General features: G+C 50.2%; 1 protein-coding gene, 1 long non-coding RNA gene and 2 pseudogenes across 5 annotated transcripts; 3 read left to right on the top strand and 1 right to left on the bottom strand.

The window, feature by feature from the left end:
• The first annotated feature begins 18,211 nt into the window (after positions 1–18,211).
• On the top strand, positions 18,212–22,686 carry LOC307059839 (phosphoethanolamine/phosphocholine phosphatase-like; annotated as a pseudogene). Its single transcript has 5 exons — positions 18,212–19,391; positions 20,258–20,328; positions 22,026–22,243; positions 22,330–22,510; positions 22,683–22,686. The product of its transcript is annotated as a phosphoethanolamine/phosphocholine phosphatase-like (transcript).
• Positions 22,687–22,822: 136 nt separating this feature from the next.
• On the bottom strand, positions 22,823–45,832 carry LOC307059243. 2 transcript variants are annotated; one of them, XR_013811115.1, is made up of 5 exons: positions 45,721–45,832; positions 43,754–43,830; positions 37,180–37,256; positions 36,523–36,640; positions 22,823–23,433 (listed from the first exon to the last, which is right to left on the bottom strand). It is a non-coding gene; the product is annotated as an uncharacterized lncRNA (long non-coding RNA). The 2 variants fall into 2 exon arrangements; XR_013811116.1 differs by lacking the exon at positions 22,823–23,433 and adding an exon at positions 28,117–28,355.
• Positions 45,833–52,493: 6,661 nt separating this feature from the next.
• On the top strand, positions 52,494–60,661 carry LOC307059838 (putative ATP-dependent RNA helicase DDX28; annotated as a pseudogene). Its single transcript has 2 exons — positions 52,494–52,715; positions 59,228–60,661. The product of its transcript is annotated as a putative ATP-dependent RNA helicase DDX28 (transcript).
• Positions 60,662–63,547: 2,886 nt separating this feature from the next.
• LOC307059453 (DPEP2 neighbor protein-like) lies at positions 63,548–65,697 on the top strand (the record flags this gene model as incomplete). Its single annotated transcript, XM_079713417.1, has 2 exons — positions 63,548–63,614; positions 64,742–65,697. 2 exons carry the CDS (start codon positions 63,548–63,550, stop codon positions 65,002–65,004), a joined length of 330 nt encoding a protein of 109 aa, XP_079569543.1. The 3' UTR covers positions 65,005–65,697.
• Between the last annotated feature and the right edge of the window lie 5,090 nt (positions 65,698–70,787).

Below are 70,787 nucleotides of genomic sequence, written 5' to 3'. Positions count from 1 at the left end.
TGATTCTACAGAAACCCTTGTGCTCCTCCTACGCCTTGCCCTGAACTGTTCTTAACGAAGACCTTGACACGAATACTAACTCAGGCCGTTATAGTGTCCCTAATTAAGTCCCTGACAGTGTCCCTAACTAAATGCCTGACTGTCCTCCTTACTCTGGTCCTGCCATTATTCAGAAGAAAGGCTGTGATGCTCCTCGTAACCAAGGCCCTGACACTGTCCCTCACTAAGGCCCTGATAGTACTTCTAAGTCAGGCCCTGACATTATAGCTATCGAAGAGTCTGTTGCTAACCCTATCTAAGGCCCTGAAAGTGACCCTAACTAAGTCCTTGACACTATTCCTAACTAAGGCCATAGCCCTATCCTTAGTCCCAACCCCAGCCCCAGCCCCTGATCCTACAGAGGCCCTTATGCTCCTCCTAAGCCTTGCCGTGACAGTGTCCTTAACTAAGGCCTTGACACTACTACTAACTCAGGCCGTGATACTGTCCCTAACTAAGGCCCTGACAGTGTCCCTAACTAACTGCCTGACCCTCCTCTTAACTCTCACCCTACCATTATACATAACAAAGGCTCTAACGCTCGTCGTAACGAAGCCCTGACACTGTCCCTCACGAAGGCCATGACACTTCTTCTAACTCATGCTGACATTATAGCTAACGAAGGCTGTGATGCTAACCCTAACTAAGGCCTTGACAGTGACCCTAAGGCCTTGACACTATTCCTAACAAAGGCCCTAGCCGTAGCCCCAGTCCTAGACCCAGCCCCAGCCCCTGATGCTGATCCTACAGAGGCCCTTATGCTCCTCCTAGGGCTTGGTCTGCCACTGTCCCTACCGATGGCCTTGACAGTGATCGTAAGGAAGCCCCAGGTGCTCTCGATAACTAAGACCTTCAAAGTGTCCCTCGCTCCGTTCCTTACTTTATCCCTAGTCTGTAGTTAATGTCCTCCCTATTACCGTACCTGAAGCCCTAATGCTGTCCCTAACTAAGGCCCTGACTAGTCATCACTAAGGTCCTGACTCTGTTTGTACTTAAGGCCCAGAACCTGTCCCTAATGCAGACCCTGCTGCCGGCAATAACTAAAGGCCTGACACTATCCTGAGCTAATATACTGACCCATCTCGAACCAAGTCCCTGACACTATCCCTAAGTCAGCCCTTATTCTGGCCCTAAATAATGCTCTGATGCTGTCCCTAACACCGGTCCTGAATCTATCCCTAGGTGAGGCCTTGACACTCTGCCTAACTCAGGCTCTGATCATGTCTTTAACTAAGACCGTAATGGTGATCCTACAGAGGCACTGTTGCTGCTCCTGAGTCATGCCGTGACAGTGTCCCCAGCTAAGGGCCTGATGCTAGGCCTCACTCGGGCTCTGTCGCTCTCCCTACGTCAGGCTGTGACGCTGTCCCTACCTGAAGCCCTGACACTGGTTCTAAACAAGGCCCCGATACTCTCATTATGGTGTTGACAGTATACCTGGGTCATTTCCTGACAGTATACCTATATCGTAATTCAACCCTATCTTTAGATAATGTCGAGCCTCTTATGGCAACTAAAGCCCTGATGCTGTGCTTACCTCATGCCCTGAATTTAGCCCCAAGTCTGTGACACTGTCCCTAACTAAGGTCTAGATGCTGGTCCAACATCAGGGCGTGATACTGTCCCTAACAAAGTCCCTAGCACTATGCCTGACTCAGGCCCTGACAGTGTACCTAACAGAAGGCTCTGACGCAAGTCCTAATCAAGGCCCTGACAGTGTCACTAAGTAGGCCCTGAGACTATGGCTAACTCAGGCCCTGACACGATAACTAACGAAGGCTCTGATGCTCATCCTACCTAAGGCCCTGACACTGTCCTAACTTATTCCCTTACACTATACCTAACACAGACCCTGACACTGTTCCTAAGAGAGGCACTGATTCCACTCCTAACTCAGGCCCTGACACTGTCCCTAACTAAGGCCCTGACACTACTCCTAGCTCAGGCCCTGACAGGATACCTGATGAAGGCTCTCATGCTAATCGTAACTAAGTCTCTTAAACTAATCGTAACTAAGGCCTTGACACTATTCCTAACTAAGGCCCTAGCCCTAGCCTGAGCCCTAACCCCAGCCGTAGACCCAGCCCCATCCACTGATCCTACAGAGGCCCTCATGCTTCTCCTAGGCCTTGCCTTGACACTGTCCTTAACTAAGGCCTTGACACTAATACTAACTCAGGTCATGATAGTGTCCCTAACTAAGGCCCTGACAGTGACCCTAACTAAGGCCTTGACACTATTCCTAACTAAGGCCCTAGCCCTAGCCCTAGCCCCAGCCGCAGCCCTAGTCCTTGATTCTACAGAGGCCCTTATGCTCCTCCTAGGCCTTGCCCTGACACTGTGCTTAACTAAGGCCTTGACACTACTAGTAACTCACGCCGTGATACTGTCCCTAACTATGGCCCTGACAGTGTCGCTAACTAAGGGTCTTTCTCTCCTCCTAGCTCTGGCCTTGCCATTATACATAACAAAGGCTCTGACGCTCCTCCTAACCAAGGCCCTGACATTTCCCTTACTAAGGCCGTGATACTGCTTGTAACTCAGGTCCTGAGATTATACCTAACGAAGGATCTGATGCTAACCCTAACTAAGGCCCTGACAGTGACCCTAACTAAGGCCTTGACACTCTTCCTAAGTAAGGCTCTAGCCCTAGCCCTAGCCCCAGCCCCAGCCCAAGCCCCAGCTCTGGCCCCAGCTCCTACGGAGGCCCTTATGCTCCTCCTAGGCCTTGCCCTGACACTGTCCTTAACTAAGGCCTTTACACCACTACTAACTCAGACCGTGATACTGTCCCTAACTAAAGCTCTGACAGTGTCCCTATCTAAGGGCGTGACTCTCCTCCTAACTCTGGTCCTGTCATTATACGTAACAAACGCTTTGATGCCAGTCCTAACCAAGGCCCTGAGACTATCCCTAACTAAGCCCCTGACACTGCTCGTAACTGAGACCCTGACATTACACCCAACGAAGGCTCTGATGCTAACCCTAACTAAGGCCGTGACAGTGACCCTGACTAAGGCCTTGACACTATTCCCAACTAAGGCCCTGAAGCTACACTTAACTCAGGCCCTGACACTGTCCCTAAATAACGCCCTGATACTACACCTACAATAGGCCCTGACACTGTTACTAACAGAGGCACAGATGCTAGTCCTAACTCAGGCCCTGACAGTGTCCGTAACAAAGGCCCTGCTGCTGTCATTATCTAAAGTTCTGACAGTATCCTTAGCATATATCCTGTCCTATCTCTTACTAAGTTCCTGAAACTGTCCTTAAGTGAGCCTTGATGCTGTCCCTAAGTGAGACCCTGAGCCTGTCCCTAAGTGAGGCCCTGAGAATGTCTTTAACCAAGACCCTGATGCTGATCCTATAGAGGCCCTCATGCTCCTCCTAGGCCTTGCCCTGACACTGTCCCTACCGAAGGCTGTGATGCTGGTCCTAAAGAAGGCCCAGGTGCTCTCAGTAACTAAGGCCTTCAAACTGTCCCTTGCTACGTTCCTGATTTTATCCCTAGCCCATAACCTGACTCAGTCCGTAGTTAATGTCCTGCCTCTTACCCTACCTGAAGCCCTAATGCTGTCCCCATCCATAAGGCCTTGACACTGTAAGTAAGGCCCGGAAGCTGTCTCTAATGCAGGCCCTACTGCCGGCAATAACTAAAGGCCTGACACTATCCTGAGCTAATATACTGACCCATGTCTAACCAAGGTCTTGACACTATGCCTAAGTCAGCCCTGATGCTGGCCCTAAATAAAGCCCTGAGGCTGTCCCTAACACAGGCCCTGAAGCTATCCGTAACTGAGGCCTTGACACTCCACCTAACTCAGGCCCTGACCATGTGTTTAACTAAGACCTTAATGCTGATCCTACAGAGGCCCTGATGCTGCTCCTGAGTCATGACCTGACAGTGTCCCCAGCTAAGGACCTGATGCTAGGCCTCACTCGGGCCCTGTCGCTCTCCCTACGTCAGGCTCTGACGCTGTCCCTACCTGAAGCCCTGACACTGGTTCTAAACAAGGCCCTGATACTCTCAGTAACTAATGTGTTGACACTATACCTGGGTCATTTCCTGACACTATACCTAAATCATAATTTAACCCTGTGTTTAGGTAAAATCAGGCCTGTTATGGAAAGTGAAGCACTGATGCTGTGCCTAACTCAGGCCCTGAATTTAGCCCCAAGGCTGTGACACTGTCCCTAACTAAGGCCTTGATGCTCTAACTAAGTCAGCTCCTGATACTGTTCTTAACTAAGGCCCTAATACTATTCCTAACTCAAGTCCTGACAGTTTACCTAACAGAAGCCTCTGACACTAGTCCTAGCCAAGGTCCTGACAGTGTGCGTAACAAAGGCTCTGTTGCTCCTAACCCATGCCCGGATACTGTCCTTAAGTAGAGCCTGAGACTACGGCTATCTCAGGCTGTGACACGATACCGAACAGAGGTTCTGATGCTGGTCCTAATTCAGGCCCTCACACTATTCCTAAGAAAAGCTCTGGTGCTACTCCTAACTAAGGCCCTGAGACTACTCCTAACTCACACCCTGACACTCTCCCTAAATAATGCCCTGACATTACTCCTAGCTCAACCTGTGAATGTGTCCCCAAATAAGGCCCTTGTTGTACTCCTAATGCAGGCCCTGCCACGATACCTAACAAAGGCTCTGATGCTTGTCCTAACTAAGGTCCTGACACTGTCCGAACTAAGTCCCTGACACTACACCTACCTCAGGCCCTGACACTGTCCATAACTAAGGCCCTGACACTACTCCTAACTCAGGCCCAGACCGATACCTAACGAAGGCTCCGATGCTAATCCTAACTAAGGCCCTGACACTGACCCTAGCTCAGTCCCTGACACTGTCCCTAACTCAGGCTCTGACACTGTCCCTAACAAAGGCCCTGCTGCCATCAATATCTAAAGTTTTGACACTATCCTGAGCATATATCCTGTCACATCTCTTACTAAGGTCCTGAAACTGTCCCTATGTGAGCCTTGACGCTGTCCCTAAGTGAGGCCCTGAGGTTGTCCCTAAGTGAGGCCCTGAGAATGTCTTTAACCAAGACCCTGATGCTGATCCTACAGAGGCCCTTATGCTCCTCCTAGGCCTTGACCTGGCACTGTCCCTACCGAAGGCCGTGACGCTGGTTGTAAAGAAGGCCCAGGTTCTCTCAGTAACTAAGGCCTTCAAACTGTCCCTCGGTGCTTTCCTGACCTTATCCCTAGCCCGTAACCTGACTCAGTCCATAGTTAATATCCTGCCTCTCATCCTACGTAAAGCCCTAATGCTGTCCCTAACTAAGGCCCTGTATAGTCCTGTTAAGGCCCTGACACTGTCTGTAAGTAAGGCCCGGAAGCTGTCCCTAATGTCTGCCCTGCTGACAGTAATAACTAAAGGCCTGACACTATACTGAGCTAATATACTGACCCATGTCTAACTAAGCGCCTGACACTATTCCTAAGTCAGCCCTGACACTGTCCCCAAATAAAGCCGTGAGGTTGTCGCTAACATAGGCCCTGAAGCTATCCATAACTGAGGCCCTGACGCTCTCCCTAACTCAGGCTCTGATCATGTCTTAAGACCGTAATGCTGATTCTACAGAGGCCCTGATGCTCCTGAGTCATTCCCTGACAGTGTCCCTAGCTAAGGGCCTGGCGCTAGGCCTCAGTCATGCTCTGACCATCTCTCTGTCAGGCTCTGATGCTGTCCCTACCTGAAGCCCTGACACTCATTCTGAACAAGGCCCTGATACTCTCAGTAACTAAAGTTTGACACTATCCCTAGGTTATTTCCTGATACTATACCTAGACCTTAACCTAACCATTTCTTTAGCTAGAGTTGAGCTTCTTATGCCAAGTAAAGCCCTGATGCTGTGCCTAACTGAGGCCCTGACTTTAGTCCCAAGGCCGTGACACTATCCCTAACTAAGGCCTAGATGCTCATCCTAAGTCAGGGCCTCATACTGTCCCTACCGAGGGCCCTGACACTATTCCTAACTGAGGCCCTGACACAATCCGTAACAAAGTCCTTGACACTACTGCTAACTCAGGCCCTGACAGTGTCCCTAAATAACGCCCTGATACTACTCTTAACTCAGGCCATGACATTGTTCCTAACAAAGACTCTGATGATAGTCCTAACCAAGGCCCTGACACACACTGTCCCTATCTAAGGCCTTGACATTGCTCCTAACTCAGGCCCTCACACGATTACTAACAAAGGCTCTGTTGCTAGTCCTAACTAAGGACCTGACACTGTCCCCAACTAAGGCCCTGACACTACTCCTAACTCAGGCCTTGACATGATACCTAACAAAGGCTGTGATGCTAGTCCGAACTAAGGCCCAACACTGTCCCTAACTAAAGCCTTGACACTACTCCTAAGTCAAGGGCTTTAGTTAGGTCCTGTTTCAGTGCCTTAGTTAGGAATAGCGTCAGAACCTTTGTTAGGTATCGTGTCAGGGCCTAAGTTAGGAGTACTGTCAGGGCCTTAGTTAGGTACAGTGTCAGGGGCTGAGTTAGGAGTACGGTGAAGGCCTTGGTGAGAACAGTGTCAGGGCCTTAGTTAGGACTATTCAGGTCCTTAGGTAGGGACAGAGTTAGGGCTTCAGGTAGGCTAATTATTACTTACTTAATAAGTAAGCCTTGTTAGGTATCGGGTCAGGGCCTAAGTTAGGAGTACTGTCAGCGTCTTAATTAGGGACAGTGTGAGGGCCTTGGTTAGGACTAGCATCTGAGCCTTTGTTAGGGACAGTGTCAGGGTCTTAGTTAGGACTAATGTCAGGACCTTCTGTTAGGTACACTGTCAGGGCCTGAGTTAGTATTAGTGTTAGGGCCTTTGTTAGGGACAGTATCAGGCCCTGATGTTCGACCAGCATCTAGGCCTTAGTTAGGGACAGTGTCAAGGCCTTGGGACTAAGTCAGGGCCTGAGTTACGCACAGCATCAGGCCTTTAGTTGGCATAAGAGGCTCGACTTTAGCTAAAGACAGGGTTACGTTAAGGTATAGGTATAGTGTCAGGAAATGACCTGGGGATAGTGTGAATACCACAGTTACTGAGAGTATCAGGTCCTTGTTTAGAATCAGTGTCAGGGGTTCAGGTAGGGATCGCCTGGGAGCCTGTCTTAGAGAGAGTGACAGGGCCTGAGTGAGGCCTAGCATCAGGCCCTTAGCTAGGGACACTCTCAGGGCATGACTTAGGAGCAGCAATGGGGCCTTTGTAGGATGAGCAGTAGGGTCTTAGTTAAAGACATGATCAGGGCCTGAGTTAGGAGTACGTTCAGGGCCTTAGGTAGGGAGAGTGTCAGGGCCTTAGTTAAGACTAGCATCAGAGCCTTTGTTAGGTATCGTCTCAGGGCCTGAGTTATGAGTAGTGTCAGGGCCTTAGTTAGGGGCAGTGTCAGGACCTGAGATAGGAGTAGTGTGAAGGTTTTAGTTAGCGCCAGTGTCAGGGCCTGATTTAGCAGTAGTCAGGGCCTTAGTTGGGGACAGCATTAGGACTTCAGGTAGGATAAGAGGCAGGACATTAGCTACGGACTGAGTCAGGTTACAGGGTAGGCATGACGTCAGGAAATGAGCGAGGGATAGTTTGAAGGCCTTAGTTATTCAGATCATCAGGACCTTATTTAGGACCTGCTTCAGGGCCTTATTTAGGGGCAGTGTCCATGCAAGGCTTAGGAGTAGCACCAGTAGTTCTGTAAGATCAGCATCAGGGTCTTTGTTAAAGACATTCTCAGGACCTCTGTTAGGGACAGCCTCAGGGCCTCTCTTAGGGACAGTATCAAGGCCTCACTTAGGGACAGTTTCAGGAACTTAGTAAGAGATTGGTCAGGATATAAGCTTAGGATAGTGTCAGGACTTGCGATATTGACAGCAGCAGGGCCTTTATTAGGGACAGTGTCAGGGCCTGATTTAGGACTAGCATCAGTGCCTCTGTTAGGAACAGTGTCAGGGCCTGTTTTAGGTGTAGCATCAGGGCCTTAGTTAGGAATAGTGTCAAGGCCTAAGTTAGGGTTACCATCAGTGCCTTCGTTAGGTATCGTGTCAGGGCCTGAGTTAGTAGTAGTGTCAGGGCCTCAGTGAGGGACAGTGTCAGGGCCTGAGTCATTAGTAGTGTCAAGGCCTTCGTTAAGGACAGTGTCAGGGCCTGAGTTAGGTGTAGCATCAGGGCCTTAGTTAGGAGTAGTGTCAAGGGCTTAGTTAGGGTCAGTGTCATGGCCTTAGTTAGGATTAGCATCAGAGCCTTCGTTAGGTACCGTGTCAGCGCCTTTGTTTCGGACAGTGACAGGGCCTTGGTTAGAACTAGCGTCAGAGCCTTTGTTAGTTATAATGTCAGGGCAGAGTTAGGAGTAGTGTCAGGGCCTTAGTTAGGGACACTGTCATGGCCTGAGGTAGGTGTAGTGTCAGGGCCTTAGGTAGAGACAGTATCAGGGCCTGAGTTAGTGGTAGTGTCCAGGCCTTAGTTAAGGACAGTGTCAGAGCCTTAGGTACAATTAGCATCAGAGCCTTTGTTAGGTATCATGTTAGGGCCTGAATTAGGAATCGCACAAGGCCCTTCATTGGGGAGGGTGTTAGGGCCTGAGTTAGGAGTGGCATCAGTGCCTTTGTTAGGAGCAGTGTCAGGGCCTTAGTTAGGACTAGCATCAGAGCCTTTGTTAGGAATCGTTTGAGGGCCTGAGTTAGGAGTAGTGTCAGGGCCTTAGTCAGGGACAGTGTCAGTGCCTTAGTTAGGAACAGCATCAGAGCCTTTTTTAGGTATCGTGTCATGGCCTGAGTTATTAGTAATCTCAGGCCTTACTTAGGGACAGTGTCATTGCCTTGGTTAGGACTAGCATCAGAGCCTTTGTTAGGGACAGTGTCAGGATCTTAATTAGGACTGGGGTCAAGGCCTTCTGTTAGGTAGTGTCAGGGACTGAGTTAGCCATAGTGCTAGGTCCTTAGATAGGGACAGTATCAGGTCCTGACTTTGGACCAGCATCTAGGCCTTAGTTTGGGACAGTGTCAGGGCCTTGGTTAGGAGTAGCATCAGAGCCTTCTGTTAGGTACAGTGTCAGGGCCTGAGTTAGGAATAGTGTTAGGGCCTTTGTTAGGGACAGTATCAGGCCCTGACATTGGACCAGCATCTAGGCCTTAGTTAGGGACAGTGTCATGGCCTTGGGGCTAAATTCACGGCCTGATTTAGGCACAGCATCAGGGCTTTAGTCGGCATAAGAGGCTTGACTTTAGCTAAAGATAGAGTTAGGTTAATATCTAGGTATAGTGTCAGGAAATGACCTGGGGATAGTGTCAATACCATAGTTACTGAGAGTACCAGGGGCCTTGTTTAGAACCAGTGTCAGGGCTTCAGGTAGGGACAGCATCAGAGCCTGACGTAAGGAGAGCGACGGCCTGAGTGAGGCCTAGCATCAGGCCCTTAGCTAGGGACATTCTCAGGGCATGACTTAGGAGCAGCATTAGGGCCTTTGTAGGATGAGCAGTAGGGTCTTTGTTAAAGACATGATCAGGGCCTGAGTTAGTAGTAGGTTCAGGGCCTTAGGTAGGGAGAGTGTCAGGGCCTTAGTTAAGACTAACATGAGAGCCTTTGTTAGGCATCATGTTAGGGCCTGTGTTATGTGTAGTGTCAGGGTCTTTGTTAGGGACAGTGTCTGACCTGAGTTAGGAGTAGTTTGAAGGCTTTAGTTAGGGCCAGTGTCAGGGCCTGAGTTAGGAGTAGTCAGTGACTTAGTTAGGGACAGCATTACGGCTTCAGTTAGGATAAGAGGCAGGACATTATCTACAGATCGAGTCAGGTTATGGGCTACGGAAAATGTTAGGAAATGAGCGAGGGATAGTTTGAAGGCTTTAGTTATTCAGAGCATCAGGGCCTTATTTAGGACCAGCGTCAGGGCCTTATCTAGGGAAAGTGTCAGGCCAGGCTTAGGAGCAGCACAATTGCCTCTGTAGGATGAGCATCAGGGTCTTTGTTAAAGACATTCTCAGGGCCTGTGTTAGGGACAGCCTCAGGGCCTCACTTAGGGACAGCGTCAAGGCTTAACATCAGGAGAGTTCTAGGACTTTATTAAGACATTTGTTAGAATATATTCTCAGGATAGTGTCAGGACTTTAGATATTGACGGCAGCAGGGCCTTAGTTAGGGTCAGTGTCAGGGCCTTAGGACTAGCATCAGAGCCTTCAAAGGAATCGTGTGAGGCCCTGTGTTAGGAGTAGTGTCAGTGCTTTAGTTAGGGCCAGTGTCAGGGCCTGAGTTAGGTGTAGTGTCAGGGCCTTAGTTAGGGACAGTGTCAGGGCCTTAGTTAGGACTAGTGTCAGAGCCTGAGTTAGGAGTAGTGTCAGGGCCTTCTGTTACGTACAGTGTCAGAACCTGAGTTAGGAATAGTGTTAGGGCCTTAGTTAGGAACAGTATCAAGCCCTGACCTAGGAGAAGCATCTAGGCCTTAATTAAGGACAGTGTCACGGACTTGGGACTAAATTCAGGGCCTGAGTTAGGCGCAGCATCAGGGCTTTAGTTATCATCAGAGGGAGGACATTAGCTAGTGACAGGGTCAGGTTAACATCTAGGGATCGTGTCACGACGTTAGTTACTGAGAGTACCAGGGCCATTTTTAGAACCAATGTCAGGGCTTCAGGTAGGGACAGCGTGAGAGCCTGACTTAGGGAGAGTGACAGGGCCTGAGTGAGGCCTAGCGTCAGGCCCTTAGCTGGGGACACTGTCAGGTCATGACTTCAGAGCAGCATCAGGGCCTTTGTAGGATCAGTATTAGGGTCTTAGTTAAAGACATGTTCAGGTCCTGAGTTAGGAGTAGGTTCAGGGCCTTAGTTACGGAGAGTGTCAGGGCCTTAGTTAGGCGTAGCATCAGAGCCTTTGTTAGGTATCGTGTCAGGGCGTGAGTTAGGACTAGTCAGGGCCTTAGTTAGGGACAGCATTAGGGCTTCAGGTAGGATCAGAGGCAGGACATTAGCTATGGATCGAGTCAGGTTAAGGGCTAGGGATTATGTCAGTAAATGAGCAAGGGATAGTTTGAGGGCTTTAGTTACTCAGAGCATCAGGGCCTTATTTAGAAGCAGCATCAGGGCCTTATCTAGGGACAGTGTCCGGGAAAGGCTTAGTAGCACCACAAGTGCCTCTGTAGGATCAGCATCAGGGTGTTGGTTAAAGATATTATCGGGGTGTCTGTTACAGACAGCCTCGGGGCCTCACTTAGGGACAGCATCGAGGTTCACTTAGGGAGGGTTTCAGGACTTCAGTAAGAGATGGGTCAGGATATAAGCTTAGGATTGTGTCAGGATATAGATATTGACAGCAGCAAGTCTTTATATAGGGACAGTGTCAGGGCCTGAGATAGGAGTAGCATCGGTGCTTTTGTTAGGTTAGGGTTAGGGTTAGGGTTATGGATAGAGGTTTTGGGTTAGAGGTTTAGGGTTAGGTGTTAGGGTTAGGGTTAGCATTAGTGTTAGTTATGGGTAGGGTTAGTTAGGGTTAGGGTTGGGGTAGGGTTAGGTTTAGGGTTAGGGTTAGGGATTAAGGTTTAGGGTTTAGGGTTAGGTTTAGGGTTTTAGGGTTTTAGGCTTTCAGGGTTAGGGTTTAGGGTTAGGGTTAGGGTCAGGGTCAAGGCTAGGGTTTTGGGGTTAGGGTTTAAGGGTTACAGTGAGGGTTAGGGTAAGAGGGTAGCCTTAGAGTTAGCATACGGGTTACGGTACAGGTTAGGGTATGGCTACGGCTTAGGCTTATGGTATGTGTTAGAGTACAGGTTAGGCTTAGGGTATGGATTAGGGTTAGGGTACAGTTTAAGTTTAGGGCACAGGTTAGGGTTGGGGTATGGGTTAGGGTCAGTGTCAGCGTCGGGTTAGGGTTAGGGTTTTGTGTTTAGGGTTAGGGTTAGGGTTAGCGAACGGGTAAGGTTTATGGTAAAGGTGAGTGTTAGGGTAGCGTTAAGGTTAGGTTTTGGGTTAGGGTAATGGTTAGGGTTAGGGTCACGGGTTAGGGTTAAGGTTAGTGTTAGGGTTAGTGTTAGTGTTGGGTTAGGGTTAGGTGTAGTAGTGGTTAGGGTCAGGGTCAGGTTCAGGGTTAGGGTTAGGTTAGGGTTAGGGTTAGGGTATGGTTTAGGGTATGGGTTAGGTTATGGTTTAGTGTTAGCTTATGGGTTAGGGTTAGGGTATGGGTTCGGGTTTGGTATGCCTTAGTTTTAGGATTCTGGTATGGGTTAGGGTATGGCTACGGTTTAGGGTTAGGGTATGGGTTAGGGTACAGGTTAGGGTATGGGTTAGGGTACGGGCTAGGGCTAGGGTACAGTTTAGGGTGTGGAGCAAGGGTGTCCTGAAGGGAGTGGCTTGGGGTCAGGAGGCGGTGGAGACTGTGTTTCGTGGGAGAGTCTTGCACACCTGTGACATTTCGTTCTCGGGGTCAGCACTGCAGTGCGGATCCACCATCTGCCCATTTTTCTGTTCCTTCATCGCTCACTCATTCCCTTGCTCATTCATTCATTGACCCTCTCGATCCGTGACTTGAGCAGTTACTAAGGGTGTACTGTCTGCAGCAAAACACAGGACGCAGAGGGCCCGAGAGATCTGGTCGTCGGTAAGACTAAGGCCTGCTCAGCGCGTCACTCACGGTGAGCCCGGGAGTGAACTGTGCACCAGGGCAGGGGCTCCACGGGGACGAGAAGACCATGCAATTGGGGTGCTGCCGCTTCCCGCCTCCTCTCCCTCAGGCTCCGTGGCCTTCCCGCGTCCCTGTGGCACAGCTCTGTGTTTGGTCACCCTTTGTGTCGTAGAGGCCTGGAGGAGATGGTCAGTGTCCTCATGGGAGGATCCTGCTGCCCACAGAGCACCTGGGACTCTGAATCCAAGTTCAGCAAGGGGAATACTCTGGAACTTTCTGACCCTCCAGGCACCAGAAGCCTGGGAGCTTGGCTGGGCTCCCGTACCCACTTCTTATGCAGTCTCCCTGGATCCCCCATCCCACCACAGTGAGTGTCCAGAAGGTGCTTTGTGAGACCCTTTCCAGTCTGGGCAGCACCAGGGCCCTGGGGCTCTTCCAGGCCCAGAGCATCTCTGAGTATGTTCCAGTGTAGTGAAAAATTGACAGTTTTCACACAGTGTAGAACAAGCCTGGCGGTTATTTGTGGTTCGTGTTGTGTGTGATTTTTTATGGTCTTGGAGAGTCCTATCATTTTTTTTATGCATCAGCACATTTTCCCACAGCACGTGCTTGAGTCCACAGGCTCAGGGAGTATTCCTGGGTTCTCTGGTCAGGAAGGCCCAGTCAGACTGGAGGGGAGACTGACCACACCCAAGGCCTGGTCCTTGTCAGGCAGAGGGCAGGAGAGAGTCCAGTTGAGACAGGATTGAGGCTCATTCCAGGAGGGTCATCCTGACTGTGGTCTAAAGAGATGCTGCTGCTTCTGCGAATATTTTTTTTAGAGGAGAAAAACAGATGTTGTGTAGAGCATGACTTGGACTAACAGGCAAAGGCAAGTCCGTGCAGGCCTGCGAGAGGGGGATCATGTCTCCCAGATCTTCATGGACTGTAGACCCAGCACCTCCCCAATCAGCCCCAGGTGGAGCAGCATTAAGACATAGAAGAAGTGGACTTGGGTCAGACTGCAGCTTTGTGATTGTGCACAGAGACGGCTGACTGTTTCCCAACTCCAGGGTTCTAGAACTGTGGCCTCTGGAGGGCATAGGCATTCAGGAATATGGTGAAGTGCTTATGGAAGAGTAGATAGCAAAATGTAAGCCTCAGCCCACAGCAAGATACCATGCAAGATAACACGAGACTCCCAGTCCGGAAGTAGCACAGACATGACCTGCAACTGACACTCGGACTTGCTTCTCCCACGAGCGGCTGGGGCAGCGGAAGTCTCGGCTGAGGCAGCTGAGCAGGCTGGGTCTGTACCCCACGACTGGGCAGGGCAGAGCGTGCTTGAGCCTTCAGCTAGCCTCTGTGACAGATGCAGGGCCGTGACCATCTTTATTTCCCAGGGACCATCTGCTGTCTCCTCGTTCTTGGGGAGGGTGAAACAAAAACGAACTTTGTAAAATTTCCTGAGCTTTTGTGTGTATGTGTGTGTATTACGTGAGTGTGCGCAAGCATGTGCGTGTGTGTGCTGTCTGTGCACAGGTCTGTGTACATCCGAGTGCATGTGAGTGTGTTTATGTGCAGGCAGGCACGTGTGTATGCACGTGTTTTTGCATGCGCAGCATGTGTGATTGTGTCTGTGTGTGACTGCAGTCCATCTTTGCATGTGTGTGTGTACAGGTGTGTGAATGCCGGTATGCTTGGGCATGTACGTGCACATGTGTGTGTACACATGCGTGCTGTGGGGGGATGAGGAAGGCATGGAGTTGTTGCTTTCTGGTGCCACCTTCCCCCACCCTCCCTTTTGTTGTTGCCTCAGCACTTTGTGGTGAAGTGTAGAGACTCAAAAGGAGGACCACTACCCGCTACCGTGAGTGATATGCCTGCTCATCCTCATGGTCATCCATCTGTCCAGTAAACATCCCTGAGCCTGTGCCATGTGCTGGGGCCTGGGGTCCACAGTGAAGCAGGCGCATGCTCTCAGCTCTGCTCAGCCCTACCGGGCGCGGGGCAGAGAAGCTGCAGGCCAGGTGTGTCTGCGGAGGGAGAGGTTACCTCTGGCTGGTGGGTCAGCGGAGGTGGCAGCTGAGCTGAACTGAAGGAGTGGGATGGACGGAGCTCGCTCTAGAGGAGGGTGGGGGCAGGGGGCAGGGGAAGGGGCTGGGTGCCTGGCTCGCGGGGAGGACGCATCGCAGAGGGGCTGCAAGGGTGGCCAGACAGCTAGCTTTGACTTCGTTTTATAGACAGAACAGTTTTGGAACCAGAGTGACAGGATTAGGCCCACATTTTTCCTCTGGTGGCGGCTGAGGGGTTTGATGGTAGAAGAGAGAAGCTGGGCCGAGCAACAGGGGTGACGGTGGGGGCTGTGCCTCTGCCAGGCTTCCAGCCTCTTTGTGGTGGTCCCTTGGGTCCACAAGGTTAGCACGCACCTTGTGTGAGGCCGGAATGGGGCTTCCTCTTCATTCCCTCTTTGCCAGAAGTAAATGCAACACAGTTTGGAGTTGGTGAGACTGAGGGGGCCATCTTGCAGGAAAGGCAAGCATCAGCGTTGGCTGGGGTGCCTACACGGGGTCAAGGGGGAACCCTTAGCCAGACCCGCAGACCCCGGGGAAGGACACGGTGTGCTCAGAGAGGCAGGGATAGTCAGGAGAGCCAGGTGTGCAGAGAATGCTCGGCCAAGGGGGCCCTGGGGGCTGAGGCACTGAGGGAGTGAGGGGAGGGGTGGCCAGACAGCCGTGAACTAGGCCCAGGGGTCGACGGGGTCGTGCTGTGTGCAGGGTGGACACACAGGGCCCCAGGCTGTTCTGTAGGGAACGTCTCCCAGCTGCAGTGGGCTCTGGAAATTGTCTGCGGGCTCTGGAAATTGTCTGCGGGTTGCCACGCCTTCTGGGGCTCTCCGGCCCATGCCCCAGCCGGGAGCTGCCTGTCCAGCCTACCCCGGCTCCACCTCCAGACTGCGCAAGGCTGGGCGGGCGGGACGGGCTCCTCGTGTCTCAGTTGCCATGACCTGTGACGTTTCCTTTCCAGTTGCCAGATTCATTGTAAGGATATATGTACAGTTTGTTGCATTGTCTTGCACCACCCGTTGACTTAGGGAAGAACTGCCCTAGTAGGTTGGCCTGCAAGGTGTGCTACTTCAGAGCCTCCATCTGACATACTTTTCCCTGCCCGAAATGCAAACACAGCACACACTCCCTGCCTGGTTTGGGAATGATGACACCTCACCTCTCACCCCTCCTGCCGTCTCCTGCCTGCACTCCAATCTCAAGGACACTTCAGTTCCACATCTGACTCCTGACCCCTCCAGCTAGTTGGGGACAGGCAGCCTCATGAGACAGTGCACACAAAGTTTTCTGGCCGGGCTGTGAGGATGGGGACCAGGTCCCACCTGTGCCAATGAAGCAGGCGTCTCACCTGGATTTGTCTCCGGGCTCTTGAAGGTGGACTGAAGGTCAGACAGTCCAGAGGCCAAGGGCCCCAGAGGAGGGGGGTGTGGGCGCAGGTAGACCAGGAGCAGCTGCCCCTCTGGTCAGGAGAGTCCAACAACCCAGGGCTTTCTGGTTCCTGGGGGGAGGAGAGGGCAGAGGCAGTGGGGGCCCAAAGACAGGTCCTGCTTCACCTCTGGATGGAGCCACTCAGCTGAGCCCAGGTTTTGAGGGATTAGAGTTAAAGGATGCAGGCTAGAGGGTCAGGGTTAGAGGGTCAGGTCAGACGGTCTGAGTCAGGGTCAGGGTAAGGGTTGGGAGTTTACAGGTCAAGGTCGAGTATCTAGGGGCTAGGGGTTAGGAGCCTTAGGGTTTAGGATTAGAGATGAGGAGGTTAGGGTTGGGGAGTGAACAGTAGAGATTTGGGTGTTAGGGTTAGTGGGTTAGTGTTAAGCACAGCTGACCCACGGCCCCCCTAACCCCACACCTCTGAGTCCTGTAGGGTGGACAGGACTTGCCTGGGGTCACTCACGAGTGTGGGGCTCACCTGGACCGCTGGTTATCTACCCCCGTCCTGGAACCTGATGGCAGAAGAATGAAATGTCTGCTCTGGTCACTGACTGTTTCAAATCCACCTCAACCTCAGTCAACGGCTGTTAGGGCCTCAGCAGCCCACAGGGTTTCCTCCTACCATCTGAACTGGAGAGAGTAGTGCTGGCCCCACTTGGCCTGGGCAGCCCGGGTCCAGCACAGGCCTGACTGAGCTCACTCCATGGTCATGTTATGAATTTATACAGAACTTGGTGCAGCGACCTACCAGCCCCCAGGTGCTGCCTCCTGAGGGCTGGTGGGGCCCTCCTGGGACTGCAGGCATCCTTTGTCCCATCTGAGTGGGCATCAATAGACATCAAGTCTCAGGACAGCCCTTGACCTCTGACCATCCAGGCAGTCATCTGTGGTCCTCCAGCTCAGGCCAGTCCGGTCCCTGTCAAGTCTCTGTGGCCAGTTACTGAGCTGCCCTTGCCGCTGGGCAATTGAACAGCTACCTGGGCAGCACAGACAGCCCTTTGGGATGTTTCAGTTACTAACATCCTTGTGGTTGAGAAAAGGGCCTCCCCCTCACAGGCTCATAGCCTGCAAGCGAGGTAATAACCGTCTAAACATTTGAGTGTGTCCCTGACACAACAACCATACAGCAGACCATGGCCTTGCAATCCTTTGGGCTTCCAGCTGTAACAAAATTTGATATTCATACTCATTAAGAGTCAAAGATACGGGAGCAACTGGGCCACCCAGTGGACAGTTCGACACTGAGGCTGCATGGTCTTGGAGAGCCATGTGCACCCATGTGGTCTCTGAAAGCTGCCAATGATGGATTCCATGATACGGCATAATCCTTGAGCCTCCCACTGCTTCATTGAGCAAGAATTTCCTAACCACCATAGCATTTAGTCTCTGCTCTTTGTAAAGGAGGGAGGAGACTGGATAAATGAGCAGTATTGTTCTTGGGGGATGGGTGAGTCATGTGGCCAGGGGGCAGGTGTGACTCCTGGGCTCCCGCCACCAGAGACATCAAGGAGGGCTGTGCCTTTTGCAAGAGGAAGAGGTTCTTGCTGTTGTGGACGGACAGCAAGAGCACTGGATGGGTGGCTGCAGCCCCTGACCCTAAATCAGCCCCTTCCTTCCTTGGCCTTCAGATCCCACAGCTGTGCAGTGGGCCGTCAGTGATGTGGAATCTGCCGCTTTCCCCAATCCAGCATCTGTTCTCATGCCAAAGTCCAGAACCTCAGCTTTCCTTTGGGAACTTCTTACCTGTTTCCAGTCCAAACAGTTCCAGAGGGCTGATGCTACGTTCCACCCACCTTGAAGATGGGCATATGATCCACATTTAGCCAATCCCATGTTCCACCCTATGGGTGCTCTGATGGGTTCAAGGACGATGCTATGATCCAAACCAGGCCAATGACGTTTATTTTATTTTATTTTTTGGCCATACTGTGCACGCAGGATTTTAGTTCCCTGACCAAGGATCAAACTTATGGCCCTTACATTGGGAGCTCAGAGTCTTAACCATTGGACCACCACGGAAGTCCCATCCCCTCATTTTCAAAACTGCTATGGATTTAAAGCACACAAGATGGTTGTGATATGAGTGGCCTTTTCAGTATGACTTCTTTGACTTAGAATGTTTTCAATGTTTATCCATGTTGTAACATGGATTATCAGTGTTTCATTCATTTTTTTAATTGTGGTTAAAAATACATAACATGGGGATGGGGGGCAAGTGGAGGGAACGGCCCAGATGCACAGCATTCACGGACCCTCTGGACTGGAAGGACTCGTGAGAGCCGGAGCCCAGAAATCCGGGAACAGATAAGACGCAGCGTCCCCTCCAATTCCCGTGAGCACCCCTTGCTCCATCCTGCGCCCAAATACCTCAGCTCGGCCCTCTCCCCACTCTTGACACTCAAGACTCAGTCGGGACAGACCTCCGCAGCCGCCGCTCCCCACCCTGCAGGAGGAGCTCAGAGGTCCTGTCCCGCTTTCCTCTGAGGGACTCTTTGGTGACCACAGAAGGATTTGGTCGCTCAGGACAAAGCTGGTAGAGGAGAGCGGGATGGCTGCGCCCGGCGTGCCACGCTTCCTCCTGACCTTCGATTTGGACGAGACTATCGTGGATGAAAACAGCAACGACTCCGTCGTGCGCGTGCCGCGGCGGGCCAGCGGCTGCCTGAGAGCCTGTGTGCCACCTAGCGCGAGGGCTTCTACAACGAGTACATGCAGCGCGTCTTCCAGTACCTGGGCGAGCAGGGCGTGCGGCCGCGGGACTTGCGCGCCATCTACGAGGCCATCCCCCTGTCGCCCGGCACGGGCGACCTGCTGCAGTTTGTGGCCAAGCAGGGTGCCTGCTTTGAGGTTATTCTCATCTCAGACGCCAACACCTTTGGCGTGGAGAGTGCACTGTGCGCCGCCGGCTACCACGGCCTGTTCTGCCGCATCTTCAGCAACCTGTTGGGGCCTGACCCTTGGGGGCTGCTGGCGCTGCGGCCCTTCCACGCGCACAGCTGCGCTCGCTGCCCCGCCAATATGTGCCAGCACAAGGTGCTCAGCGACTACCTGCGCGAGCGGGCCCATGACGGCGTGCCCTTCGAGCACCTTTTCTACATGAGCGACGGCGCCAACGACTTCTGCCCCATGGGGCTGCTGGCAGGCGGCGACATGGCCTTCCCGCGCCGCCACTACCCCATGCACCGCCTTATGCAGGAGGCGCAGAAGGCCGAGCTCAGCTCCTTCCGCGCCAGGGTGGTGCCCTGGGAAACCTCCACCGAAGTGCGCCTACACCTGCATCAGGTGCTGAGGACGTGGCCTGCAGGGGCCACCCGGGCGGGGAGGGGGTGGGGCGGTGGGGGTCGGGAAAGAGAAAGCTAGTTTTGTTACTCCCTTTCCCTTTTGTTTTGGTATATCCCTCCAGGATTTCCCGGAATCCCAGGTTGGTCCATTTGGGGACTGGAGGAGGGAGTTGGGAGCTGTCCCCATCTGTGCAGTTAACCCAGCTCGGCTGCCTCCCCCAGTTCCACTGCAAGCGAATTCTGGAGTCTGGCCGCAGCAGCGTGGCACGCATATCTGAGCAGGCAGCAGTGTTTCCACAAACCTTGTCCTCTCAGTTGGGAGGACGGGGTTCCCTGTCAGGGTCGAGAAGGAACATGTCCCGCCGCGTTGTGGTTAACTGTTGCCTTGGGCTGCATGGCCTCCCTCCTCCAGTTTTCTGTCCAGGGGACCCAGGCCCCGAAATGTACCCCCCCGACCTCCCCCGCACCAGACTCCCCACGGAGAGAGGTGGCGCTCCTTGCTGATGGTCCCAGGCCTAGATCCTGCTTTACCTACTGTGACTACACTACACTCCTTCCCCCCCCCAACCCTGTTAGCATCCCCACAGGATAAAAAGCTAGAGGGAACAGTCACCTCCTGTTGGTGGAAAGAGGTAGCACACTGTCCCGGGGCTCGGGTCTGGCCAGCCAGGGACCTCACAGAGCCCGAATATGTCTACTTGCACCCCAGCCTCGTCTATGCAGCAAGAAACCAGGGACTTAACCAAAGTCGCCCCACTGGCTGGGCCCTTTTGAGTCCCCCTCGTCCCGTATGGAACAGAAAGCCATGATGCTGTAAAGCAGAGCCAGTGGAAACCCAAGGCCCACCTCCCTCTTTTGGAGTTTCAGAGCTGTGAAGGAGGTGAAGGGGCAGAGGTGAGCGAGATGTCTCACGCTGCCGTCTGGGGGATGAGGGCGAGGTGAGCTCTGCTCTCAGAGAGCCCCACCTAAGTGAGGGAGCTGGTCCCCACTCTTGGAAGAGTGCCCAGCCTGGGGAACCAAGACTGAATACATAACAAAGCGGGCAACAGGCAAAAGAGCAGGGTGCGGCCCACCTTCGCAGAGGGGCACAGGGGTCTAGTGTGGAGGGCTCAGTGAGCACCGAGGAGATGGGAGATACTGCTGCTTAGGGCAGGCAGAGGAGGCTCAATGAGCGGGAGCCTTACAGGTGGGTTGTCTTTCAGTCCCTCGGCCCGCTAGCCCTGCAGGGCACTCATCAGGAGGTCATCAGAAGTTTATTCAAAGTTGGCACTTGCAGCTGGAGACCCTGTCTTGCATGGCGTAAGGGTCCCCTGTGGGTAAGGTCACCAAACTCCTTGGATTCCAGTTTTTTCCTGTCTCCAGCAGGCCTCTGGGTACCTCCTCTGTCTTTACCAGGACGCCATCCCAATGCAATGGGGGGAAGGAACAGACACAGCTCACAGCCCAGGAGGCGTGCCGGACTGGTCCATTCTTGACTGGAGCAGGCTTTGGTGTGGGACTCGAGGCTCACTCAAGGCGGTGCTTGGGTCAGCATCCCAGAGATCCCAGGCTGTCAGCAGCTGGGCTGCACATAGTTCCCGGGGAAGAATCCGGTCCTCTCTGAGCCGATGCCCTCACAGCAGCCATTGGAGTAGTGGCGGATGATGCAGATAATGGTGCCCTCAGAGAAGGAGAGTTCATTGTCCTGGCGGGTGTATGGGTACAGTGTCATTACTGCAGGGCGGGAGGAGAGGGGTGCCATGAGATGTGCGTCCTGCCCCGCCACAGGGATGCTTGTGCCCACATACTGGACTCGGGGGGGCAATGTGGGGAGCGGGGCAGGAGATGCCTTCTTCAAAGCCCCAGGACTCCTCCCAGCTGAGCTAATATTCAGTATCAGGCCAGCTGCTTCCCTCCTCTGTGGGGGTGCGGTGGGGTGGAATAAAAGGCTCCACAAGTGTGACACAAGCCATCCCCTCCACTCCAAGAAACTTCAGTGTTTGAGAGCAGGGCCCCAGGATCTACCCATGTTTTGTAATCTGCTTTCAGCCCCCGTTCATTCTGGTCTTTCCACAATGTCTCTGGCAGGTGCTGGAGGTATTGCTCAGTAGATGCTGTAGTAGGTGTTCAGTAAATACAGTAACATTGAATAGTGTAGACTTGGTCGAGTGAGCCTTGGGCAAGTCACTTAGTTTAACCTCTCAGGCTCAGCTTCGTCTGTTAAATGGGAGGGAGTGTGAAGATCCTAGGAGGTTAAGTAAAAATGAGAAAATGGATGAGAAGCTTCGACTCTGGGGTCTGGTATAAAGCAGGGGCTAAATTATGTTAAAACCCCCCACATAACATTTATCATTTAAATCATTTTGAGCATACAGTTCTATGGCATTAACTACATTCATGTTGTTGTACAAATATTCTCAGCATCCACCTCCGGAAGTTATTCATTTTCCCTATGGAAAATTCTGTATCAGTTTCTCTAAATTTTTGCCAACATTTGTTTCATCACGACTAATGACGATTAACATCTCTTCATGTGCTTGCTGACCATTTGTATGTCTTATCTGGAGAAGGGTCTTTTGAAGTCCTTTTTCCATTTAAAACATTGGGTTGTTTGCCGAGTCCCGCCAAGCGCTCCTCCTGGCGGCGTTGGTGTCAGTGAGTCCAGCCTGGAGCGGTCTGCGCGCCGCAGGGGCCCGCGCCCCGGGGCATCGCTAGCTGCCTCTCAGGAGAGGAGACGCCCGCCCCCCGGCGCCCGTGCCTGGAGCGCCGAGATCGTGCTGCGCTTAACGGGGCGGGTCTTGCTCGGCATTGGCTGCGGGTCACCTGAGCGCGGCGGCGGTCTGCGCGCCTCTCCCGGAAGAGAGTGTCCTGGAAGTGGGCGTCCCGGCCAGAGTGCACCTGGCGCGGGGCGTCCTCGGGGCTCCTCGCCGTTGGCGCCACGCGAGCTGGCGGGGGTCTAGGGAGCCAGCGCCCGGCGGCTGGGAATGACCCGTCCCGTGGGTCCCAGGCACCCCAGCGGCATCCGAGCGCGGAGCGGAGGGAGTCTAGGGAGGAGCGCCCGGCGGCTGGGAACGACCCGTCCCGTGGGTCCCTGGCACCCCAGCGGCATCCGAGCGCGGAGCGGAGAGCTGCGGACCGCAGGTAAGGGGACGGGTTGGTGGGGGTGGGTGGAGGAAGGAACGACGAATTACACCAGAGTTGTTTGGTACAGGGGCAGAAACAGAAAACTTAGACGTACCACTGCAGAGGCCATGGGAGTTAAGTTGTAAATGCTGCTGGCTTTCAGTAGCCGGCAGCCATTCTCTTCCTGTAGCTGATGGGATACAAAGCTCTACTGAGTTGTTCTTTGCACGGGATAGTCTTGTTTTGCAGAAATTCAGCTCAGAGCCATCCTTGATGTGTAAGTGTAAGGTCGGATCTTAACAAACGGCATCGCGAAACAGAGGAAAGCTTCAAGTGAGCTTTATTAGGGGGAGCTCCCGGGCGAGCTTCACTGGTCCGAGAGAAAGGGGCCAGAGAAGTGGCCCCCGGGTGAGGGCTGGGCAAGATTTTATAGGTGAAGAAGGGAAAGGGGTGTGGTGAATCTGGGAGGGCGCAGGGAATTCCTTATCTGGTGGTCTCTTCGGGTGTCGTGGCACTATCTGGTGCCGGTTCCATCAGTCTTGGGACCGCTAGTCCCGTCCCTCGAAAGGCGGGAAGGCTGGGCCAGGTGGAAAGCCCCCAGATCAGTTCCTGGAACTGGGTGGTCCGGAATGTCTCCAGGTCAGCTTCTGGAACTGGGTGGTCCGGAGAGTTTCGGTCTGATGCAACCTGTGAATCTGATTGCGTTCCCCTGCCTCGGGCCAGTTGGCCTTACATCCCGACATCTTTGGTGTAATGGGGCGGCGTTCCGATCTCTGGCTACTTCATGCTGAATGAGGGTGTCGAAAGGGGAGTCGGGCGACCAGAGGTCCGAGGCTTAGGGGAGACCAGTGGGGGGTTCTGTAGGAAGCAAGGTGTAAGGACCGAGGAACATTTGGTTTGTGGCCACCCGAGAGACTTCCTCCATGCGCCAGCGAAGGAACCTAAGAAAACGGGGCAAACATGAGCAAGATACAGATGAGAATTAAGGGGCCTCAGATTGGTGTTAGCCAGGTATAGAGGGTGGATCGCCACCAATAGGAAGTTGGGGAGGCGGACTGTTGGTGTTTGCGTTGGAGTTCTTCTCTTAAGCGATGGAGGGCGTTTACAGCAGCATTCCTCCTGTAGGAAGAGGCAGGTACCTCCTTTGTCGGCCGTCAGGAGATCCAGGGCTCGTCGATTCTGGAGAGCGACTCGGGCTAGGGAGGTGATTTGGCACTGGAGAGAGGAGATGGAGGCGGCGGAGCCTTCAATGGCTAGCTGGAGTTTATGTTCTAAGTCGCGGGATGTTGAAACACTATGTGTTAGAGCTCCCCCCCGCTCCCCGAGGCCTGCAGCGACCAGGGAGGAGGCGAGAGAGATGCCTGCGACCAGAGGAAGAAAGATAGCTCTTTTTTGTCAGGTAAAGGGCGGCGTGATTAGCGAGGAATATTCGTCTTGGCTATACAGTGTGAGTTGTGGGACGAGAGTAACAGGGATACATGGGAAGGGGGAGGAAGAATTGATCTCTTTTGTGAGGGAACCATTGCACCACAAAAACATGCCTGGTGGTGCTTCAATTGATGTGTTTACCATGAGGGATGTGTTGCAAAGAAACCCAGTATCAGGTAGATTTGGGTGGCTGCCGTAACAGATAGATTTTTTTGAATCAAGGAATATGGGGACTTTTAACGGGGAAAAAGGTGGGTTTTGGGATGTGTAGGAAGTAGAATTGAAGGGCTGGTTGAGTGGGACAACAGCCAAGGGTGGACGGCCAAGCGAGGCACATAGAAAGCAGTCGGAGATGTTACCTATTCCTGTGTGGTTGAGTATCTGTAGTGTTTGTTTGGTCAGTTCGGCTGCTGCTGCTAGGGCCCGGAGGCATGGTTGCCATCCCCGAATGGTTGGGTGTAGCTGTTTGGAGAGGTAAGCCACGGGGCGGTAGGAAGGCTCTACAGGCTGGGCAAGGAGTCCAGTGGCTATTCCGGCCCGTTCATCCACAAAAAGGTGAAAAGGTCGGTTTGGGTTGGGCAGAGAAAGGGGAGGAGAAGATATCAGAGCGTTACGGAGGGTGAGAAAGGCCTGTCGAACGGCGGAAGGAGAGGTGAGGGGTCCTTGAGGGGTTTCTTTAGCGGCTAGATACAAGGGTTTAGCGAGGAGAGCAAAGTTAGGGATCCAGTGTCGGAAAAATCCTATAAGGCCCAAAAAAGAGAGAATTTGTTCCGCTGTTTCCGGAGATTGGAGTTCACAGATAATCCGGGTGCGATCGGCTGTTAGACCTTTTTGGTGGTGGGGTTAAGGTGGAGCCCCAGGTAGGTTACAGAAGATACAGATAACTGAGCCTTGGCTGGGGAGACCCGATAACCGCGAGAGCCAAGGTAATTGAGGAGATCTGCAGTATGTTGTCTTGAGAGGTTGAGAGATGGGCTACAAAGGAGGAGGTCATCTACATATTGAAGGAGTGTGCTGGGGGTATCGGAGCAGGAAGTGAGGTCCCGTGCCAGCGCCTGACCGAAGAGGTGAGGAGTGTCGCGGAAGCCATGGGGAAGAACCGTCCAGGTGAGCTGACTGGAAGTATGAGTATGCTGATCCGTCCAGGTAAAGGCGAAGAGGAAATAGGAGTCGGGATGTAGGGGGATAGTGAAAAAGGCATCTTTGAGATCCAGAACCGTAAAGTGGGTTGTGGATGGGGGGATATGGGAGAGCAAGGTGTATGGGTTTGGTACTACTGGGTGGAGAGGGATTATGGCTTCATTGATTAGGAGGAGGTCCTGGACTAAGCGATAATCCCCAGAGGCCTTGCGGACAGGCAGGATGGGGGTGTTGCAGGGAGAGTCAGTGGGGATAAGGAGTCCCTGGTTTAGGAGTCTGGTGATAATAGGTTGTAGGCCCCTAAGGTGAGTCTCAGAGATGGGAAATTGGGGCCTTGATGGAAATTTGGAGAGGTCCTTTAGGCGGATGAGGACGGGGGAATGGTGTGTTGCTATTATGGGCTTAGAAGTATCCCAGACTTGGGGATTGATGGGGTTGGTGTGATTGGAAGAGGGGGATAGGAGGGGGAGGGTTCTAGAGACAGGCCGAGAAGAGGAAGCAGGAGTTGGGAGGAGGGGACCTTAGGGTCAAGTCTAACCAGCTGGAGGGAGGCCCCTAAGTGGAAAAGGACATCTCGGCCTAGCAAGGGAACTGGGCAGGATGGTATCACGAAGAAGGAATGAGTAAAAGGGAGTCCTTCGATATGACATGGGAGTGGACCGGTCTGGAGTGGGAAGGATGGTTTGCCATCAATACCTATGACCGAGATCTGGGAAGGAGAAACTGGCTCGGAATAAGTAGGCAGGACCGAATAGGCAGCCCCCGTGTCCACCAGAAATGAGATGGACTTACCCGCTCCCTGTAGTGTTACCCTGGGCTTGGCGATGGTGATGGGGGCCTTCGAGTCCGGGTGCCGTCAGTCGTCAGCCAATCCCAGCAGTTCGAGTGGTAATGCCGTTGGGTCGGCCCACCCCCTGCGTGGAGACGCTGAGGGAGGGCCAGTCGTAGGGCAGTCGCTCTTCCAGTGGCCCGTTAGCCCGCAGCTGGGACAGGGCTTAGAAGGAGGTCGGGGATTGGGACATTGGCGAGCCCAGTGGCCTTCTTTTCTGCATTTGAAGCAGGCCCCCAGCGGGCTTGCCTTTTGCGGACCCCATGGATGCTGTGATACATGGGAGATGGCCGGCCTTAGGACGGCTACAAGAGGTTGGGTTTGGAGGGCCACCTTTTGGTGCATCCGAGCCTGTCGGCCATATTCTGCCAAATCCTCACGGCCATTGTAGACTTTAAAGGCCATCTTTACCAGATCTCGAATAGGGGTTTGAGGGCCATCTTCTGCCCGTTTTAATTTCTTTCGGATGTCTGGGGCTGACTGGGTGATAAAATGGGTGACTAGGACCGCTGCCCCTGCCGGGGTGTCGGGATCCAGCTGGGTGTAGAAAGTTAAGGCCGCTGTAAGGCGATAGAGAAAGATAGCTGGATTTTCGTTAGGTTCTTGGATTATCTCTTTAGTTTTTCAAAATTGACTACCTTATGAGCAGCAGCCTGCATGCCAGCCAGGAGGCACTGGATCATGAGGTCGTGTTTATGACGGCCATCTTGGCCATCCTGATAAGTCCAGCCTGGATTGGTACCAGATACAGCAGTCACTCCGACAGGCATGGAGTTGTCGGTAAGGTGAACCTGATCTGCATGGTTTCGGGCAGCAGTTTGAATTCTCTTTCCCTCTCATCAGGGGTCAGAGTAGAAGATAGGATCACAGAGATATCATACCAGGTTAGATCGTAAGCTTGAGAGAGGTAGCAAAATTATTTGATGTAGCGGGAAGAGTCCGCCAAAAAGGAGCCTAATCGCGTTTCTATTTGAGAGAGAACTTGGAGGGAAAAGGGAACATGAACTCTAATCCTTCCGCTTCTTCTACCTCCCTCAGAGGGCAGAGGAGATTTGGATCTTGGGAGTCGTGAGAGCATGTATGTGCACTAATTGGCGAAGCAAGGGGCGAGGGAGGAGAAACCATTGAGGGAGGCGGGGGAGCGGTTGGATGGGCCGGAGCGGCTGCGGGATGAGGAGGGACCGCTTCAGGGTTGGGTGGAGGCTGGAGAGGAGCTCTGGAGGGGGGAGAGGCGAGAGATTCGGGTGGGTCGCCTAGTGGAGAGGAGTCATCATCAAAGGAAATTAGGGGCTTGGATGTAGGAGATGCCTGTTTGGCAGGAAAGATCTGGGAAGTGGAACAATCGACGTAGAGGGAGGGGCGGGAGCATAAATACCATAAGGCCTGAACATAGGGGACCTCGGATCATTTGCCCATCCTGCGGCAGTAATTATCTAGATCACGGAGAATGTTAAAATTGAAAGTCCCTTCAGGAGGCCATTTGGATTGATTGTCTAGAGGATATTGTGGCCTGGCCACAGTGGAATAGAAAATAAGCCGTCGGCAACGGAGAACTTGGGAGAAACCGAGGGCTGTAAAATTGGCTAGGAGACACCCCAGGGGTGTCTTAGAATCTGGTTTCGATTCTGAGGTTCCCATGACCCCCAGTCTGTCCCTGAGTGAATGGAGAAGGAGAGAGGCGTGCCTGGTCTCAGTCTCCAATTCACGGCAGGTCGGAGGGCAGTCAGGTGATTGGGAAGTCTCCACAGTTCCATAGACCTCACTTGCTATATGGTCGGTCTTTTGATATATGTATTTAATAGGTATTTGTACACGTATGGTAACACTAATCTTAATTTTTCCATTCACCCCACCTATCCTTTTAGATAAGCATACTTCTAAGTCTGTGAGTGTCTTTCTCTGTGGAAATATGTTCATTTGTGTTAGTTATTAGCTAACACCTATAAGTGATATCATAGGATATAGGTTTTTGCTTTCTGACTTACCTCATGTTCTGTGATTATCTCCAAGCTCATCTATGGTGCCTCAAATAGCAGTGTTTCATTGTTTTGCATGGCTAATATTCTGTTGTATAAATAGACCACTTCTTTATCTGTTTATCTGTTGATGGACATTTTGGTTGCTTCACTGTCTTGGCTATTGTGAATAAGGCTGCAGTGCAGATTTTGCAGCCCGGGTCTTCTCGATTCAGGTCTCAGGTGAGAGGCCCAGTGGTGTGACTGCTGGATTGAGTGGTACCTCAATTTTTATTTTAATTGCAGCTCCCTTCTGTTCTCATTATTGGCTGTTACCACTTTACATCTCACCAGAAGCTAGAGGGTACACAGTTCTCTAAAACCCCTTCAGCATTTATTCTTTGTAGACTTTTTTTTGCTGATGATCATCCTGAAGGCTGTGAGGTGAAGGTTTTTGTACACTGGATTTGCATGGCTTTATTAATTCCTGATGTTCAGCCTTTTTCCATTCCTGTTTTTTCAACAAAAAAAGACAAACAACACAAATGTGCGTAAAATATGCCTCTTGAAACTGTCGTTTTGAAATGTGGACGTCTTTTGAATTTTTTGTTCGATATACGACCCCAGGATTTGTTTTCAGGGCAGGTGTCATTTACAGGCCTGCAATTATTTTGAATATCAACTGACCATTAGCGCTGGGATTAAAGCTGCTGTTGTGTGAAACGGCCACAAGGTGGCAGCAGTTCTCCTTTACAAAATCTGGTTACTAGGGCAACAGAGCCTCAATGGAAGTCGTGTTCTAGGCTGTAATTTAGAATGGAATATCCCAGGAGAAAGCTCCTTAAGTTTGTCTCACAACTTCTTGTTCGTTTTTTTAATATAATTTTTATTTTTTATCACAGCAAGTTTGATTTCAATATTTGGCTTGTTCTAGGTGTGCAAGATGTCGTTCTTGTACACATAAACATATGTGTATTCTTCCTGGGATCGTTTCCCATGTACATTACGACAGAATGTTGAGTAGTCTTCTCTTGGTATTCTGTAGGTCTTTGGTGATTATATATTTCACCTGTGTTTGTATATGTCTGTTAACCCCAATATCTTAATGTATCCAATCCACACAAATTTCCATTGGTGAAACGTAAGTTTGTTTAATGAATCTGTGATTGCCTTTCTCTGTGGAGATACCTTCACTGGTATCAATTTATAGGTAACACCTATAAGCGATATCATACGATATGTGTATTTCCCTTTCTGATTTACTACATGTTGTTGTGTGATTACCTCTAGACTCATCTACGGTGCTGCAAATGGCATTGTGTCCTTTTTTTCCTTGGCTAATATTCTGTCTGTACATGTTCCAGTTAGTCTTTTTCCACTCATCTGTTGATGGACTTTTTGGTTGCTTCCATGCCTTGGCTATTGTAATGCTGCGGCAATGCACATATGCCTGCCTGTGTCTTTCCAATTCTGTCTTCTTAGGTTATAGGCCCAGGGGTGGGCCTGCTGAATCATATGGTAGCAAAATGTTTACCTTGTAAAGGCACCTCCATTCTGTTCTCATTAGTGGCTCTTACCAGGTTACGTCCCACTTAAAGTTGAGGGTATGCACTTCTCCACAACACCTTCAGCATTTATTGTTTGTAGATTTTTGCTGATGTTTATTCTGACTAGTGTGTTCTGATACCTGTTTGTGGTTGGATTTGCATGCGTCTCATAATCCCTTGAAATTGAGCTTTCTGGCATGTCCTTTTATTCTTCAAACTGTGAGTACAGCTTACCTCTTCAAATTGTTTTCGTGAAGTATGTGTGATATTTAGAAATATTTTGGCCATTACCTCCCTCAAGACATTTTGAGGGCAGGTTTCATTTACAGCCCTCCAGTACTGGTGCAGATGAAGTGACCCTTAGCACAGGTTTTAAAGATGCTGTTGCAGGTCAAGGCCAGAGGGCAGCAGCATTTCTGCTTTTGCCAATCTGGTAACTAGGGAAAAAGATCTTCCTGGCAGTGGTGTTCCTCGGTTATAAATTAGAGTGGAATGTGCCCGGATAAACCCCCAAAAGCTGATGTCTCCTTACTTATGTTTGTTTTCCAAATTGAATTTATATGTTTTTATTGGAGTCATATTCCATTGTGTACATGGACCACTTCTTCTTTCTGCATTCCTCTGTTGATGGACATTTTCGTAGCTTGCAAGTGTTGGCTATGGTGAATATTGTTGGAGTGCAAGATTGCCAGCCCGTGTCTTATTTTTTTTTTTTTTTTTTTGCGGTACGTGGGCATCTCTCTGCCGTGGCCGCTCCCATTGCAGAGCACAGGCTCCGGACACACAGGCCCAGCAGCCATAGCTCACGGGACCAGCCACTCTGCGGCATGTGGGATTTTCCTGAAACGGGGCATGAACCCGTGTCCCCTGCATCGCCGGTGGACTGTCAACCACTGTGCCTCCAGTGAAGCCCAGCCTGTGTCTTTTTGATTCTCATCATCTCAGGCGATAGGCCCAGCAGTGGGTTTGCTTGATTGAATGGTAGCTCAGTATTTACCTTTTCAAGGCACCTCCTTTGTGTTTTCCTTACTGGCTCTTACCATGTCCCACGTTGAACCAAGGGTAGGCATTTCTTGACAACCCCTTCAGCATTTATTGTTTGCAGAATTTTTGCTGATGGCCATTCTGACTGGTGTGAGCCGATAGGATTTTTGTAATTTGGATTTGCATGTCTTTAATTATTCCTAATGTTCAGCATTTGTCCACACCTTTTTTTAAACATCTTTATTGCAGTACAATTGCTTTACAATGGTGTGTTAGTTTCTGCTTTATAACAAAGTGAATCACTGTACATATACATATATCCCCATATCTCCTCCCTCTTGCATCTCCCTCCCTCCCACCCTCCCTATCCCAACACTCTAGGTGGTCACAAAGCACCGAGCTGATCTCCCTGTGCTACGTGGATGCTTCCCAGTAGCTATCTGTTTTACATATGGTTAAGGACACGGGTAGGGGGAAGGGTAAGCTGGGACAAAGTGAGAGAGTGGCATGGACTTATATATACTACCATATGTCCACACCTTTTAAAATTTCTGTTAAAAAGTGAAAAAAAAACGGAGAGTACAATTAACCACCTGAAATTGTCTTCTTGAAAGGTTGCCGTCAAAATTGAATTTTTTGGTCAATTTTCGACCCCAGGATTGTTTTTTAGGGCAGGTGTCATTCACAGGCCTGTAATGAGTGTGAATATTTAGTGACCATTAGCACTGGGTTTAAAGCTGCTGTCATGGGAAACGGCCACAAGGCGGCAGCATTTTTCCATTCCCAAATCTGGTTACTAGGGCAGCAGAGCCTTTCTGGAAGTCCTGTGCCTAGGTTGTAAATTAAAATGGAATGTGCCAGGAGAAACCCCCATAAGTTTATCTTACGTTAATTCTTGTTCGTTGTTTCAGTTTTTTAATCAGGGTAATGATTAGAATATTGTTTGTCCTAGGTGTACACAATCTGGTTCATTTGTACATTTTATATGTCTATTCATATACAGATCCTCTTCCCATGCAAAATATTACACAGTGTTCCGTAGACGTCCCTTGCTATATGGTCGGTCTTTTTGACACATGTATATAATATGTATTGGTGTACATAACACTGATCTTCATTTATCCATTCCACCCACCTTTCCTTTTAGATAAGTATATTTTTTTCCTACATTTGTCATTGTCTTTCTCTGTGGAAATATGTAAATTTGGGTCAGCTATTAGATAACGCCTATAAGTAATATCATAGGATATAGGTCTTTTGCTTTGCAAATTACCTCATGTTCCATGATTATCTCTAAGCTCATTTGTGGTGCCTCAAAGAGCAGTGTTTCATTGTTTTAAATGGGGAACGTTCCACTGTATACACGGACCACCTACTTCATTATCCATTCACCTGTTGATGGACATTTTGGTTGCTTCACCATCCTGGCTATTGTGAATAAGGCTGCAGTGCAGCTGTTGCAGCCTCTGTCTTCCCGATTCAGCACTTCTCAGGTGAGAGGCCTGCTGGTGGGTCTGCTGCACCGAATGGTAGTTCAATTTTTGTTTTCCTAACGCAGCTCCTTTCTGTTCTCATGATTCACTCTTACCACTTTACATCTCACCAGCAGCTAGAGGGTACACAGTCCTCTAAATATCCTTCAGTATTTATTGTTTGTAGAATTTTTGCTGATCGTCAGTTGACAGGTGTGAGTTGTAAACTTTCTGTAAATTAGAGTTGCATGAATCTGATAATTCCTAAGGTTAAGTTTTTATTCATTTTCCATTTTTTTAAAGAGAGTGAGTCAAACGTGCCTCTTCATACTCTCTTCTTGAAACATTTGCCTGTTCTGAAATTTGTTGTCCATTCCCTTCCGCAGCACAATTTTTTTAGGGCAGGTGTCCTTTACAGCGCTGAGTCCTTGTGAATGTTAAGTGACCATTAGCTGTGGGCTTAAAGCTGCACTTGTGGGAAACGTCCACAAGCCAGCAGCATTTGTACATTTCCCACTCCATTTTTGGGCAGTACAGCCTTACAGGAAATCGTGTTAGTAGGCTGCAAATTAGAGTAGAATGTGCCAGGGAAAACCCCCAAGAGCTTATATCTCCTTTCTTCTTGATTGTTTTTAAATTTAGTTTTTATTAATTATCAGAGCAAATTCGATAAAAAAATATTTTGTTTCTCCTAGGTTTACAGAATCTGGTTCATTATATCAATGTATCTGTCTACTCATCTTTGGAGCCCTTCCCGTGTAGGTTATTACAGAGTGTCGAGTAGACCTTTCTTGGTATTCCATAGGTATTTTGTGATTAAATATTTCATATGTATTAGTACATGTCTGTTAACCCCCATATCCTAATTCATCCATTCCTTACAACTTTCCATCAGGTTAAATGTACTTTTATTTTCTTAATCCATGCTTTTCCTTCTCTTGGAAATAAGTTTGTGGGAATCAATTTTTAGCTAACACCTATAAGTGATGTCATAGGATGTCTGTCTTTCAATTTTTTTCATACTTCAAGTTGGGTGATGATCTTTAGGTCCTTCTATAGTGGTGCAAACGGCACACTTTTATTCTATTCCATGGCTAATATTCCATTTGTGTACATGGACCACTTCTTCCTTGTACATTTTTCTATTGATGGACATTTTGGGTTCTTCCAAGTCTTGGCTATGGTTAATGTTCCTGCAGTGCAGGATTGCCAGCCGATACCTTTTTCATTCTGTTCTGCTCAGGTGATAGGCGCATGAAAGGACCTACCAGATCACATGGCAGCTCAATTTTTACCTTTAAATGCACCGCCACTCTCTTCTCCCTACTGTCTCTTACCAGTTTATCTACCCGCAGCGGCGAGAGGGTACATAGTTCTCTAAAACCTTTTCAGCATTTATACCTTTGTACACTATTCTCCTGGTGATCATTCTGATGGCTGTGTGGTAAAGGTTTCTGTAGATTGGATTTGCAATCTTTATTAATTGCTGACGTTGAGCATTCCCATTCCCTTTTTCTTAAAGAAAAAAAAAGCAAGAAAAGACAAAATGTGCGTAAAATATGCCTCTTGACTGTGTTTTTGAAACGTTGACGTCTTTTGAATTTTCTGACTGATCTACGACCCCAGGATTTTTTTCTTTGATGGTAGGTGTCTATTACAGGCCTGCAATTGTTTTGAATATTAAATGACCACTAGCGCTGGGTTCAAAGATGCTGTTGTGTGAAACGGCCAGAAGACAGAAGCATTTCTCCTTACCAAATCTGGTTTCTAGGGCAAGACAGCCAAAATGGAAGTTGTGCTGTAGGTTGTAAATTGGAACGGAAAGTGCCAGGAAAATCCCCTTAAGATTATGTCTCATTCTGTCCTGTTCGTTTTTTAATTTAATTACTATTTTTGATCACAGCCAATTTGATTACAATGTTTTCTTTGTTCTAGGTGTGCAAGATGGGGATGTTTTACACATATACATATATCTAGTCTTCTTCAGATCCTTTTCCCATGTAGCTTATGACACAATGTTGAGTAGTCTTCTCTTGGTATGCCGTAGGTCTTTGGTGATTATATATTTCACATGCGTTTGTATATCTCTGTAAACCCCAATAATGTAATGTATCCAATCGTCACACCTTTCCTTATGGTGGACCCTATGTTGGTTTAATGAATCTGTAATTGCCTTTCTCTGTGGAAATATCTTCATTGGTATCAACTTTTAGCTCACACCTGTAAGTGATATGATAGGATATGTGTCTTTCACTTTCTCACTTACAACAACTCGGGTGATTACTTCTAGACTCATCGATGGTGCTGCAAATGGCATTGTTTCATTTCTTCCCCAGCTAATATTCCATCTCCGTGTAGCAGTTCTTCTTTGTCCACCCATCTGTTGCCGGACTTTTTGGTTACTTCCATATCTTGGCTATTGTAATATGTGCAGTGCACATTTGCCTTCCTGTGCCTTTCCAATTCTGTCTTCTTTGGTTATAGGTCCAGGAATGGGCCTGCTGGTTTATATTGTAGCTCAATGTTTACCTTTTAAAGGCATCATCTCCATTCTGTTCTCATTAGTGGCTCTTTCCAGGGTACATCCCACTGAAAGTTGAGGGTATGCATTTCTCCACAACACCTTCAGCATTTATTTATTTATTTTTCTTTGTTTGTTTTGCGGTACACGGGCCTCTCACTGTTGTGGCCTCTCCCGTTGCGGAGCACAGGCACCCACGGCATGTGGGATCTTCCCAAAACGGAGTATGAACCCGCGTCCCCTGCATCGCAGGTGGACTCTCAACCACTGCGCCACCAGGGAAGCCCCAGCATTTATTGATTATGGGTTTCGTGCTGAAGGTTATTCTGAGGGGTGTGAACTGATACCTCTTTGTGGTTGAATTTCCGTGTGTCTCATAATCCCTTGACATTAAACTTTAAGGCATGTCCTTCTTTTTTTTTTTTTTTTTTTTTTTTTTTGCGGTACGCGGGCCTCTCAGTGTTGTGGCCTCTCCCGTTGTGGAGCACAGGCTCCGGACGCGCAGGCTCAGCGGCCATGGCTAACGGGCCCAGCCGCTCGGCGGCATGTGGGATCTTCCTGGACCGGGGCACGAACCCATGTCCCCTGCATCGGCAGGCGGACTCTCAACCACTGCGCCACCAGGGAAGCCCAGGCATGTCCTTCTTATTTTTCACACTGTGATTACAGCTTAGCTCTTCAAAGTGTTTTCTTAAAGTATGAGTCACATTTTGAAATTTTTGGCCATTACCTCCCTCAAGACATTTTGAGGGCAGGTTTCATTTACAGCCATGCAGTACTTGTTCACATGAAGTGACCATTAGCACAGGTTTTAAGCTGCTTTTGCAGGTAACGGCCAGAGGGTGGCAGCCTTTCTACGTTCCCCACGCTGGTACTAGGGAAACAGACCTTCCTGCCACTGGTGTTCCTCGGTTATAAATTAGAAAAGAATGTGCCCGGATAAACCCCCAAATGCTTACGTCTCCTTACTTATGTTTGTTTTTAAATTTAATTTATACTTTTTATTGGAGTTATATTCCATTGTGTACATGGACCACTGCTTCTTGGTGCACTCCTCTGTTGATGGACATTTTCGTTGCTTCCAAGTGTTGGCTATGGTAAGTATTGCTGGAGTGCAGAATTGCCAGTCTGTGAGGTTTTGATTCTCATTTTCTCAGGTGACAGGTCCAGCAGTGGGTATGATTGATTGCCTGGTAGTGCAATGTTTCCCTTTTCAAAGCACCTCCATTGTGTTTTCATTAGTGGCTCTTACCACGTCCCCCTTAGAACGGAGGGTACGCACTTCTCCACAATCGCTTCAGCATTTATTGCTTGCAGCATTTTGTTAATGGCCATTTTGACTGCTGTGAGCTAATACGTTTTTGTAATTTGGGTTTGCGTGTCTTTACAAATACCTAAAATTCATCATTTTTCCAAGCCGTTTTTGTTTCTGTTTAAAAAAAAAAAGGAGAAAAAACTGTGCATACAATATACCTCTTGAAATTGTCTTCTTGGAAGGTTGCCCTCTTTTGAATTTCTTATTCGGTTTTCGATCCCAGGAATTTTTTGGTGGACACGTGCCATTACAGAACTGCACGTTTGGAGAATACTTAGTGACCATTAGCAGTGGGTTTAAAGCGGCTGTTGTGTGAAACGGTCACAAGGAGGCAGCATTTCTCCATTCCCCAATCTGGGTAGTAGGGCAGGAGAGCCTTTCTGGACGTCCTGTTCCTAAGTTGTAAATTAGAATGGAATGTGCCAGGAGAAACCCCCATAAGTTTATGTCTCATTACTTCTTGTTGGTTGTCTTAATTTTTGTAATCGGGGTAATGATTAGAATATTGTTTGTCCTAGGTGTACACAATCTGGTTCATTTGTACATTTTATATGTCTATTCATATACAGATCCTCTGCCCATGCAAAATATTACACAGTGTTCCATAGACCTCCCTTGCTATATGGTCGGTCTTTGTGACACATGTATATAATATGTATTGGTATATGTAACACTGATCTTAATTTATCCATTCCTCCCACCTTTCCTTTTAGATAAGTATAGTTTTTTCCTACATCTGTGAGTGTCTTTCTCTGTGGAAATATTTTCCTGTGGGTCAGTTATTAGATAACGCCTATAAGTAATATCATAGGATATAGGTCTTTTGATTTCCAACTTACCTCATGTTCCATGATTATCTCTAGGCTCATCTGTGGTGCCTCAAAGAGCAGTGTTTCATTGTTCTCCATGGTGAATATTCCATTGTGTACATGGACCTCTTCTTCTTTATCCATTCACCTGTTGATGGACATTTTGGTTGCTTCACCATCTTGGCTATTGTGAATAAGGCCGCAGTGCAACTGACAGAGCCTGTGTCTTCCCGATTCTGGACTTCTCAGGTGAGAGGCCTAGTGGTGGGCCTGCTGCGTCGAATGGAAAACTTAGGGAGTAACCAGGCAACGTCAGTTACCATGGCAGCCCTGGGAAAAACATTACCATGTGACACTAACACTCCCAGGAGCCTACATTTGTTTCCACAATAGGTAAACCTTTCTCATTTCTAAAGTACTATAATGTGAAATATGCATCTCAGTCAGAACTAGAGGTTACTCAGTGTCTGCTGTGATCGGGGGGAAAACAATAGGGCCTTACAAAGTATCTAAAGGAATGACACGAAGAAACTAGGGGCCACGGGCAGAGACACACAGGCTCAGACAGGCTCCAATCTCTATGACATTCTGAGGAGATTCACTTTGTAAGGGCTCGAGCACGAGAAAGCAGCCACTAACCAGCTACCCGGTCTCAAATATGTGGAGAAAGTCGATGTAAATGCTTACCTATGTATTATTCTTTTCTGATCATTCTTTCAGTGTATCCCTTCTGGCTTTGTGCAAAGCGATTCTTCGTTTTGTACCTGAAAAATGAGTGGCACATGTAAATGGATGAAACTTGTCAGAGCAGACATCCACGGAGCTCTTCAGCTAACGAACGAGGAGCTCCGAGTTCTGGGAAAGAATCGTAAAAGTGGTGTAGAATCACAATATCTTAGAGCATCCTTTATATGAAATCCCCTCTTTCATATCACCAGTCACTGGTCATCAGCCTATACATGAACTTTGCAGTGACAGAAAACCCAGCACTGTCTAGACAGGTCTAGGCACTTCCAGTTGCTACGGCAGTCTATATCAAATTCAGAATCTGACTCCCTGTCACGCATCAGTCCCAGTCTGCCTTCTGCAATGGTACACCCCATGGCACACCTCATCTCTTTTCCATCTGGCACATTTCCCAAACACACGAGGACAATTTTGTTCTTCCTGAAGCTCTCTTCTCCCACGTCACCCTCCTAAATCACTCCTTCCTTCCTGTGTTTATGACTTTGAGGAGCCCCCAAGCTTTTCTCATCCCAAGGCCATGACAAGCAATGGCATCAGTGTGCCTGCTACAGATTCTGGGAAAGGGGCAGGGCCACACGAGGGTCTGGCAAATGTGACTGACAACCTGAGGTGAGAGTACATGGGACAACCTCAGCCTCTCTTCAGTCCTCAGCCTCTATCCAAGGTTTCTCCATAGCACACTATTGACATTTTGGGCCAGATCATTCTTTTGGGGGTGGTGGGGAGGGCTGTCCTATGCCTTGTACGATAATGTAGTAGCATCCTGGCCACTACCCACTAGATGTCTGCAGCACCGCCCCCCACCCCCACCCCCCACACCCCGGATGTGACCAAGAAAAATGTCTCCAGCCATTGTCAAACGTCCTGGAGGACGGGTGATGGCAAAATCACCCTCACTCAAGAGCCACTGCTCTTTCCAATGACTCTGTTCACCCATGAGGACTCAAAACCCTCTCCTCTGCTGGCTTAGCCTTCAACTCTCCAGAACGTCTATCGTGTATCAAAATGCTATTTGAAATCTGATAGTATTTATCTCTGTAACGGTATCTGATGAAAGTAAAACTCTTTCGCCAGATGTTAACAACCTCCCAGGTGATTAATCCACGTTTACCTTATCTCCTACCCAAGACACTGGAAATTACAGAAATGATCGGACACCCATTTTCGGTACCCGTTCAGGAAGTACCTGTTGTCTAAGGCTTTTTGGCAACCTGAACAACTGAATTGAAGTAAAATATTCTGCCTGACCGTGGCTTTGTGAGACAAGACACAAACCTGTAGCAGGACCCTCCTCTCTGCTATTTACGGAATTGAGGTATCTGACCGGAAAGCCGTTGGAGGTGAACTACCCAAGAAAGCAGTGGGTTCAGGATGAGAATTTGGAAAGGGTGACAAGGGAGGGGAGAATGAACCTCAGCTGAAAAGAAAGGGGAAGAGTACCAAGAGTTGAGTTCTCTTGACTGAAGAGAAGATACGCTGAAAGCCATCAGCTTGCCCTCGGGGCCCTCAGCTCTCTGGGGAGCTCTAAGGGAAGGGTGAGCCTGGACCTACGACTCCGGACTCCTGGTCTCGGCCCCCAGGCCTGACCATTCACTCAGACTCTCAATAAATACTTGTATTCAAAGACCTTACACGGGGACCACATCTGGGAAAAACATCGCCGCACCCTCATCATAAGTCACAGGGGGAGACCCGAACTGGCCAAGCCATGACAGGAGCTGTGGGGGCGACAAAAGAGCACGGCAGGGATCGGACGTCGGATCGCCAGAAGCCCTCCGCCCTCCTGGTTCGTAATGCCAGGGCCCCATCGCCGCGTATCGCCGGACCCCGGTCCTGCCTCCGTCGCGCACCCTTCCCCAAGGTTGGCGGGGGTCTGGAGTCACCATCCCCGGTTCGGACCTACGGACCTCGCCGCTGCTGAGCTCTACAGGTCCCGCTCCTTCCACACAGTTCGCCGAGTCCGCGGGCCTTACTCAGCCGCGCCGGCCGCCGTCCGCGAGGCCTTGGCGCGCCCGTGACGTCACTGTCGTGCGCCTCTCCCGCAACAAGGGGTGTTGGCGCGCCTGTGACGTCACTGTCGTGCGCCTCTCCCGCAACAAGGGGTGTATGGCTCTCGCACGGCGGCTGCGGCTGTTGTCGCTCGCGGCTCGGTTGCTTCTGGCGCCTCGCCGGGACCTGACGGTCTGCGGTCCCATCGAGCCCCTGCCCGTGGTGCGCATCCTGCGGGCTCTACAGCGGCGGCAGGAAGAGCGGCAGAGTGGGCAGCGGAGCCCCCCCCGCGGCCGGTGCTGGCGCGACCTGGGCCGCTGCCACAACGACTGAGCTCACGTGCCGCAACTACTGAAGCCCACGCGCCTAGAGCCGGTGGCCCCCAACAAGAGAAGCCACCACAATGAGAAGCCGGTGCACCGCAACGAAGAGGAGCCCCCACTCACCGCAACTAGAGAAAGCCCACGTGCAGCAACGAAGACCCAACACAACCAAAAGTAAACAAATAAATAAAATGAAAAAAGATCCAATACAGTATTGTTAACCATAGTTGCCATGCTGCACGTTACATCCCAGAACGTATTTGTCTTGTAACTGGAAGTTTGTATCCTCTGACCACCCTCACCCATTTCCCCCCCACCTCATCCCCATAGGTTAAAATTTTAAATAGAGGAGCCCAGATAAACTTCAATGAGAAGGTGACATCTGAGCAGAGATTTGAGTTAGCCAAGTTCGTATCTAATGGAAGAGCGCACAGGAGAGGTAAGGGCCAGTGCAAAGACCCTGGGGCAGGAGCTTGTCTGGTGTGTTAGAAGAACAGGAAGGAGGCCACTGTGGTTGCAGCACAGAAAGGAGAAGAGGGTAATGGAAGTCAGATACACAATGGATGGAGAGCAGTAAGCAGGTAGGACACAGTGGTCGGACCCCGAATGGCCTTGTCGGACGCTCTGCGGGCTGTGTTAGCGCCTCACGATAGGAGCCAGTGAAGGATCTGAAGGAGAGGAGTGGCATGACTGATCACATTCCCCATCATCACGCTGACTGCTGTATGAAAAACAGACTGTGGGGGCCACGGTAGACACTGGCAGATCATCAGAAGGCTCTTCTGTCACCGATGTCAGAGATGATGGTGGCTCAGGACGGAGAGATAGTAGGGGAGGGGGTGAGAAGTGGTCACATTCTAAAAATATTTTGAGGGTAGAGCAACAGGGGTAAAACGAAGAAAATCCAAATCCCGTGGCCCAGAGATAACTGTTAATTTATTTCTTCTAAGCAAACTCGGTCCCTCCTAAAAACCACAAAGCTTGCCAAGGATGCTCTTCTCAGAGGTACCACCTTTGTACTACTCAGCCCACTCCGGCATGCCCTCCCCCTCTGCCACTCTCCCCAAAACTGCTCTGATTAAAGTCACCAATTACCTCGAAGTGGCTCAATCTATGAGACACTGACCTGTCCTCAGTCTTGTTCTGCTAGCAGCACATGGCATGGTGAAGCCTCCCCTCTTGCTTGACCTCTCTCCTCCCTGGGTTCGTCGACCGCACACTCTCCCAGTTTTTCTCTCTACCCCTGCTTTGCAGTCTCTTTTCCTGGTTTCACCTCCTGCCCTCACATGTTGAGGTTGCTCCTCAGTCGTGGGCCCTCTTCCCTGCTAATTTCACACATCCTGCCCCACAAATTTATTCACTCCCATGGTATAAAATATTGGCCACGATCATCTCCAAAGGCATCCCAACCTCACACCAACTGCTCAAAACACATCCCCACTCGGATGTGTTAAGGGCATCTCCTACTCCACGTGTAGAAAACAAAGCCTTGATCAACCTTCCTAAGCCTCGTACTCTGTCTCCAATTATTTATTCAACGGACACTTACTGAGCCCCTAAGATATGCCAAGCACTGCTAGGCACTAGAGACAAAAAGATGAGGCAGGAGGGTAAGGTTCAATAGAACGGACGGTTATAGAAAGGGAACTTACAAATATGTGTGAAAATAAAAGTGTGCATGGTGCTATGATGGAGCACTTACGTAAGGCTGTAGGAGTCTAGCTCAGCAGCGAAGAGACTGATGGGGGTTGAGGAGGGCCTCCCTCAAAAAATAATCTCTGTGGACTTCCCTGGTGGCGCAGCGGCTCAGAATCCGCCAGCCAGCACTATTTACAATAGCCAGGACATGGAAGCAACCCAAGTGTCCATCGACAGACGAAGAGATAAGAAGATGTGGCACATATATACAATGGAAGATTACTCAGCCTTAAAAAGAAACGAAATTGAGTTACTTGTACTGAGGTGGATAGACCTAGAGTCTGTCATACAGAGTGAAGTAAGTCAGAAAGAAAAACAAATACCGTACGCTAACACATATGTATGGAATCTAAAAAAATAAAATAGTTCTGATGAAGCTAGGGGCAGGACAGGAATAAAGACGCAGACGTAGGGAATGGACTTGAGGACACGGGGAGGGGGAAGGGTAAGCTGCGATGAAGTGATAGAGTAGCACTGACATATATACAATACCAAATGTAAAATAGCTAGGTAGTGGGAAGCAGCGGCATCGCAAAGGGAGATCAGCTCAGTGCCTTGCCACCACCTAGAGGGGTGGGATCAGGAGGGTGGAGGCAGACTCGAGAGGGAGGGGATATGGGGATATACGTATGCATAGAGCTGATGCACTTTGTTATACAGCAGAAACTAACACACCACTGTAAAGCAATTATACTCCAATAAATACGTTTAAAACAAAACAAAACAAAAACAAAAACAAGAATCCACCTGCCAATGCAGGGGACACGGGTTTGCTCCCTGCTCCAGGAAGATCCCGCATGCCTCGGAGCAACTAAGCCCACGAGCCACCGCTACTGAGCCCACGCGCCGCAACTTCTGAAGCCCGCGCACATAGAGCCCGTGCTCCGCAACAAGAGAAGCCCCTGCAGTGAGAAGCCCGTGCCCCACGACGAAGGGTAGCCCCTCCTCGCCGCAACGACAGAAAGCCCACGCGCGGCAACGAAGACCCAACGCGACCAAAAATTGATTAATTAAAGCTTATATTTAAAAAAAAAAAAAAAAAAAAAAAAAAACAAAGAAAAAAAATCTCTGCTGGGAATTCCCCGGTGGTCCTCTGGTTAGGACCCTGTGCCTCCAGTTCAGGGGGCCTGGGTTCAATCCCTGGTTGGGGAACTAAGATCCCGAAAGCCGGCACCGCAGCCCAAACAAAAATGAAATAAAATAAAATATATTAAAATAAAAAAAGAAAGGATCTCTGATTCAAGGTCTACAGGGTGAGAAGGTGTTTATCAGGCCAATATGTGGGGAGAAAATTTTTCCCATTTCAGTAAGTAGCACCTCCATTTACCCAATTACACACCATTAACCCACATTCCCCACATCCAATTCATCGCTTACTCCTATTCGCCTCCAAGCCATCACTAACCTTCCAAATATGACTCTAACGTGCCTGCTTTACTCCACCTCCAAGGCCACCACTGTGCACAAAGCCAGTCTCCTAATGAGTCTCCCCAAATCTTCTCCTGCCCCCTCCTATCCATTCTCTTACAATAGCCAGTATGGTGTCTGAAAAAGGCATCTCTGCTAACACCACTTCCCTGTTTATACCCTGCAATGGCTTCCCACCAACTTTAGGATAAATCCCAAACAGATGATGGACTGGAGGTTGGAAGACCAGAAGCAGGTAGGGTGTTAGGTCAGAAAGAGGGATAAAGGGTCTAGGCAAACAGCGAAAAGGGCTGAAAAGAAAAGGATCGGCACTTGTACAACAGTCCGGATGCAGGCAGGAGAATGCAGGAATAGCGAAGGAATACGAATAGCCAGCCACTTTTTATTTCTGCAATGCCTTTGCAATTCCCAAAGTGCTTCACTTATAACTGTGATTCTCCAACCTAGCTGTACATTAGAATCATCTGGAGAGATTTTTAAAACTACCAATGGCCAGGCCTCACCCCATTTTAATCAGAATATACACTTCACTAGGGCAGGAATTTTGTCTGTTTCATTCACTGTCCATATGGAAAGTACCTGGGACATACATGGTGCTCAGAAAATATATACTGAATGAATAAATGAAGGAAGGAATGTACCACTATCACCTGAGATCCAAGGAGACATTCTTTTCAAAACTTAGGGAGTAACCAGGCAACGTCAGTTACCATGGCAGCCCTGGGAAAAACATTACCATGTGACACTAACACTCCCAGGAGCCTACATTTGTTTCCACAATAGGTAAACCTTTCTCATTTCAAAGTACTATAATGTGAAATATGCATCTCAGTCAGAACTAGAGGTTACTCAGTGTCTGCTGTGATCGGAGGAAAAGAGAAGGGCCTTTACACAGTATCTAAAGCAATGACACGAAGAAACTAGGGGCCACGGGCAGAGACACACAGGCTCAGACAGGCTCCAATCTCTATGACATTCTGAGGAGATTCACTTTGTAAGGGCTCGAGCACGAGAAAGCAGCCACTAACCAGCTACCCGGTCTCAAATATGTGGAGAAAGTCGATGTAAATGCTTACCTATGTATTATTCTTTTCTGATCATTCTTTCAGTGTATCCCTTCTGGCTTTGTGCAAAGCGATTCTTCGTTTTGTACCTGAAAAATGAGTGGCACATGTAAATGGATGAAACTTGTCAGAGCAGACATCCACGGAGCTCTTCAGCTAACGAACGAGGAGCTCCGAGTTCTGGGAAAGAATCGTAAAAGTGGTGTAGAATCACAATATCTTAGAGCATCCTTTATATGAAATCCCCTCTTTCATATCACCAGTCACTGGTCATCAGCCTATACATGAACTTTGCAGTGACAGAAAACCCAGCACTGTCTAGACAGGTCTAGGCACTTCCAGTTGCTACGGCAGTCTATATCAAATTCAGAATCTGACTCCCTGTCACGCATCAGTCCCAGTCTGCCTTCTGCAATGGTACACCCCATGGCACACCTCATCTCTTTTCCATCTGGCACATTTCCCAAACACACGAGGACAATTTTGTTCTTCCTGAAGCTCTCTTCTCCCACGTCACCCTCCTAAATCACTCCTTCCTTCCTGTGTTTATGACTTTGAGGAGCCGCCAAGCTTTTCTCATCCCAAGGCCATGACAAGCAATGGCATCAGTGTGCCTGCTACAGATTCTGGGAAAGGGGCAGGGCCACACGAGGGTCTGGCAAATGTGACTGACAACCTGAGGTGAGAGTACATGGGACAACCTCAGCCTCTCTTCAGTCCTCAGCCTCTATCCAAGGTTTCTCCATAGCACACTATTGACATTTTGGGCCAGATCATTCTTTTGGGGGTGGTGGGGAGGGCTGTCCTATGCCTTGTACGATAATGTAGTAGCATCCTGGCCACTACCCACTAGATGTCTGCAGCACCGCCCCCCACCCCCACCCCCCACACCCCGGATGTGACCAAGAAAAATGTCTCCAGCCATTGTCAAACGTCCTGGAGGACGGGTGATGGCAAAATCACCCTCACTCAAGAGCCACTGCTCTTTCCAATGACTCTGTTCACCCATGAGGACTCAAAACCCTCTCCTCTGCTGGCTTAGCCTTCAACTCTCCAGAACGTCTATCGTGTATCAAAATGCTATTTGAAATCTGATAGTATTTATCTCTGTAACGGTATCTGATGAAAGTAAAACTCTTTCGCCAGATGTTAACAACCTCCCAGGTGATTAATCCACGTTTACCTTATCTCCTACCCAAGACACTGGAAATTACAGAAATGATCGGACACCCATTTTCGGTACCCGTTCAGGAAGTACCTGTTGTCTAAGGCTTTTTGGCAACCTGAACAACTGAATTGAAGTAAAATATTCTGCCTGACCGTGGCTTTGTGAGACAAGACACAAACCTGTAGCAGGACCCTCCTCTCTGCTATTTACGGAATTGAGGTATCTGACCGGAAAGCCGTTGGAGGTGAACTACCCAAGAAAGCAGTGGGTTCAGGATGAGAATTTGGAAAGGGTGACAAGGGAGGGGAGAATGAACCTCAGCTGAAAAGAAAGGGGAAGAGTACCAAGAGTTGAGTTCTCTTGACTGAAGAGAAGATACGCTGAAAGCCATCAGCTTGCCCTCGGGGCCCTCAGCTCTCTGGGGAGCTCTAAGGGAAGGGTGAGCCTGGACCTACGACTCCGGACTCCTGGTCTCGGCCCCCAGGCCTGACCATTCACTCAGACTCTCAATAAATACTTGTATTCAAAGACCTTACACGGGGACCACATCTGGGAAAAACATCGCCGCACCCTCATCATAAGTCACAGGGGGAGACCCGAACTGGCCAAGCCATGACAGGAGCTGTGGGGGCGACAAAAGAGCACGGCAGGGATCGGACGTCGGATCGCCAGAAGCCCTCCGCCCTCCTGGTTCGTAATGCCAGGGCCCCATCGCCGCGTATCGCCGGACCCCGGTCCTGCCTCCGTCGCGCACCCTTCCCCAAGGTTGGCGGGGGTCTGGAGTCACCATCCCCGGTTCGGACCTACGGACCTCGCCGCTGCTGAGCTCTACAGGTCCCGCTCCTTCCACACAGTTCGCCGAGTCCGCGGGCCTTACTCAGCCGCGCCGGCCGCCGTCCGCGAGGCCTTGGCGCGCCCGTGACGTCACTGTCGTGCGCCTCTCCCGCAACAAGGGGTGTTGGCGCGCCTGTGACGTCACTGTCGTGCGCCTCTCCCGCAACAAGGGGTGTATGGCTCTCGCACGGCGGCTGCGGCTGTTGTCGCTCGCGGCTCGGTTGCTTCTGGCGCCTCGCCGGGACCTGACGGTCTGCGGTCCCATCGAGCCCCTGCCCGTGGTGCGCATCCTGCGGGCTCTACAGCGGCGGCAGGAAGAGCGGCAGAGTGGGCAGCGGAGCCCCCCCCGCGGCCGGTGCTGGCGCGACCTGGGCCGCTGCCACAACGACTGAGCTCACGTGCCGCAACTACTGAAGCCCACGCGCCTAGAGCCGGTGGCCCCCAACAAGAGAAGCCACCACAATGAGAAGCCGGTGCACCGCAACGAAGAGGAGCCCCCACTCACCGCAACTAGAGAAAGCCCACGTGCAGCAACGAAGACCCAACACAACCAAAAGTAAACAAATAAATAAAATGAAAAAAGATCCAATACAGTATTGTTAACCATAGTTGCCATGCTGCACGTTACATCCCAGAACGTATTTGTCTTGTAACTGGAAGTTTGTATCCTCTGACCACCCTCACCCATTTCCCCCCCACCTCATCCCCATAGGTTAAAATTTTAAATAGAGGAGCCCAGATAAACTTCAATGAGAAGGTGACATCTGAGCAGAGATTTGAGTTAGCCAAGTTCGTATCTAATGGAAGAGCGCACAGGAGAGGTAAGGGCCAGTGCAAAGACCCTGGGGCAGGAGCTTGTCTGGTGTGTTAGAAGAACAGGAAGGAGGCCACTGTGGTTGCAGCACAGAAAGGAGAAGAGGGTAATGGAAGTCAGATACACAATGGATGGAGAGCAGTAAGCAGGTAGGACACAGTGGTCGGACCCCGAATGGCCTTGTCGGACGCTCTGCGGGCTGTGTTAGCGCCTCACGATAGGAGCCAGTGAAGGATCTGAAGGAGAGGAGTGGCATGACTGATCACATTCCCCATCATCACGCTGACTGCTGTATGAAAAACAGACTGTGGGGGCCACGGTAGACACTGGCAGATCATCAGAAGGCTCTTCTGTCACCGATGTCAGAGATGATGGTGGCTCAGGACGGAGAGATAGTAGGGGAGGGGGTGAGAAGTGGTCACATTCTAAAAATATTTTGAGGGTAGAGCAACAGGGGTAAAACGAAGAAAATCCAAATCCCGTGGCCCAGAGATAACTGTTAATTTATTTCTTCTAAGCAAACTCGGTCCCTCCTAAAAACCACAAAGCTTGCCAAGGATGCTCTTCTCAGAGGTACCACCTTTGTACTACTCAGCCCACTCCGGCATGCCCTCCCCCTCTGCCACTCTCCCCAAAACTGCTCTGATTAAAGTCACCAATTACCTCGAAGTGGCTCAATCTATGAGACACTGACCTGTCCTCAGTCTTGTTCTGCTAGCAGCACATGGCATGGTGAAGCCTCCCCTCTTGCTTGACCTCTCTCCTCCCTGGGTTCGTCGACCGCACACTCTCCCAGTTTTTCTCTCTACCCCTGCTTTGCAGTCTCTTTTCCTGGTTTCACCTCCTGCCCTCACATGTTGAGGTTGCTCCTCAGTCGTGGGCCCTCTTCCCTGCTAATTTCACACATCCTGCCCCACAAATTTATTCACTCCCATGGTGTAAAATATTGGCCACGATCATCTCCAAAGGCATCCCAACCTCACACCAACTGCTCAAAACACATCCCCACTCGGATGTGTTAAGGGCATCTCCTACTCCACGTGTAGAAAACAAAGCCTTGATCAACCTTCCTAAGCCTCGTACTCTGTCTCCAATTATTTATTCAACGGACACTTACTGAGCCCCTAAGATATGCCAAGCACTGCTAGGCACTAGAGACAAAAAGATGAGGCAGGAGGGTAAGGTTCAATAGAACGGACGGTTATAGAAAGGGAACTTACAAATATGTGTGAAAATAAAAGTGTGCATGGTGCTATGATGGAGCACTTACGTAAGGCTGTAGGAGTCTAGCTCAGCAGCGAAGAGACTGATGGGGGTTGAGGAGGGCCTCCCTCAAAAAATAATCTCTGTGGACTTCCCTGGTGGCGCAGCGGCTCAGAATCCGCCAGCCAGCACTATTTACAATAGCCAGGACATGGAAGCAACCCAAGTGTCCATCGACAGACGAAGAGATAAGAAAATGTGGCACATATATACAATGGAAGATTACTCAGCCTTAAAAAGAAACGAAATTGAGTTACTTGTACTGAGGTGGATAGACCTAGAGTCTGTCATACAGAGTGAAGTAAGTCAGAAAGAAAAACAAATACCGTACGCTAACACATATGTATGGAATCTAAAAAAATAAAATAGTTCTGATGAAGCTAGGGGCAGGACAGGAATAAAGACGCAGACGTAGGGAATGGACTTGAGGACACGGGGAGGGGGAAGGGTAAGCTGCGATGAAGTGATAGAGTAGCACTGACATATATACAATACCAAATGTAAAATAGCTAGGTAGTGGGAAGCAGCGGCATCGCAAAGGGAGATCAGCTCAGTGCCTTGCCACCACCTAGAGGGGTGGGATCAGGAGGGTGGAGGCAGACTCGAGAGGGAGGGGATATGGGGATATACGTATGCATAGAGCTGATGCACTTTGTTATACAGCAGAAACTAACACACCACTGTAAAGCAATTATACTCCAATAAATACGTTTAAAACAAAACAAAACAAAAACAAAAACAAGAATCCACCTGCCAATGCAGGGGACACGGGTTTGCTCCCTGCTCCAGGAAGATCCCGCATGCCTCGGAGCAACTAAGCCCACGAGCCACCGCTACTGAGCCCACGCGCCGCAACTTCTGAAGCCCGCGCACATAGAGCCCGTGCTCCGCAACAAGAGAAGCCCCTGCAGTGAGAAGCCCGTGCCCCACGACGAAGGGTAGCCCCTCCTCGCCGCAACGACAGAAAGCCCACGCGCGGCAACGAAGACCCAACGCGACCAAAAATTGATTAATTAAAGCTTATATTTAAAAAAAAAAAAAAAAAAAAAAAAAAACAAAGAAAAAAAATCTCTGCTGGGAATTCCCCGGTGGTCCTCTGGTTAGGACCCTGTGCCTCCAGTTCAGGGGGCCTGGGTTCAATCCCTGGTTGGGGAACTAAGATCCCGAAAGCCGGCACCGCAGCCCAAACAAAAATGAAATAAAATAAAATATATTAAAATAAAAAAAGAAAGGATCTCTGATTCAAGGTCTACAGGGTGAGAAGGTGTTTATCAGGCCAATATGTGGGGAGAAAATTTTTCCCATTTCAGTAAGTAGCACCTCCATTTACCCAATTACACACCATTAACCCACATTCCCCACATCCAATTCATCGCTTACTCCTATTCGCCTCCAAGCCATCACTAACCTTCCAAATATGACTCTAACGTGCCTGCTTTACTCCACCTCCAAGGCCACCACTGTGCACAAAGCCAGTCTCCTAATGAGTCTCCCCAAATCTTCTCCTGCCCCCTCCTATCCATTCTCTTACAATAGCCAGTATGGTGTCTGAAAAAGGCATCTCTGCTAACACCACTTCCCTGTTTATACCCTGCAATGGCTTCCCACCAACTTTAGGATAAATCCCAAACAGATGATGGACTGGAGGTTGGAAGACCAGAAGCAGGTAGGGTGTTAGGTCAGAAAGAGGGATAAAGGGTCTAGGCAAACAGCGAAAAGGGCTGAAAAGAAAAGGATCGGCACTTGTACAACAGTCCGGATGCAGGCAGGAGAATGCAGGAATAGCGAAGGAATACGAATAGCCAGCCACTTTTTATTTCTGCAATGCCTTTGCAATTCCCAAAGTGCTTCACTTATAACTGTGATTCTCCAACCTAGCTGTACATTAGAATCATCTGGAGAGATTTTTAAAACTACCAATGGCCAGGCCTCACCCCATTTTAATCAGAATATACACTTCACTAGGGCAGGAATTTTGTCTGTTTCATTCACTGTCCATATGGAAAGTACCTGGGACATACATGGTGCTCAGAAAATATATACTGAATGAATAAATGAAGGAAGGAATGTACCACTATCACCTGAGATCCAAGGAGACATTCTTTTCAAAACTTAGGGAGTAACCAGGCAACGTCAGTTACCATGGCAGCCCTGGGAAAAACATTACCATGTGACACTAACACTCCCAGGAGCCTACATTTGTTTCCACAATAGGTAAACCTTTCTCATTTCAAAGTACTATAATGTGAAATATGCATCTCAGTCAGAACTAGAGGTTACTCAGTGTCTGCTGTGATCGGAGGAAAAGAGAAGGGCCTTTACACAGTATCTAAAGCAATGACACGAAGAAACTAGGGGCCACGGGCAGAGACACACAGGCTCAGACAGGCTCCAATCTCTATGACATTCTGAGGAGATTCACTTTGTAAGGGCTCGAGCACGAGAAAGCAGCCACTAACCAGCTACCCGGTCTCAAATATGTGGAGAAAGTCGATGTAAATGCTTACCTATGTATTATTCTTTTCTGATCATTCTTTCAGTGTATCCCTTCTGGCTTTGTGCAAAGCGATTCTTCGTTTTGTACCTGAAAAATGAGTGGCACATGTAAATGGATGAAACTTGTCAGAGCAGACATCCACGGAGCTCTTCAGCTAACGAACGAGGAGCTCCGAGTTCTGGGAAAGAATCGTAAAAGTGGTGTAGAATCACAATATCTTAGAGCATCCTTTATATGAAATCCCCTCTTTCATATCACCAGTCACTGGTCATCAGCCTATACATGAACTTTGCAGTGACAGAAAACCCAGCACTGTCTAGACAGGTCTAGGCACTTCCAGTTGCTACGGCAGTCTATATCAAATTCAGAATCTGACTCCCTGTCACGCATCAGTCCCAGTCTGCCTTCTGCAATGGTACACCCCATGGCACACCTCATCTCTTTTCCATCTGGCACATTTCCCAAACACACGAGGACAATTTTGTTCTTCCTGAAGCTCTCTTCTCCCACGTCACCCTCCTAAATCACTCCTTCCTTCCTGTGTTTATGACTTTGAGGAGCCGCCAAGCTTTTCTCATCCCAAGGCCATGACAAGCAATGGCATCAGTGTGCCTGCTACAGATTCTGGGAAAGGGGCAGGGCCACACGAGGGTCTGGCAAATGTGACTGACAACCTGAGGTGAGAGTACATGGGACAACCTCAGCCTCTCTTCAGTCCTCAGCCTCTATCCAAGGTTTCTCCATAGCACACTATTGACATTTTGGGCCAGATCATTCTTTTGGGGGTGGTGGGGAGGGCTGTCCTATGCCTTGTACGATAATGTAGTAGCATCCTGGCCACTACCCACTAGATGTCTGCAGCACCGCCCCCCACCCCCACCCCCCACACCCCGGATGTGACCAAGAAAAATGTCTCCAGCCATTGTCAAACGTCCTGGAGGACGGGTGATGGCAAAATCACCCTCACTCAAGAGCCACTGCTCTTTCCAATGACTCTGTTCACCCATGAGGACTCAAAACCCTCTCCTCTGCTGGCTTAGCCTTCAACTCTCCAGAACGTCTATCGTGTATCAAAATGCTATTTGAAATCTGATAGTATTTATCTCTGTAACGGTATCTGATGAAAGTAAAACTCTTTCGCCAGATGTTAACAACCTCCCAGGTGATTAATCCACGTTTACCTTATCTCCTACCCAAGACACTGGAAATTACAGAAATGATCGGACACCCATTTTCGGTACCCGTTCAGGAAGTACCTGTTGTCTAAGGCTTTTTGGCAACCTGAACAACTGAATTGAAGTAAAATATTCTGCCTGACCGTGGCTTTGTGAGACAAGACACAAACCTGTAGCAGGACCCTCCTCTCTGCTATTTACGGAATTGAGGTATCTGACCGGAAAGCCGTTGGAGGTGAACTACCCAAGAAAGCAGTGGGTTCAGGATGAGAATTTGGAAAGGGTGACAAGGGAGGGGAGAATGAACCTCAGCTGAAAAGAAAGGGGAAGAGTACCAAGAGTTGAGTTCTCTTGACTGAAGAGAAGATACGCTGAAAGCCATCAGCTTGCCCTCGGGGCCCTCAGCTCTCTGGGGAGCTCTAAGGGAAGGGTGAGCCTGGACCTACGACTCCGGACTCCTGGTCTCGGCCCCCAGGCCTGACCATTCACTCAGACTCTCAATAAATACTTGTATTCAAAGACCTTACACGGGGACCACATCTGGGAAAAACATCGCCGCACCCTCATCATAAGTCACAGGGGGAGACCCGAACTGGCCAAGCCATGACAGGAGCTGTGGGGGCGACAAAAGAGCACGGCAGGGATCGGACGTCGGATCGCCAGAAGCCCTCCGCCCTCCTGGTTCGTAATGCCAGGGCCCCATCGCCGCGTATCGCCGGACCCCGGTCCTGCCTCCGTCGCGCACCCTTCCCCAAGGTTGGCGGGGGTCTGGAGTCACCATCCCCGGTTCGGACCTACGGACCTCGCCGCTGCTGAGCTCTACAGGTCCCGCTCCTTCCACACAGTTCGCCGAGTCCGCGGGCCTTACTCAGCCGCGCCGGCCGCCGTCCGCGAGGCCTTGGCGCGCCCGTGACGTCACTGTCGTGCGCCTCTCCCGCAACAAGGGGTGTTGGCGCGCCTGTGACGTCACTGTCGTGCGCCTCTCCCGCAACAAGGGGTGTATGGCTCTCGCACGGCGGCTGCGGCTGTTGTCGCTCGCGGCTCGGTTGCTTCTGGCGCCTCGCCGGGACCTGACGGTCTGCGGTCCCATCGAGCCCCTGCCCGTGGTGCGCATCCTGCGGGCTCTACAGCGGCGGCAGGAAGAGCGGCAGAGTGGGCAGCGGAGCCCCCCCCGCGGCCGGTGCTGGCGCGACCTGGGCCGCTGCCACAACGACTGAGCTCACGTGCCGCAACTACTGAAGCCCACGCGCCTAGAGCCGGTGGCCCCCAACAAGAGAAGCCACCACAATGAGAAGCCGGTGCACCGCAACGAAGAGGAGCCCCCACTCACCGCAACTAGAGAAAGCCCACGTGCAGCAACGAAGACCCAACACAACCAAAAGTAAACAAATAAATAAAATGAAAAAAGATCCAATACAGTATTGTTAACCATAGTTGCCATGCTGCACGTTACATCCCAGAACGTATTTGTCTTGTAACTGGAAGTTTGTATCCTCTGACCACCCTCACCCATTTCCCCCCCACCTCATCCCCATAGGTTAAAATTTTAAATAGAGGAGCCCAGATAAACTTCAATGAGAAGGTGACATCTGAGCAGAGATTTGAGTTAGCCAAGTTCGTATCTAATGGAAGAGCGCACAGGAGAGGTAAGGGCCAGTGCAAAGACCCTGGGGCAGGAGCTTGTCTGGTGTGTTAGAAGAACAGGAAGGAGGCCACTGTGGTTGCAGCACAGAAAGGAGAAGAGGGTAATGGAAGTCAGATACACAATGGATGGAGAGCAGTAAGCAGGTAGGACACAGTGGTCGGACCCCGAATGGCCTTGTCGGACGCTCTGCGGGCTGTGTTAGCGCCTCACGATAGGAGCCAGTGAAGGATCTGAAGGAGAGGAGTGGCATGACTGATCACATTCCCCATCATCACGCTGACTGCTGTATGAAAAACAGACTGTGGGGGCCACGGTAGACACTGGCAGATCATCAGAAGGCTCTTCTGTCACCGATGTCAGAGATGATGGTGGCTCAGGACGGAGAGATAGTAGGGGAGGGGGTGAGAAGTGGTCACATTCTAAAAATATTTTGAGGGTAGAGCAACAGGGGTAAAACGAAGAAAATCCAAATCCCGTGGCCCAGAGATAACTGTTAATTTATTTCTTCTAAGCAAACTCGGTCCCTCCTAAAAACCACAAAGCTTGCCAAGGATGCTCTTCTCAGAGGTACCACCTTTGTACTACTCAGCCCACTCCGGCATGCCCTCCCCCTCTGCCACTCTCCCCAAAACTGCTCTGATTAAAGTCACCAATTACCTCGAAGTGGCTCAATCTATGAGACACTGACCTGTCCTCAGTCTTGTTCTGCTAGCAGCACATGGCATGGTGAAGCCTCCCCTCTTGCTTGACCTCTCTCCTCCCTGGGTTCGTCGACCGCACACTCTCCCAGTTTTTCTCTCTACCCCTGCTTTGCAGTCTCTTTTCCTGGTTTCACCTCCTGCCCTCACATGTTGAGGTTGCTCCTCAGTCGTGGGCCCTCTTCCCTGCTAATTTCACACATCCTGCCCCACAAATTTATTCACTCCCATGGTGTAAAATATTGGCCACGATCATCTCCAAAGGCATCCCAACCTCACACCAACTGCTCAAAACACATCCCCACTCGGATGTGTTAAGGGCATCTCCTACTCCACGTGTAGAAAACAAAGCCTTGATCAACCTTCCTAAGCCTCGTACTCTGTCTCCAATTATTTATTCAACGGACACTTACTGAGCCCCTAAGATATGCCAAGCACTGCTAGGCACTAGAGACAAAAAGATGAGGCAGGAGGGTAAGGTTCAATAGAACGGACGGTTATAGAAAGGGAACTTACAAATATGTGTGAAAATAAAAGTGTGCATGGTGCTATGATGGAGCACTTACGTAAGGCTGTAGGAGTCTAGCTCAGCAGCGAAGAGACTGATGGGGGTTGAGGAGGGCCTCCCTCAAAAAATAATCTCTGTGGACTTCCCTGGTGGCGCAGCGGCTCAGAATCCGCCAGCCAGCACTATTTACAATAGCCAGGACATGGAAGCAACCCAAGTGTCCATCGACAGACGAAGAGATAAGAAGATGTGGCACATATATACAATGGAAGATTACTCAGCCTTAAAAAGAAACGAAATTGAGTTACTTGTACTGAGGTGGATAGACCTAGAGTCTGTCATACAGAGTGAAGTAAGTCAGAAAGAAAAACAAATACCGTACGCTAACACATATGTATGGAATCTAAAAAAATAAAATAGTTCTGATGAAGCTAGGGGCAGGACAGGAATAAAGACGCAGACGTAGGGAATGGACTTGAGGACACGGGGAGGGGGAAGGGTAAGCTGCGATGAAGTGATAGAGTAGCACTGACATATATACAATACCAAATGTAAAATAGCTAGGTAGTGGGAAGCAGCGGCATCGCAAAGGGAGATCAGCTCAGTGCCTTGCCACCACCTAGAGGGGTGGGATCAGGAGGGTGGAGGCAGACTCGAGAGGGAGGGGATATGGGGATATACGTATGCATAGAGCTGATGCACTTTGTTATACAGCAGAAACTAACACACCACTGTAAAGCAATTATACTCCAATAAATACGTTTAAAACAAAACAAAACAAAAACAAAAACAAGAATCCACCTGCCAATGCAGGGGACACGGGTTTGCTCCCTGCTCCAGGAAGATCCCGCATGCCTCGGAGCAACTAAGCCCACGAGCCACCGCTACTGAGCCCACGCGCCGCAACTTCTGAAGCCCGCGCACATAGAGCCCGTGCTCCGCAACAAGAGAAGCCCCTGCAGTGAGAAGCCCGTGCCCCACGACGAAGGGTAGCCCCTCCTCGCCGCAACGACAGAAAGCCCACGCGCGGCAACGAAGACCCAACGCGACCAAAAATTGATTAATTAAAGCTTATATTTAAAAAAAAAAAAAAAAAAAAAAAAAACAAAGAAAAAAAATCTCTGCTGGGAATTCCCCGGTGGTCCTCTGGTTAGGACCCTGTGCCTCCAGTTCAGGGGGCCTGGGTTCAATCCCTGGTTGGGGAACTAAGATCCCGAAAGCCGGCACCGCAGCCCAAACAAAAATGAAATAAAATAAAATATATTAAAATAAAAAAAGAAAGGATCTCTGATTCAAGGTCTACAGGGTGAGAAGGTGTTTATCAGGCCAATATGTGGGGAGAAAATTTTTCCCATTTCAGTAAGTAGCACCTCCATTTACCCAATTACACACCATTAACCCACATTCCCCACATCCAATTCATCGCTTACTCCTATTCGCCTCCAAGCCATCACTAACCTTCCAAATATGACTCTAACGTGCCTGCTTTACTCCACCTCCAAGGCCACCACTGTGCACAAAGCCAGTCTCCTAATGAGTCTCCCCAAATCTTCTCCTGCCCCCTCCTATCCATTCTCTTACAATAGCCAGTATGGTGTCTGAAAAAGGCATCTCTGCTAACACCACTTCCCTGTTTATACCCTGCAATGGCTTCCCACCAACTTTAGGATAAATCCCAAACAGATGATGGACTGGAGGTTGGAAGACCAGAAGCAGGTAGGGTGTTAGGTCAGAAAGAGGGATAAAGGGTCTAGGCAAACAGCGAAAAGGGCTGAAAAGAAAAGGATCGGCACTTGTACAACAGTCCGGATGCAGGCAGGAGAATGCAGGAATAGCGAAGGAATACGAATAGCCAGCCACTTTTTATTTCTGCAATGCCTTTGCAATTCCCAAAGTGCTTCACTTATAACTGTGATTCTCCAACCTAGCTGTACATTAGAATCATCTGGAGAGATTTTTAAAACTACCAATGGCCAGGCCTCACCCCATTTTAATCAGAATATACACTTCACTAGGGCAGGAATTTTGTCTGTTTCATTCACTGTCCATATGGAAAGTACCTGGGACATACATGGTGCTCAGAAAATATATACTGAATGAATAAATGAAGGAAGGAATGTACCACTATCACCTGAGATCCAAGGAGACATTCTTTTCAAAACTTAGGGAGTAACCAGGCAACGTCAGTTACCATGGCAGCCCTGGGAAAAACATTACCATGTGACACTAACACTCCCAGGAGCCTACATTTGTTTCCACAATAGGTAAACCTTTCTCATTTCAAAGTACTATAATGTGAAATATGCATCTCAGTCAGAACTAGAGGTTACTCAGTGTCTGCTGTGATCGGAGGAAAAGAGAAGGGCCTTTACACAGTATCTAAAGCAATGACACGAAGAAACTAGGGGCCACGGGCAGAGACACACAGGCTCAGACAGGCTCCAATCTCTATGACATTCTGAGGAGATTCACTTTGTAAGGGCTCGAGCACGAGAAAGCAGCCACTAACCAGCTACCCGGTCTCAAATATGTGGAGAAAGTCGATGTAAATGCTTACCTATGTATTATTCTTTTCTGATCATTCTTTCAGTGTATCCCTTCTGGCTTTGTGCAAAGCGATTCTTCGTTTTGTACCTGAAAAATGAGTGGCACATGTAAATGGATGAAACTTGTCAGAGCAGACATCCACGGAGCTCTTCAGCTAACGAACGAGGAGCTCCGAGTTCTGGGAAAGAATCGTAAAAGTGGTGTAGAATCACAATATCTTAGAGCATCCTTTATATGAAATCCCCTCTTTCATATCACCAGTCACTGGTCATCAGCCTATACATGAACTTTGCAGTGACAGAAAACCCAGCACTGTCTAGACAGGTCTAGGCACTTCCAGTTGCTACGGCAGTCTATATCAAATTCAGAATCTGACTCCCTGTCACGCATCAGTCCCAGTCTGCCTTCTGCAATGGTACACCCCATGGCACACCTCATCTCTTTTCCATCTGGCACATTTCCCAAACACACGAGGACAATTTTGTTCTTCCTGAAGCTCTCTTCTCCCACGTCACCCTCCTAAATCACTCCTTCCTTCCTGTGTTTATGACTTTGAGGAGCCGCCAAGCTTTTCTCATCCCAAGGCCATGACAAGCAATGGCATCAGTGTGCCTGCTACAGATTCTGGGAAAGGGGCAGGGCCACACGAGGGTCTGGCAAATGTGACTGACAACCTGAGGTGAGAGTACATGGGACAACCTCAGCCTCTCTTCAGTCCTCAGCCTCTATCCAAGGTTTCTCCATAGCACACTATTGACATTTTGGGCCAGATCATTCTTTTGGGGGTGGTGGGGAGGGCTGTCCTATGCCTTGTACGATAATGTAGTAGCATCCTGGCCACTACCCACTAGATGTCTGCAGCACCGCCCCCCACCCCCACCCCCCACACCCCGGATGTGACCAAGAAAAATGTCTCCAGCCATTGTCAAACGTCCTGGAGGACGGGTGATGGCAAAATCACCCTCACTCAAGAGCCACTGCTCTTTCCAATGACTCTGTTCACCCATGAGGACTCAAAACCCTCTCCTCTGCTGGCTTAGCCTTCAACTCTCCAGAACGTCTATCGTGTATCAAAATGCTATTTGAAATCTGATAGTATTTATCTCTGTAACGGTATCTGATGAAAGTAAAACTCTTTCGCCAGATGTTAACAACCTCCCAGGTGATTAATCCACGTTTACCTTATCTCCTACCCAAGACACTGGAAATTACAGAAATGATCGGACACCCATTTTCGGTACCCGTTCAGGAAGTACCTGTTGTCTAAGGCTTTTTGGCAACCTGAACAACTGAATTGAAGTAAAATATTCTGCCTGACCGTGGCTTTGTGAGACAAGACACAAACCTGTAGCAGGACCCTCCTCTCTGCTATTTACGGAATTGAGGTATCTGACCGGAAAGCCGTTGGAGGTGAACTACCCAAGAAAGCAGTGGGTTCAGGATGAGAATTTGGAAAGGGTGACAAGGGAGGGGAGAATGAACCTCAGCTGAAAAGAAAGGGGAAGAGTACCAAGAGTTGAGTTCTCTTGACTGAAGAGAAGATACGCTGAAAGCCATCAGCTTGCCCTCGGGGCCCTCAGCTCTCTGGGGAGCTCTAAGGGAAGGGTGAGCCTGGACCTACGACTCCGGACTCCTGGTCTCGGCCCCCAGGCCTGACCATTCACTCAGACTCTCAATAAATACTTGTATTCAAAGACCTTACACGGGGACCACATCTGGGAAAAACATCGCCGCACCCTCATCATAAGTCACAGGGGGAGACCCGAACTGGCCAAGCCATGACAGGAGCTGTGGGGGCGACAAAAGAGCACGGCAGGGATCGGACGTCGGATCGCCAGAAGCCCTCCGCCCTCCTGGTTCGTAATGCCAGGGCCCCATCGCCGCGTATCGCCGGACCCCGGTCCTGCCTCCGTCGCGCACCCTTCCCCAAGGTTGGCGGGGGTCTGGAGTCACCATCCCCGGTTCGGACCTACGGACCTCGCCGCTGCTGAGCTCTACAGGTCCCGCTCCTTCCACACAGTTCGCCGAGTCCGCGGGCCTTACTCAGCCGCGCCGGCCGCCGTCCGCGAGGCCTTGGCGCGCCCGTGACGTCACTGTCGTGCGCCTCTCCCGCAGCAAGCGGAGTATGGCTCTGGCATGGTGGCTGCGGCTGTTGTCGCTCGCGGCTCGGTTGCTTCTGGCGTCTTGCCGGGATCTGACGGTCCGCGGTCCCAACGAGCCGCTGCCCTTGGTGCGCATCCCGCGGGCTCTACAGCGGCAGCAGGAAGAGCGGCATAGCGGCCGGCGTAGCCCCCCCGCGGCCGATGCTGGCGCGTCCTGGGCTGCCGCTGATGTCAGTGAGGCGACCCGACTTGAACCAGCCGGCTCACCTCACGCTGGGCTCTTGGAACTCGCGCCACTCTCTTCGTGCGGCTGGAGGAATCGGTGCACCCACGCGGACCATTTCTCCATCGAGTGCGCGCAACATGAGGCTCCAGCGCTGCGGAACCTTTCGCCCAAGGACAGCTGCACTGAAGTGTGTCTGTAGCTCCCCGTTCTGAGCGCGCTACAGGAGGCTGCTCCCGAAGTTGTTCGGCCCACAAACGTGCAGTCGAGTACCATTCCCCCACTTCTTCGCGGCCGCCACATTCTCTGCGCCGCAGAAACCGGCAGTGGCAAAACTCTCAGCTACATGCTACCTCTCCTTCAATGGCTGTTGGGCCAGCCAAGCCTGGACCCCTGTCGTATCCCTGCTCCTCGAGGCCTGGTTCTTGTGCCTTCTCGAGAATTAGCCGAACTGGTGCGTGCCGTGGCCCAGGCCTTGGGCAGCTCCTTGGACCTCCAGGTGCGGGAGTTAGGGGGAGGCCATGGCATGAGGAGGATCAGGCTGCAACTGTCCAAACAACCTCCAGCAGATATTCTGGTGGCCACTCCGGGGGCTCTGTGGAAGGCCCTGAAAACTCAACTGATCAACCTGGAGCAGGTCTCCTTCTTGGTGTTGGATGATGCAGACATGCTGTTGGATGAAATCTTCCTGGAACTGGTGGATTACATCTTGGAGGGGAGCCATATAGCAGAAGGCTCAGCTGACATAAAAGACCCCTTCAATCCCAAAGCTCAGTTAGTGCTGGTGGGTGCCACATTTCCCGAAGGTGTAGGCCAGCTGCTGAGTAAAGTTGCCAGCTTAGACTCTCTAACCCCCGTTACCAGTGACAAGCTCCACTGCATCATGCCTCATGTCAGACAGACATTCATGAGGCCGAAGGGAACAGAGAAGGTGACTGGGTTGGTACAGATCCTTAGGCAGCATGACAGAGCATATAGGACTGGCGCCACAGGAACTGTTCTGGTGTTCTGTAATTGCTACAGCACTGTGAACTGGCTGGGGTATATATTCTGGATGACCACAAAATCCAACACTTAAGACTGCAGGGACAAATGTCAGCCTCAATGAGAGCAGGCATCTTCCAGTCCTTCCAGAAGGGCTCCCGAGACATTCTTCTCTGCACAGACATCGCCTCTCAGGGCCTGGACAGCACCCAGGTGGAGCTAGTCATCAATTATGATTTCCCTCTCACCCTGCAAGACTACATCCACAGAGCAGGGAGGGTGGGCCGGGTGGGGATCGAGGTGCCAGTCACTGTCATCAGCTTTGTGACCCATCCCTGGGACGTGAGCCTGGCTCAGAAGATTGAACTGGCAGCTCGCCAGAGGAGAAGCCTTCCAGGACTGGGGTCCTCAGTGAGAGAGCCTTTGCACCAGCGAACCTTATTGCAGCGGGCTTATATATGATGCCATAACAGGGACCTTTCCCTCTGTGCTGGATGGGTGAGCACACTTGTCAGTAGGGTGCTCTGGGCTGCCTAGTCACCTTCTGAGGACCCGGGCTGCTGTCTGGCTTCAAAAGGTAAGTTGCTGGCCAACACTTGAGGGTGAACTACTGAGCTTGGCTCTCTGTAGTCTTTCACGTGAAGAATAATGTCGATCTTGGCTCTGTATTATGTCATGGTTTCTAACAATAAGCGATGTTTCTATGGGTTCCCCTTAATAACAGTTTCCACTGGGGCAGAATTCAGTAGACCCTGAGAAGATTCACACTCCAAACTACCACACTTAGGACGAAGGCTCTTTCAATTGATGTTTTAGTTTAAATTTTGTTTCCTGCCCCCAAACATCCATTAAGCCTCCAGGAGAAGGAAAAGGGGATGTGACTAGCAATAAAGAGAAATTTTCTTCACAACAATGGCCATGGCAAGCTTAAGCACTTTTGGTGAAATCTCTCTGGGAAGTACTGGCAGAGGAATAAAAGGCAAACTGACACAGAAATATTGCTTGGTGTGCATTTCCAGGCTCTGCCTTCTTTCTCATCTCTTGGTGGCAGGTGGAGGAAGAGAAGAAAAGGTTAAACTTTTTTATAAACCAGCAGAATAAGCTTATAACATCCTGCCACTATCTCTGCATAGGTTCTAGTCTCTGCAGCATTATATAAGCTTTGCCCAAAGTAATGAACTGTTGAAAGTCAAATGTAATACTTCACCAAACAACTTAAAAATGCTTGCGCACTGGAAAGGGTTAAGTTGCAGAGAACACAGATGGACCCAGAGCAACCTTTGCCGAAAGAGAATATTGTGCTAAATGTACAGTCATAGCTCTATTCCATATGAAGAAACAGTCAGAAGGATAAAAGAACTTGGTCAAAATCACCCAAGTAAGTAGGAAGGAATCTGGTCTGTCTGTCCTAAGGGTTGTGTTCTTTAACCACCAGGCTAGCTTTTCTCAAATCTGATTCATGCATAGAATAACTATACACCTCTGCTTGCCTTCAATATTCCGTTTATACATATGCCTGCTGCAGTTTTTAATATTGCCCACTTTGACTCCCAAAAGCAACCGAGAATACACAATAATTTGGTCTCTCTATCCATGGACCGCTGTGGTGGGACTGCCCAGGAAGCTTATGAAAAGTGCAGCTTCCTGAGCCCCACTCCAGGTCTAGATAAGTTTTCTGAGGGTTGGCTCAAGACTCCAGGTGCAAGGCCTTTTAAGTGGTTTGGGGGAACCCCCAGGTGATTCGCTCGCTCTCTTAAGTTCATAAACCGTTTATTCTGCCTCCCCCGGATGCCCAGCCAGGTCCTGTTAAGGTAGGAGTCCCCACACCACATCAGAGGGATGCTCCCAGCCAAGTAATCTCCGGAGCCTTGGAGATTCTGAATGGTCTCATGCTGGCCCACCTGCCGTGACAAACCTCCGCCAGAGCAAGCATTCCCCTTCACATTTACCTTCTACCACTCCCAAAGGCAGTCTGCTCCAGTGAGGCCTGACTTCGTCTGTCCTAACGGGCACCCAGATTCAAGCAGTTTAGGGATAGAAGGTGCTGTGGTTCTCGACCAGGGTGGCCCAACCTCTAAAAGGGTAGTCCAAGCAGTCTCTACATCTCATGGGCACATCCCCTCTGCAACAGCCCCAGTAAACGAAGGTCCCATCTTTGCTTTTTCAAGGTCGGCAACAGGGAGTCCCCTCCTAAAGAAGGTTCTCTCTCATTGCCACACTATCAAAAGCTGCCCCAAATGTGGTTCCTTCCTGTGGGCCTGATCAGGCTAAGGGCAGAGTTGTCTCTTTCCTTCTCTGAGTCGGACCAAGTTGTCTTACTAACCCCTCTTCACAGTGTTGACCGTGATTTTCACGGGGGCTGCTGCTGAGCCTTTCTCTCATCCTTTCATGGTGGAGAGAGAGAGGATTGTAATGATTTTTACTTCTAGGGGAGAGGGGAGTGGAATGATTACGTTGTCATTTTGTATTGTGTCCTTTTGTCATGAATTTGTTTTGAATTTCATATTAAAATGGGCCCACCATTCCCACTTTGTGAGGTCATTCAGCACCCTCATTTTGCACCTTTAACACTTCTCTCAGTATCACTTGGAAATGTTTGAAACGGCATGAGCTTGTCCTCACATTCCTATCAGCTGTAAATCCGGGACCCCGACATGAACGTAACCATTGAGCAGAACCCCTCTCCACTAGCTGTGTAACACTGGGCAGGCTCCTTAACATCTTGGTTTTTCTAAGCCCTCAGGTGTAAAAATATGAGGGTTCTATGAATTTATATTTGGGGCAGGACAAGGTCGAGAAGAGTGTGTCTTTGCTTGTATTCTTCCAAACTGGAATGTCTTCCCTCTCTTCCCCATGGGTCCAAATCTCACTTGTCCTTCAGGCCCACTGCCAAGGAGCCTTCCCTGATTCCCCAGTCCACACAATTCTCTTCCTCTTAGGGTCAGTGCCATACAACCTAGCTGTCTCTTAACGTTAATCTTGCCTCTCAAGCCAATTTCAGAATGTGGGTCTCTCTTGCCCTCCTGGGGCCCCTGGGGCTGTACCAGCCCACCTGCATGCCCCACGTGGGGTGTCTACTAGACTAGAGCATGGGCGGGGAGGCCCAGGTGTGAGGGGCCAGGCAGAGCACCTCTGCCTCCACCCTGCGCTCCTCCACAAAACTGCCCCTCCTCCTGAAGCCTGACAGCAAGTCACAGGTTCCTTATTATGACCTCACTGGGTGGTGATGACCTCACAGGCCTTCTCACAGTTTCCATGGCAGCGTAACTATGGAAACGTGCTGCCCTCAGAGAAACTTCCCTACCAGTTCTCCACCAGATACCAATCTCTTTGGTTGTCTGAGAGAGAATGTCTGACCGGATCGTCTATATTTACTCAAACCTGTGCTCTGTTCCCTGGCTGGGCAGTGCAGCAGGTACACCGAGACCGGGCATCTGTAGAAGAGGCATGGTGTACACACAACCTCACCTGGCTGCCACATGTTCCTGTGGGGCGTGCCCACTACGTAAACCTCAGCACTTTCCCAGCTGTAAGTAATACCAGTGACCTGGGACACCTTCAGGGTCCCACAGTGCTCACTGCTGAGGACAAGTGAAAGGTCATCGCTGAACTAGTGTTCAGGAAGCTTCTGATCTTTATAAATGTTGCCTTCCACTTTGGGCTACAGGATGCTTCCATTCAGACCCTTTCCTGATTGGCCTCTTAGCAAAAGGCAAGTGCATTTTTGTTGGCAGATGGTAAACGGAGCAGTTTGAGGAAGAGGGCCACTCTTGAACCACACCTTCAAACCCAGGTACCTCTGTGCTGTCATGTACACATCTATATCGGTCCCCTCAGACACATCCCATACTGAGCTGCTGAGTACTAGGGGAGAGGGTGGTGCCATATTCATGGGAATACCGGAAGAACCAAGGGGGGTGATGAAGTGCTAGTGAGACTGGAGGGCTGAGCAGATGGTGTCCCAGGAGGCTGGGTGGATGTGAGCCTACACTTGGTACCCAGAACCCGGTTCTGAGTCTCCTGATCACTCTGCCTCAGTATTTGGCCTTGTTCTAATCTAGATAAAAGTATCAGACGGCTAGAGTTCAGTGTGGTTGTAACAGGCATTATAAATGGGGCCCAAGAGGGGTTGCCAAAGTGGGAGGGGTCCTTAACCTATTTATATTAGATTATCTTTTTCCAAAACTTGAAAGACGTTTCCATTAAAGCCTCAGAAGTGACACACTGCAAGAAATGTTTTCTCTGTTGTGGAAGGGAGAGATGGAGAGGATCATGATTGCAATTTCTTTCGGGTTCTACTGTTTTCCCTGGCAACGGTGAAGAGACTACCTCACCTGATGCAGCCGTAGGCTCTAGGAATTGCTTTTGTAGCCAGTGTCCCTTCTCTAGGGACTCATAGAGGTGATGGGCCAAGGCTGTGTTTCGGATGTCAAGTAGATTAAAGGTCTTCAGCCAGAAACTGGGAGAGACATGAGAGAGGGAAATTCTGGCAGGAGACTGTGTACAGCAGAAGTGACTGATCAGTTCTGATTTTCTTTGCAGCAGCTGTGGCTCCCATTTCTCCTCCTAAACCTGGTCACTACCATGTCCTCAACCGAGGGTGTGGAGAAACGCAGTTGGGCCGGCATGGGGAGACATACTGCCTGGTTGGTGGCTACCGGGCCTACGGGGGTGCTCCTTTGGCCACGCCAGCAAAGGCGGAAGCCGAGAAGCCAGTCCCCAGATGTGCTCCCGAGAGAAAGCACGCTCCGGAAGAGTCGGACGAAGATCTCGGTTGCTCCAGACCCAAAATCCGGCGATTGTAGCATGGTGCCAGGAGGCGGGCTCCACAGACTCTTGCTGGCTGAACCATTCTGAAGACAGGGCAATGGTTTAACTGCCTGAGACAGCGAATGCCTCTTCCTGCAGTGACCCCTCCCGCCCACCCCCCACTGCCCACTACCACAGATTAGAACCTGCGTCGTTCTGAGCCTTCCTCAGCCAGGAGCCTCCCTGCACACTAAATGGCCATAAGCCAGGAGCCTCAGAAAGTGAGGTTTGAAATGAGAGTCTGCCCTGAACATCCCAGGGCGGAAGCTGGCCTGGAAGAAAACCTGGCATTCCTCTGCTCAATCCTCACGGGCCCCTTTGTGAGCTGGAGAAAGTGAAGTCTGCACTCTGCGAGCCGAGGAGGATGCAGGAGCAGAGACAGGGTGCAGAGAAGCCTTAGCAGTCTACCACATGGGCTCCTGCCCTGAGCCATCGTCAGCGGCCACCACCACAAACCAGGGGGGAGCTGGGCTTTTTGAAACTGAAAGCAGCAATCTGTGGCTTCCCAAAGAGCCTCCTGCCTGGGGTCTCAGGAGGCAGGGTAGAGAGGCCCAGGAAGCCCTGCTCCCTGAAGCAAGAACAGGATGGAGAGTCAAGCAGCACGCACCCCGCCCCGAGGTTCACATGCTTCTTTATTACCAGCCCTTTCCGTCCCCAGTGGCGTCCCTTACTGCTCAATGAAATGCTTTTCTGTAACAGATTTGTAGGGTCGCCAGTGCTCAGACTTAGGTCACTACCCCTGTGCTAGGCACTCCTGCCACCTGGGAAAGGTTCCAAAGGTGGAACAGCTCCAGGGGGTGCCAGGGATCAGAGCAAAAACTTGAGAGGCTGGGGATGCAGGAGTTTGGGCACAGCCCCTAAATCATCTCAGTGGTTGAGCTGCTGTGAGAAGGCACATCCCCCAGTGTGCGTGTGTGTGTGTGTGTGTGTGTTGGGGGGAGGGGGTCCCTAGAGGAGGCAGCTAGAGGGAGGGCCTGAGGCTGGAAATGGGGAATGGCGTGCGGCCTCTGAGCAAGCACAGGCACTTAGCCCTTGAGGTTTCTGGGAAAGCTAGAGCCACAAGGGCCACGAGATAAGGCAAGTGTAGCAGCAGAACCCAGGTGCCAGGTCTTTCTTCAGAACCTACACTTCTCCACGAGGCTGGGCCTTCCACACTGAGGTAGGAGGGATCCTGGCCAGAAGGTCAGCCAGCAGCTCTGGGACGAAGGTTGCTGCGGTGGGGGCTCTTCTGCCATGGAAGCGACTTCATTTCCTTCCACACAAATAGCCTACTGACTGAGTTCCTGCTCTGTTGAGTAAAAGGGTGTTGACTCTCCCCAGAAGCTTGTTCAGTTCACATCCCAAAAGTCCCTCTATTCAGGCCCTGGGGAGGTGTAGCAGCTCCTGAGGGCGCTCTCCTGAGGCTGGCTGACAGAAGTGGGGGAGGTTCCTGATAGTTCCCAGGCGCTGGTTCAAGTCCCCAGAGAATGGTCATGCAGGTTGGGGAGTCAAGTAGGAGGAGAGAGAAGGTCGGGGACAGAGGGCCCCCTCCTGAATCCAGAGCTCACAAGGTTACCCCCCCATTTCCAGAAATTATCTCTTCCCCCACACCAGCCCCCATGGCCCAGTACCGGGAAACCGGGAGCCCAGAGCAACTGTGGCCACAGAGACCCTCGCACGCAGCCCTCGGGGTGGGCGGGGCCAGCTGCAGGCAGATGGGGACGAGGTGTGCTCCCGGGAGGCCACGGGCTGCAGGTGGCCCTCTGAGAGAAGCACCCCATTTTGGACAGGAAGGTTAGAGGCGGGGGAGAGCACCCTAGGGCGCCCCCTCGGAGCAGTGGGTGTGGGAAGAGGGGCGGGGGCGGAGGGAACCCGCGATGGGAGGCGAGTGGGCTCTCAGCAGAGGCCAGCTTAGCCCGCGGGAGCTGCCTCTGAGCAGGGGGCGGGAGGGCAGTGCCGCCCTGTGGCTGCAGGGCTTCCCGGATCGCGGCTCTCCGCACACGGGTCGCAGGGTCCTGTGACTCTGTATCCCCTCCCTCACCCCGCCCCCCTCGCGAGGCCGCGCCGCTGGGTGGCCTGTGTCGACGGGCAGAACCCCATCGCCCGCCCCTCTCAGACCCGCCTCTGCCCGCCTGCCTTGCCCTGCGCAGCTTGCGGCCCAGGGACCTCGAAGGTCCCCGTGCACGCAGCCAGCGGCCTCTGCTGTGCCTGCTGCTCCTGCTGGGTCTGCTGCTGTGATCAGTAACCCTCCTGCAGACCACGCTGGGCACCTCCAGCACCCCAAGTCCGCGGGAGCGCACGCGGGCCCTGATGCGGGACTTACCGCTTGTGGAAGGGTGGCTGCAGTGTGTGCGGGCTGCTGGGGGCCTGTGGGGGCCTAACCTGGCCCTGGGCAGGGGAGGAGGTCCGGAGCATGTAGCGCTAGTGGGGAGGCTCCCTCACACCACCCCTGGATGTCCTCTCCATCATCTATGGATGCCCTTCCCCTTCTCTGTCATCCCCTCCCTGGTGGGAAACCCTCAGCCCAGGCCTCAGCTGCTCCTAGTATAGTCTGTGTGACAGTGTGAGGTGGGGGACCCCCAGGCTGGCCCAGGCCAGGCAATGTGTCCTGCCCGATCCCAAGACCTAAGGAGCCCACCCATTTGCCTTGACCTCCCTCCAGCCACAACAACATGCCCCTGGTCCTGAGGCAGTTTTACCAAAATGGGCTATAGCATGGTAATCTGCGCAATTTCAGCCATGGCTAGACCAGCTTGGACAGGCTGAAAGATGGTCTCGTGGGTGGCCAGGTACCAAAGGGACACACAAGGTGCCACCATGGCTGCTGGGGAATGTGGGGCAGTTTGGGGGCCACAGAGACCACAGGTTAGTCACATTGGAACGAAGTTACCATAGTGACCTAGAAAGTGCCATGCCATGGATGCTGGGGGCTACAGGGGTCACAGTGAGCCCACCTGACGGGCTTCCAAGTACCACAGAAAAAGCAACGCGTTACATGTGACTTCTGGGCACAGTAAGTGCTGTGCCAGCTGAGGAGGCTATGAGAAGCCCAAGGAGTTCCAAAGCCCAAACTAAGCCCTGGCCTTCCCTCAGTTCTGGTCAGCCTAGTCCCATGCCAGACCCACGAACGGGATGCTGTGCGCCTCATCCTGGAACAAATTGACCTCATCCGCCTCATGTGTGCCTCCTATTCTGAGCTGGAGCTTGTGACCTCAGTTAAAGGTAGACGGGGGACTTCCCTGGTAGTCTAGAGGTTAAGACTCCACGCTTCCACTGCAGGGGGGTCGGGTTTGATTCCCGGTGGGGGAACTAAGAGCCCTCATGCTGCGTGGCACGGCCAAAAAAAAAGGTAAACAGACTGGTGGTAGTGGGTGTTAGGGACTTCAGTAAGCTACCCCTGCCTCTAAAAATGATCATCTGACCTACGTGCCCCCAGCTCTCAACAATACCCGGAAGTTGGCTTGCCTTACTGGTGTGGAGGGCGGCCACTCACTGGACAGTAGCCTCTCCATCTTGTGTACCTTCTATGCGCTGGGTGTGCGCTACGTGACACTCACCCACACCTGCTACATGCCCTGGTGAGCACCTGAATATATTCAGGAAAAAACGCATTCACCCCTTTTGGCCAACCAAACAAGCGGGCAATGCAAATCAACACTGCAAAGAAGTCTCACTAGGCATTGGTCAAAAGGGCCATGCTGAAAAAGTGTAAAAACCAGAAATGCAGGACAAGTCAAGGAGAAAAGGGAGCTTTTTTACGCTGATGGGCGTGATATAAATTGCCAACGGCCACTCTCGAAAATTGTATGGTGTTTCCTAAAACATCTAAAAAACAGAGCTACAGAGCACAGGGCACTTCCACTCATGGGCTTATATCTTGAGAAAACCAAAAATCGACAGGACACAGGCACCCCAAATTTTAGGGCTGCTGTGTTCACAAAATCCTCGACTCAGGTACACCTTAAGTATCTCATGAAAGAGAAAAATGGATAAACAAGTTGTAATACTTATGTACAATGGAATATCACTCAGCCATGAAATCAATGTCCTAAGGCTAGTAGCAGCATAATGAGTGGATTTAGGTACGATGATTCTAAGAGAAATATGTCACACAGATAAAGAAACTTATCATAAGATATCAGTTATAGACGGAATGTAAAAATCGCTATATGAACTAAATTACAAAACAGAACAGAGTCACACATTTAGAAAACACACTTATGGCTGCTTAAGGGGAAAGGTGAGGTGGGGTGATGCATAAAACAACAGTTTGAAATTAGCACAGATACCGTTCAATCAACCAAATATGTAATAGAGAAGACATACTCATTGCTCAGTGAACTGGACTCAACACACCTTATGCACCACAGAAGAATATATCCACGTAGTAAGAATCTTAAAAAGTATTTATTGATATTTCTCGGTAAGTGAATATAGTGGGTGTAAAGGGGCACAAACACAGCATTGAAAATCAGCTAAATCCCATTATAAATACAAATTACAAAAAAAAGCAAAGATAGTGAAAGAGAGAGAAATTCTTACAAAATTCGTTCAGTGGCTGTGATGCAACCTGGATTGACCACATCTAGACCCACAGCTGGAAGAGACATAAGGCTGGACACTCTTGGGGGCGACCGGATTGGTGAGGTTGCGTGAGCAAATGCAGACCCTTTAAAGTAATACTGCGTGCTACCCATTCCATGGGTCAGAAATCTCCGGGTTCAAGGGAATCTTCCTACAGCTAAAACATGCATGGGAAACCCAGAGGATGGTACACCATATGATCGGGAAACGTTTCTAAAACGCACCTCATTTTTCATCTCGTGGTGCTCGGGTTCGCCATTCCAGCTGCTTTACCAACAATCTCCCCACTTGGAGAATCAGCACCTTTAACCTCCTGTTTCGTACAGTTTGCAATTTGTCCAGAGGTTGAACGGGTAGAGGGGGAACCAATGAGAGATCAGCTCTAGGTGTTTGGACAGACACATGTCACTCTAATTTCCAATCAGGAAGAAGAATTAACCAAAGGCTCTGCCTGCCCCCCGGAACCAGAATAGGGCCTGAAGCAATCCTGCGGTTTGGAGGCCAGCTCCCAAAAAGGCGAGTTGAAAAATGAATCTCAGAGGCACTAAAATTCACAAACCTGCAGGATAATAAATGATAACTTTCGTACCTTATTGATGAGGTAAGGCAACGAAGAGGATTTGAAAACAAGGCAGAATTGCAGGAAACCGTTTTCAAGAGGTAGATCGGAGTCGCCTTTAAAGCACACGAAAAGCGGCAGAACTTTGACAATGATGCAGTTGGCCAAAATGGGCGTACGTTTTTTTTTCCTGAATATATTAAGGAAAAAACGCGTAGGCCCTTTTTGGCCAACCAAGGAAGTGGGCAATGCAAATCAGCACTGCAAAGAAGTCTCACTTCGCATCGTTCAAAAGGGGTTTTACCATGTTTGAAATTCCAATATTTTAGCCTGATACGTTTTTGGATTTTAGAAAAAAAAATATTTTAAATGAGACAAAAAATCTTTTTTATGACCCAAAAAGACAGCAATAGTTTTATATTTTTATCTATTTCACTTGCACACAAAAGTCTCATGGGGTTATGTAAAGCAGTCCTGTTGGATGTTGTGCATGGTGCAAATATGGATTAAAGCTTTGGAATCTTAAGCTTCACTCACCTGAAACTTTTAAATTAGGATGCAAGCAATCCTTTCCAACATGTGAACAGAGAAGGACACTGTCTTTATTTTATTTGTCAGGTAATTAATCTGTCTTTTGCCCCAAGGAGAGAAACACCT

This window comes from Hyperoodon ampullatus (assembly GCF_949752795.1).
Source record: "Hyperoodon ampullatus genome assembly, chromosome: 10".
Classification (NCBI taxonomy): domain Eukaryota; kingdom Metazoa; phylum Chordata; class Mammalia; order Artiodactyla; family Ziphiidae; genus Hyperoodon; species Hyperoodon ampullatus.
This window is presented reverse-complemented; position numbering and strand designations above follow the sequence as displayed.